Genomic DNA, 72089 nt, shown 5'->3' on the forward strand with positions numbered 1-72089 from the left:
CTATCTACTGGATAAGGTCTCTAGAGATACTATATCCCCTTTGTTGGGTATTTAAGCTAATGTGCTCCCTGTTAGGTCATGGGAACCTCTTAGGAACATCTGGGACTTTCTAATGGCTACTGCCAGCTCCTCCTCTCCCACTGCTACATAACTACATTAAAATTCCTGACCCTTTGTACTTCTCATCCATATCTTCCTATATCTGAGCTGGTACCCTTCCTCCCCCTTTTCCAAATCTCTAAGATCCCCCTCTCCCTCTACTCCCTGAGATTATTTTTTCCTTTCTGAGTAGGACTGTAACATCCACACTTTGGTGTAGTCTTCTTTCTTCTTGGGTTTCATATGGTCTCTCAGTTGTATTATGGGAAGTTTGAGCTTCTCTTTTACTAATATCCACTTATAAGTGAGTACATTCCATGTGTGTTCTTTTCTGATTGGTTTATCTCACTCAGGATGGTATTTTCAACTTCCATTTATTTTCCTCAATTCTATCCAATTCCCTGTGAATTAAATGAAGCCATTGTTTATAATAACTGAGTAGTACTCCATTGTGTAAATGTACCATATTTTCTGTATCCATTTCTCTGTTGAGGAACATTTTGGTTACTTCCAGTTTCTGGCTACTATATATAAGGTTGCTATGAACCTACTGGAGCAGAGTGTTCTTGTTATATGTTGGAGTATCTGTTTGGTGTATGCCCAGGAGTGGTATAGTTGTGTCCTCACGTAGAACAATGTCACACAGAATTAAGAGTTCATCTTGATAGATTTCTCCTTTGATGAGTACCAAGTGTCCTGCCTTATCTTTTTTGATAACTTTTGAGTGAAACTTGATTCTATTCAATATTAGAATGACGAATGTGGGTTTTTTTCATGGGAACATTTGCTTAAAAAAAATTTGCAGCCTTTTCCTCTGAGGTAGTGTCTGTCTTTGTCACTGAGGTGTATTTTCTGTATGCAGCAAAATGATGGGTCCTGTTTACCTATCCAGTCTGTTCGTCTATGTCATTTTACTGGGGAATTGTGACCATTTATGTTAAGAGATATTAAGGAAAAGTGATTGTGTTTCCCTGATTCCTGTGGTGGTCCCAGTTATGCTGGGTGTTGGGAAAGATATTGTGATCTCAGCTGTGATCTTGAGTGTGTCAGCTCCAGTGCTCCTGGGTGTGTCCCATCTCCTGGAAGTTGGACTTAAATCCATCTAACAAAGATGATAGAGCCCTTCAAAGAAAATATAAATAAATCCCTAATGGAAGTACAAGAAAATATTTTCCAACAGGTAATTAAAAGAGGAAGAAGATAAATATTAAAAATTACAGAAATATACAAGAAAACAGGTGAAAGATATGAATAAAATTATCCAAGACCTGAAAAGGGAAGTAGAAGTAAAAAAAGAGAACACAAACTGAGGCACTCCTGGAGATGGAAAATGTAGGAAAGAGAATAGTAACTACAGACATAAGCATCAAAAACTGAATAGAGGAGATGGAAGAGCAACTCTGAGGTATAGAAGATACAATAGAAAAAAATCAGTATGTCAAACAAAATGCAAAATTTAAATGTTCATAACACAAAACATCCAGGAAATTTGGAGCACTATGAACAGACCAAAGCTAAAAATAATATGAATAGAAGAGTTTGAAGACTCCAATTTCAAAAGCTAGAAAATATCTTCAACAAAATTATAGAAGAAAACTACCTTAACCTAAAGAAAGTGATTCCTATTAAGGTACAAGAAGCTTACAGAATACCAAAATGACTGGACCAGAAAATAAAATCCCTCCTGTCACATAATAATCAAAACACTAAATATGCAGAACAAAGGAAGAGTTTTAAAAGCAGCAAGGGAAAATTCCAATTAACATATAGAGACAGCAATTTTCTCATTTCAGACCCTAAAAGTTGGAAGGGCCTGGGCAGAGATCTTACAGGCCCCAGGGGAGCACTGATGTCATTCCAGGCTAGACTATTATAACCATCAAAATTTTAAACACCGGAGATGGAGAAACTAAGATTTTACATAACAAAGCCAAAATAAAATGATTCCTCTCCAGTAGCCCAGCCCTACTGAGGATGCTAAAGAGAAAGGTCCAACCTACTGTGATTAATTTTACTCAGGAAAAATCCAACAGAAGAGAACCACACACACACAGTCAACAACCACAGACATGAAAATAAGAAGTAACAATCATTGGTCATTAATATGGTTAACATCAATGCACTCAATTCCATGGCAAAAAGACAAAGACTAATAGAATGGATACAAAAAACAGAATCTATCATTCTGATGTATAAAAGAAACACATTTCAGCAACAATGATAATCATTATCTCAGTATGAAGGGCTATAAGAAGATTTTCAAGCGTATAAGACCAAGAGAGAAGCTACAGTAGCCATTCTTATACCTAATAAAATGGGCTTTCTACAAAAGTAACCAAAGTAGACAAGGAAGGACATTCCATACTCATTGAAAGAAAAATCCACCAAGAAGAAATCGTAATTCTGAACAAGTATGTCCTAAATGCAAGAACAACCATATTCATAAAAGTAAACTTTAATAAAGCTTAAATCACACACATAAAACTCGACTCTTAAGACCCTACTCTCAGCATTGGAGATGTCATTAAGATAGAAACTAAACAGCAAAATAATGAAACTAACAGAAGTTAGGAATCATATGTACCTAACATATATCTATAGAACATTTTAACCAACTACAAAAGAATATAATTTCTTCTCAGCACATCTCAGGACATTTTCCAAAATTGACCATATATTCAGTCACAAACCAAATTGCAACATACACAAGATGATTGAAATAACACAAAACACATGATAAAAGCAATCTACAGCAAACCAATAGCCAACATCAAAGGAAATGGTGAGAAGCTGGAAGCAATCCCACTAAAATAAGGGACTAGACAAGGCTGCACACTTTCTCCCTACATATTCAACTTGTACTTGAAATCCTAGCCAGAGCAATTTGAAAACAAAAGGAGATCAAGGGGATACAAATTGGAAAAGAAGAAGTCAAAATATCACTTTTTGCAGGTGATAAGATAGTATATATAAGTGACCCTAAAAATTCTGCCAGAGAACTCCTAAACCTGATAAACAGCTTCGATATAAAATTAACTCAAACAAATCAATGGCCTTTCTCTACACAAAGAATAAACAGGCTGAGAAAGAAATTAGGGAAACAACACCCTTCTCAATAGTCACAAATAATATAAAATACCTTGGCGTGACTCTAACTAAGGAAGTGAAAGATCTGCATGTTGAGACCTTCAAGTCTCTGAAGAAAGAAATTAAAGAAGATCTCAGAAGATGGAAAGATCTCACATGCTCATGGATTGGCAGGATCAACATTATAAAAATGGCTATCTTGCCAAAAGCAATCTACAGATTCAATGTAATCCCCATCAAAATTCCAACTCAATTCTTCAACGAATTAGAAAGAGCAATCTGCAAATTCATCTGGAATAACAAAAAAAAACCTAGGATAGCAAAAACTCTTTTCAAGGATAAAAGAACCTCTAGTGGAATCACCATTCCTGACCTAAAGCTTTACTACAGAGCAATTGTGGTAAAAACTGCATGGTACTGGTATAGAGACAGACAAGTAGACCAATGGAATAGAATTGAAGACCCAGAAATGAACCCACACACCTATGGTCACTTGATCTTCAACAAGGGAGCTAAAACCATCCAGTGGAAGAAACACAGCACTTTCAACAAATGGTGCTGGCACAACTGGTGGTTATAATGTAGAAGAGTGTGAATGGATCCATTCCTATCTCCTTGTACTAAGGTCAAATCTAAGTGGATCAAGGAACTCCACATAAAACCAGAGACACTGAAACTTATAGAGGAGAAAGTGGGGGAAAGCCTCGAAGATATGGGCACAGGGGAAAAATTCCTGAATAGAACAGCAATGGCTTGTGCAGTAAGATCGAGAATTGACAAATGGGACCTCATAAAATTACAAAGCTTCTGTAAGGCAAAAGACACTGACAATAAGACAAAAAGGCAACCAACAGATTGGGAAAGGATCTTTACCTATCTTAAATCAGATAGGGGACTAATACCTAATATATATATAAAGAACTCAAGAAGGTGGGCTCCAGAAAAATCAAATAACCCTATTAAAAAATGGGGCTCAGAGCTAAACAAAGAATTCTCACCTGAGGAATACCGAATGGCTGAGAAGCACCTGAAAAAATGTTCAATATCCTTAATCATCAGGGAAATGCAAATCAAAACAACCCTGAGATTCCATTTCACACCAGTCAGATGGCTAAGATTAAAAATTCAGGTGACAGTAGATCCTGGCAAGGATGTGGAGAAAGAGGGACACTCTTCCATTGTTGATGGGATTTCAAGCTTGTACAACCACTTTGGAAATCAGTCTGGCAATTCCTCAGAAAATTTGACATAGTACTACCGGAGGATCCTGCAATACCTCTCCTGGGCATATATCCAAAAGATGTTCCAACTAGTAAGAAAGACACATGCTCCACTATGTTCATAGCAGCCTTATTTATAATAGCCAGAAACATGATATATACTCACTGATAAGTGGATATTAGCCCAGAAACTTAGAATACCCAAGATATAAGATACAATTTGCAAAACACATGAAACTCAAGAAGAACGGAGACCAAAGTGTGGACACTTTGCCCCTTCTTAGAATTTGGAACAGAACACCCATGGAAGGAGTTACAGAGACAAAGTTTGGAGCTGAGATGAAAGGATGGACCATCTAGAGACTGCCATACCCAGAGATCCATCCCATATTCAGCATCCAAATGCTGACACCATTGCATACACTAGAAAGATTTTGCTGAAAGGACCCAGATATAGCTGTCTCTTATGAGGCTATTCCGGGCCCTGGCAAACACAGAAGTGGATGCTCACAGTCAGCTATTGGATGGAGCACAGGGCCCCCAATGGAGGAGCTAGAGAAAGTACCCAAGGAGCTAAAGAGGTCTGCAACCCTATAGGTGGAACAACAATATGAACTAACCAGTACCCACCCCCTGGAGCTCGTGTCTCTATCTGCATATGTATCAGAAGATGGCCTAGTTGGCCATCATTGGAAAGAGAGGCCCATTGGTCTTGAAAACTCTATATGCCTCTGTACAGGGGAACACCAGGGCCAAGTAGTGGGAGTAGGTGGGTAGGGGAGTGGAGGGGAGGGTATGGGGTACTTTTGGGATAGCACTAGAAATGTAAATGAAGAAAACATCTAATAAATAAATAAAGAAATAAAATAAATAAATAAATAAATGAGCTGTCATTATACATCTCTCAACCATAAATGGTGCTGGACCAGTTGGTTTTAGTGCAGAATTCTACCAGACTTTCAAAACCCTGCCAAACTCATTGTATGAGGCCATATTTACACTGGTATTTAAATTACACAAATATTCACCAAAGGAAGAGTATTTCAGAACAATTTCTCTTATGAAAATTGATACAAAAATACTCTATAAAATACTGAAAACCAAATTCAAGAATGTAATCAAAGACATCATCTGCCATGATCAAATAGACTTCATTGCAAGGGTGCAGGGATGGGTCAAGACACTAGACTCCATTAATGTAATCAACCATACAAATTAACTGAAAGAAAAGTACCACATGATCATTGCACTAGATGCCAAAAAAAAAAAAAAAAAAAGCATTTCAAAAATCCAACACCCCTTCATTTTAATAGTCTTGGAGAGAGCACAGACACAAGGGGCATATTTAAACACAATAAAGGACATACATAGCAAGCCAATAGCCAACATCAAATTAAAGGGAGAGACACTGAATGCATTTCCACTAAAATCAGGAAAGGTAAGGCTTTCTGTTCTCCCTATATCTCTTCAATACAGTACTTGAAGTTCTAGCTATAGCAATGAAACGGGAAGGAAACTGGAAAGGAAGAAGTCAAAATACCAATATTCACAAGTGATATGATAGTATACATAAGTGACCCCCCCAAAAAAAATCCTACCAATTATCTCCTACAGCTGATAAACACCATAGCCAAAGTGGCTGGATACAAAATTAACTAAAAAAAAATCTGTTATAATCCTCTTTATAAGCAATAAAATGGCTGAGAAAGAAGTTAGGGAAACAGTACCCCCTCACAATAGCCACAAACAACATAAAATAGCTTGATGTAACTCTAACCAAGCACATGACAGGCCTGTATGCAAGGACTTAAAGTTTCTGATGAAAATAATTGAGGAAGATATTAGAAGATAATTTTTGTTCGTGGATCAGTAGAATAAACACAGTGAAAATGGTCATCTGACCAAAAGCAATCTACAGATTCAAAGCAATTCCCATCAAAAATTCTTCATAGAACTTAAAAGAACAATTCTCAACTCTATATAGAAAAACTAAAATGTTCCTGAACAGTAAAAGGATTTCTGGAGATATCACTACTCATGACTTCAAGCTATACTACATAGCAGTATTAATGAAAACAGTTTCCTCAAAAGTATTGAATAAAAGACCCAGAAATAAATGGGTATACCTACAGACACTTGATTTTTGACCAAGAACCCAAAACTGTACAAGGGAAAAGGGAAAGCATGTTTAACAAATAGCACTTGTCTAACTGGATGTTAGCATGTAGAAGAATGCAAATCTGTCCATATTTATTATCCTGCACAAAATTCAAGCCCAAATGAATCAATGACCTCAACATAAAACCAGACATACTTAATCCAATAGAACAGAAGCTGGGGGGATACCCTTGAACTCCTTCATACAGGTGACAACTTCCTGAACTGAACACCAATAGGTCAGACACTAAGGTCAATAATTAATAAGTGAAAGAACATGAAACTAAAAAGGATTTGTAAGGCAAAGGACACTGTGATGAGAACAAAATGGCCATCTACAGATTGGGAAAATATCTTCAGAACAATCAAAAAGTATTATTTGAGAGGTATTTTTTTATTTTATATAATTATATGTTGGTAAACTGATTTGAAGAGTTCAACATGCAGTTTTGCTGCTTAACCATCCTGCTTATTCAATATTTAACAATCCGTGTCTCTTTCTCTATGCCTTGTATACATTGATTTTCAATCCTCACTCTATTGGGCATGCATGCTAGGACATATTTTAATATATATATAGTCACAGACCATGGGTTAGGATCTCCAATGGCCCATTGTTGTCTTTCCCTAGTAAGTGAAAATTGGCTTCATTGTTAATATTCTTGTTCCCATCCTAGCAGCTCATAAACATAATTGGCATGCTAGTTAAGAGCACTCAAATCAGCTGAGCAGTGGTGGTGCATGCCTTTAATCCCAGCACTTGGGAGGCAGAGGCAGGCAGATTTCTAAGTTCAAGGCTGGCCTGGTCTACAAAGTTAGTTCCAGGACAGCCAGGGCTATACAGAGAAACCCTGTCTCCAAACAATAACAAAACACTCAAATTTATCAGAGCTTCTCCTCTGTAAAGATCATATTCAGCAACTAAGTCCTTTTACTAAAATAGTGGTGTGTACTAAATTAACACTTCTCTCAACATAGTCTGATCTGGCCTGGTTAAATCAGATAATTAATACCACCCCTTTCATATTGAGTACTATCACTAACGTTTGTCCTCTTCCTGTTAGTCCTAATCTGATATATATGGGGAATTGAGCTGAAAATATCCAAAATTCTTAATGGATCATATAAGCAAATAAATCAGGGAATAGAACCTCTTTTGTTAACTTGGATATTCCAGATTCTTACTCTACAATGTATATGTTACTTAGTTTTTCTAATTCCACAGAATTCTGACTAATTCCATCTAGCCCCTTTGCCCAAAGCCTCACAATCCAGAGTAAGAGAGACTCTTTAAGTCTTGACTATATGGCAAAATTTAACAAAAAGCTGTGGATTGTCCTATAACCATGTTGCCCCAACAAGTATAAGTAATCCCTTTACCATGTCACTATCAGTATCCTATATTCATAGCACATATTCATCATAATCAGTGAATCAATATTGAGAAATATTTATCAAAGTCTATAGTTTGCATTGGAATTCACTCACACTTTTGACAAGGTTTAGTGACATGTACCTACTATTATAATGAAGAATTTTCCACTGTCTCAAAAATATATTGTTCTTAGTTAGTCTATCTATTCCTGTCTCCTCTCCCCCACTACCTCAACAGTTACTCTCTCTGGAAGCTGCTATCATTTTTGTTATTTCCAAAGTTGTTTGTTTGTTTGTTTGCTTGTTTGTTTGTTTTGGAATTAGATAAAGGTAGGATCATATAACTCATAACTTTTCATATTGGCTAACTTTGTTTACCACATATATTTAATGTTTACTGTTGTGTTCTCAAAGCTCTATAGTTATTTCTTTTGGACATCAAAAATACTACATATACTGAACTTTTTGTATCCTTCTTTCTGACTGAAGGAAATTTTCGTTGTTTTTAAGACTTGACAACCCTGAACATACTAGTTATAAATATTTATTCTGGTTTTGATGTGGCTATAAAATTTTAATTTATCTGGAATTTCCAAAAGTAAAAACAGAAAACAGTTCCTAATAAACAATGCAAATATATCTTAGTGTTGTAAAATTTTTGTTCTAATGTCTCCTATATTTTTCTTGAATTTTGCATTGAAATGATTCAATATTTAAATTCAAACCTAAAATTCAAATGATTAAGTATTATTTCAAAATCTTGAGCATGTTAATTAGAATTTTCAAGTTTATCAAAAAGATTCAAGTTTTTGTTACAGCATATGCTGGTTTCACATATCTGTTACCTAAATTTTTTAGCAGGAAACATTCCATAATTTTTTTTCTAAGACCAATTTTATTAGGTGAATAGTTTATATTTGTGAAGTTACATAAAAAAGTAGGATATCTCCCCTAAGAATTCTTTGAAAAATAATGTTTTTATTTATAACTATTCCAACAAATTGTGGTTCTGTTTGTGTGAACACAAGCGATTCTTTTCTTAGAGAAGTCTAGTAGAGTGCCTTATTTATCATGCATTTATAAATCCCCTATTATTACACGTATTTCAATATTAATACTGATGCCTTCTTCTACTTTATCCAGTTAATATTTTAATCCAGGATATACATATTCTTCATATTTAGACCACAGTATTTGAGTTAATGGTTTGTTCATATTTTTGTTCATTTAACTCCAAAAGAGATTATAGGTTTTCTACATATCAGAAAGAATCCCACAGTCCTATGGGGAAAAAATACAAGATGACTCAGAAACAAAATAGAGAATAAGTCATTATGTCACTAACCATGATGCTATTTCTGACAGCACATCGAAGCCTTAATATCTTTTATTCTTGGGGACACAATACATCAATAAACTATTTCTAAAGACACTAGTCAACATTATTATGCACTTCAAGACAATAATTATTTTAAAGTACAATGAGAAATGTGTTAAAAATATTTTGTCCACATAGTTGCTTAGTTTTTAAATGCATATAGAAGTTTTCAATAGACATACATGCTTTGGATGCAGAGGCATTTTATTTAATAAAATTCTCTATTTCTAGCTACATAAAGGTAATTTGGGGTTTGTCTTCTAATTTCAATTTTTAAATAGGCATATACCTTTATAAAGAATATATTTTCATTTTTTACACAAGTATAACTCTACCTCATGTTGAACAAGTATTTTAGAATATTCATCAGACATTCACTGAGTGGCAGCAGGGAAAGTAACAAATATATGCAGGATTAAAGGTCATCACCATCCTACTATAAAGACAATTTTTGTAAGAAAAAAATCTTTAGCAGAAACTTTGTATAGAAAACTGTATTCTCACTACTTGCAGATATTTATCTTTTTATTAAGCATAATGAGATTCAAGACATTGGAAATATGGGTAGGGAAATGACTCTGATGGTAAAATGCTTGATGCCCATTGAGACTTTAATTCGGAACCTTATAAACCACATAAGCAGCTAGCTGAATGTGATATGATTGAGGAAGACAGTAATATCAAACTCTGGACTCCATGTGAACAGGCACCCAGATTGGCAATAAAGTATCTGACAAAGATTTTTACTAGTTTTGTACTATGAATACTTTTAGATAACCCATTTTGTTTCATTCTGAGTAGTAATATATTGTATTCACTTTACTTTCAGGTTTTTAATACAGAATATATTTTAAAATGGATCAGCTTTATGTACCACAAATCTGAGTTTAGTGTTATGATCTTGTATTACAGAGCTGAGATATCACAAACAGGAGGATCTCCAAGATTTAGCTGGCATTCAAGCCTTGCCCTAATTAGCAAGTCCCAGTTCAGTGACATACCCTGTCTCAAGACCAATCAAATAGTACATGAGAAGGAACTCCGAGCTTTGTGATAATATCCACTTATCAGTGAGTGCATATCACTTGTGTTCTTTTGTGATTGGGTTGCCTCACTCAGGATGATATACTCTAGATCCATCTATTTGCCTACAAATTTTATAAACTCATTGTTTTTAATAGTTGAGTAGTACTCCATTGTGTAAATGTCCCACATTTTCTGTATCCATTCCTCTGTTGAGGGGCATCTGAGTTCTTTCCAGATTCTGGCTATTATAAATAAGGCTGCTATGAACATAGTGGAGCATGTATCCTTATTACATGTTGGAGTATCTTTTGGTTATATGCCCAGGTGTGGTATTGTCTGATAGTATTATGTCCAATTTTCTGAGGAACTGCCAAACTGATTTCTAGAGTGGTTATACCAGCTTGCAATTCCACCAGCAATGGAGTAGTTTTTCTCTTTCTCCACATCCTTGTCAGCATCTGCTGTCACCTGAGTTTTTGATCTTAGCCATTCTGGCTGGTGTGAGCTGTAATCACTAACTTGTTTTGATTTGCATTTTCCTGATAACTAAGGATGTTGAACTTTTTTTGATGCTTCTTACCCATTCCGTATTCCACAGTTGAGAACTCCAAGGTTTCTATGTGCACTTTTCATGCACAAGTAAAAGGGAATCTGCACGCGCACACACACCCACACACACAGAGAGACAGACAGACAGACAGACAGACAGACAGACAGAGACAGAGAGACAGACAGAGAGACAGAGATGAGAGTATCATGTACATCTTCTTTAAACTACTGATGTTAGCAAAACATGCAGCATAATTTAACTGTGACCTAAAAGACCTTTGTATCAAAATGTATAGTTATTAGAAGTATTCTTTGTTTTACTTTTTCAAAAACCCTTATCTAGTATATTCCTTCGCATATTTGAAATTCTAATTGAAACACCTGAACTTAGATTTAGAACCCATAATCTTTTTTTATGTTATTGATCATTATCTTTTTAAAAATATTTTCTTTATTTACATTGCAAATGTTATCCCCTTCCCCAGTTTTCCCCTATGGGACCCCCCTATACCATCCCCTTCCCCATGATTCTATGAGGGTGTTCTCCCCCCGCCAAACACACACACATTCCCATCTCCCTAGCCTGAAATTCCCCTACACTGGGGTTTTAAGCCTTCACAGGACCAAGGTCATCTCCTCCCACTGATGGCCACCAAGGTCATCCTCTGCTATACATGCTGCTAGAGCCATGGGTCCCTCCATATGTATTGTTTGGTTGGTAGTTTAGTCTCTAGGAATTCTGGAGGAAATGGTTGGTTGATATCATTGTTCTTCCTATGGGGTTGCACACCCCTTCATCTCCTTCAGTCCTTTCTCTAACTCCTCCACTGGGGACCCAGTGCTTAGTCCAATGGTTGGCTGCAAGCACCTGCCTCTGTATTACTCAGGCTCTGGCAGACCCTTTCAGGAGACAGTATCAGGCTCTTGTCAGCAAGAACTTATTGGCAGCCACAATAGTGCTGGGTATGGTGTCTGTATATGGGATAGATCTCCAAGTGGGGCAGTCTCTGGTTAGCCTTTCCTACAGTCTCTGTTCCACATTTGTCTCCATATATTTCCTCCCTTGAGGATTTTCTTCCCCCTTCTAAGGACTGGAACATCCACACTTTGGTCTTCCTTCTTCTTGAGCTTCATGTGGTTTGTAAATTGTATCTTGGGTATGCTGAGCCTTTGGACTAAGATCCACTTATCAGTGAGTGTATACTATGTGTGTTCTTTTGTGACAGGGTTACCTCACTCAGGATAATATCCTCCAGATACATCCATTTGCCTAAGAATTTCATAAAATCATTGTTTTTGATAGGTGGGTTGTACTCCATTGTGTAAATGTACCACAATTTCTGTATATATTCCTCTGTTGAAGGAAATCTGGGTTCTTTCCAGGTTCTGGCTTTTATGTGTCCTTGTAATATTTTGGAGCATCTTCTGGGTATATGAACCCAGAAGTGGTCTAACTGTATTGTCAGGTAGTACTGTGTCCAATTTTCTAAGGAACAGCCAGACTGAATTCCACAGTAGTGGTCCAAGCTTGCTATCCAAACAGTGGAAGACTTTTCCTTTTTGTCTCCATCCTCACCAGCATCTGTTGTCACCTGAATTTTTAATCTTAGTCAGTCTGACTGGTGTGAAGTGGAATCTCAGACTCGTTTTGATTTGCATTTCCCTGATGACTAAGAATGTTGAACATTGCTTTATATGCTTCTCAGCCATTCATTATTCCTCAGTTAAGAATTCTTTCTTTAGCTCTGTACCTCATGTTTAATAGTGTTATTTGATTCTCTGGAGTCTAACTTCTTAAGTTCTTTGTATATCAGAGATAGGGTTGGTAAAGATTTTTTTCCAATCTGTTGGTTGCCATTTTTAATATTGACATTGTATTTTGCCTTACAGAAGCTTTACAATTTTATGAGGTCACATTTGTTGATTGCTGGTCTTAGAGCATAAGCCATTGGTATTCTGTTCAGGAAATTTTCCACTGAGCCCCTGCATTCGAGGTTCTTCCCCACTTTCTCTTCTAGTACATTCAGTGTATCTGGTTTTGTGTGGAGGTCCTTGATTCACTTAGACTTGAGCTTTATACAGGGAGATAAGAATGGATTGATGTGCACTCATCTACATGCTGACCACCAGTTGAACCAGCATCATTTGTTGAAAATGCTGTTTTTTTTTTCAACTGAATGGTTTTAGCTCATTTGTCAAATATCAAGTGATCATAGGTGTGTGGGTTCTTCTCTGTGTACTCAATTCTCTTCCATTGATGTTCCTGCCTGTATCTTTACCAATAGCATACAGTTTTTATTACTATTGCTCAGTAATACATCTTAAGGTCAGGGATGTTTATCCCTTCAGAAATTCTTTTATTTTTCAGAATAGTTTTTACTATCCTGGGGTTTTGGTTAGTCCAAATTAATGTGAGAATTGCTCTTTCTAACTCTATGAAGAATTGAGTTGGAATTTTGATACAGACTGCATTGAATCTGTACACTGCTTTTGGCAAGTTGGCAATTTTTACTATATTAATCCTGCCAATCTACAAGCATGGGTGATTTTCCATCTTCTGTGGTCTACTTTGATTTATTTCTTCAGAGATTTGAAGCCCTTGTTATACATATCTTTAACTTGCTTGGTTAGAGTCACACCAAGATATTTTATATTAGTTGTGAAGGGTGTCATTTCCCTAATTTCTTTCATCCTGTTTATCCTTCGAGTATAGGAAGGCTACTAATTTATTTGAGCTAATTTTGTATTCAGCAACAATTGCTGAAGTTGTTTATCAGGTTTAGGAGTTATCTGGTGAAAATTTTGGTGTCACTTAAGTTTCCCATCATTTTATCTGCAAATACTGATGTTTTGACTGTTTCCTTTTAAATAAATATCTTTTGAACTCCTATTGTTGTCTAACTGCTCTAGCTAGGAATTCCAGTACTATATTGAATAGATAGGGAGAGAGTGGGCAGCCTTGTGTAGTCCATGATTTTAGTGTGATTGCTTCAAGTTTCTCTCCATTGAGTTTGATGTTGGCTACTAGTTTGCTGTACATTGATTTTACTATGTTTATGTATGGGCCTTGAGTTACTGATCTTCCCAAGACTTTTATCATGAATGGGTGTTGAATTTTGTCAAATGCTTTCTCATCATCTAATAAGATGATCATGTGGAATTTTTCCTTTGAGTTAGCAGCTATATTGCTTACATTGATGGATTTCCGTACATTGAACCATTCCTGCATCTCTATGATGAAGCCTACTTGGTCATTGTGGATGATCATCTTCATATGTTCTTAGATTCACATTGTAAGAATTTTATTGAGTATTTTTGCATCTATATTTATAAGTGAAAATGGTCGGAAATTCTCTTTTTTGCTGGGTCTTTGTCTGGTTTACATATGAGCATAATTATGGCTTTATAGAACGAATTAGGTAGTACTTGTTCTGTTTCTATTATGTGGAATAGTTTGAGAGATATTGGTATTATTTCTTCTTTGAACTCTGACAGAATTCTGCACTAAACCCATTTGATCCTGGGCTTTTTTGGTTGGGAGAATTTTAATGACTGCTTCTATTTCCTTAGGGATTATGGGACTTTTTAGATGGTTTATGTGATCCTGATTTAACTTTGGCATCTGGTGTCTGTCTAGAAAATTGTCCATTTCATCTAGATTTTCCATTTGTTGAGTATATGCTTTTGTAGTAGGATCTGATGATTTTTGAATTCTTCATTTTCTGCTATATGTCTCCCTTTAATTTTTGATTTTGCTAATTTGTGCTCTTTGGTTAGTATGGCTAAGGGTTTATCTATATTGTTGACTTTCTCAAAGAGCCAGGTCCTGGTTTTTTTGGTTCTTTGTATAGTTCTTTTTGCTTATATTTGGTTGATTTCAACCCTGAGTTTGACTATTGCCTGTCCTCTATTCCTCTTGGGTATATTTCCTTCTTTCTCTAGAGTTTTCTGATGTGCTTTCAAGCTGCTAGTTCATACTTTCTCCAGTTTTATTTTGAGGGCACTCAGAGCTATGAGTTTTCCTCTTAGCACTGCTTTAATTTTATCTTATAAGTTTGGGTATGTTGGGCTTTCATTTTCATTAAAATCTAAAAAGTCTTAAATTCCCTCCTTTATTTCTTCCTTGACCAAGTTATCATTGAGTAGAGTGTTGTTAAGCTTCCATTTGTATGTGGTCTTTCTGTTTTGTTGTTTTTGTTGTCATCGTTGTCATTGTTATCAGTGTTGTTCTTGTTGTTGTTGAAGAAAAGACTTAGTCCATGCTCACCTGATAGGATGAGTGAGATTATTCCAATCCTCTTGTATATGTTGAGGGTTGTTTTGTGACCAATTATATGGAGTTTTGGGGAAGCTACCATGAGGTGCTAAGAAGAAAGTATTTTTTGTTTTAGGATGAAATGTTCCATAGATATCTGTTAAATCCATTTGGTTCATAATTTCTGTTAGTTTCACTGTGTCTCTTTTTAGTTTCTGTTTCCATGATGTGTCCATTAATGAGAATGGGGTGTTGAAATCTACCACTACTACTGTGTGAGGTGCATTCTGTGATTTGAGCTTTTGTAACGTTTCTTTTATGAATGTGGATCTCTATGTCCCTCTGTGGGGCATAGATGTTCAGAATTGGGAGTTCATCTTGGTAGATTTTTCTTTTGATGAATATGAAATATCTTTCCTTATCTTTTTGGTAACTTTTGGTTCAAAGTCGTTTTTATTCAATATTAGAATGGCTACTCCAGCTTGCTTCTTAGGACCTTTTCCTGGGAAAACCATTTTCCAGACTTTTACTCTGAGGTGGTGTCTGTCTTTTTAAATGAGGTACATTGTCTGTATGCAGAAATTGTTGTGTCCAGTTTATGTATCCAGTCTGTTAGTCTGTCTTTTTTTAATTGGGAAATTAAGTCCATTGATGTTAATAGATAGTAACAAAAAGTGATTGTTGTTTCCTTTTATTTTTTTATTGTTAGAGAGGGAACTATATTTATGTGGCTAAAATCTTTTCTGTTTGTTGAAAGACGATTAATTTTTGCTTTTACTTGGTTTTTGTTTCCCCCCTTATGTTGGATTTTTCCTCCTATTATCCTTTGTAGGGCTGGCATTTTGGAAAGATACTGTATAAGTTTGGTTCTTTCATGGAATATCTTGGTTACTCCATCTATGGTATCTGAGAGCATTGCTGGGTATAGTAACCTGTACTGGAATTTTATTCTTTTCTGGTCTGTATGACATATGCTCAGGATCTTGTGGATTTAAGAGTCTCTGTGAGATAAGAAAATGGTACTTTTGTCACATATCCTATGAAGAATATCACATTAGTCACGGATCATATAACCTATGAAGAATATCACATTAGTCAAGGAAAATATATTATAGCCGGGAATGGTGGTACATGTCTTTAATCCACCATTTGAGAGGCTGAAACATGTTGATCTCTGTGAGTTCAAGGCAAACCTGGTTTACAGGGCTACTTTCAGGACAGCCAAGGCTACACAAAGTAACTATGTCTCAAACAGAGATAGAAAGACAGAGACAGTGAGAGGCAGAGACAGAAATCAAGTTAAGGAAACCAATGGGTCTTGAGTTTTCTGGCTGAAACTAAGAATTTATGCCTGTCTCACAGTGAATTTGACATATAAATAACTGAAGGGTCTTATAAGAAAAACAGCAAAACACCAGCTGTGGATGCAAAACATAGTAGTTTGTGCTTCCTCAGAAAATAACTTATCTTTACAAAATTATCTACCCTACGAGGATGCTAGGCAGTGGTAAAGGGTCAGACACTGAGGACTAAGTGCTCCTTGCCAAACAAGGAGACATTAAAATGAATGGAATAAAAAGTTGCTGTGCCTCTGCTGTCATAATTCAGATCATTTGCTAAAGGGATATGAATGAGAAACTTCTCTAACAGATTGTAAGATAAAAGGTACATAAGTATGCTTTCTTTTCATTAAACCAGAAAGAAATTATTCATCTTCATAAATGCAAATTAAAGCTTTCCAAATCATGTGGTCTTAACAAAGTAATAAAATGACTCAGTGTCAACCAGTTTTTTTATTTATCTAAATTATAATTATTACAATTGACCATTACTGATAATTACAGTGATCAGAGTCAAATTCTGATTTTTTTATTCTCTTGCACATCTTCCATGAAACCATCACAATCTCTACTTTGCCAAAATCTTTTCTTGCCATTTGTTCCACATATACCCTGAGAGCTCTCATTTCATCTCCTCTAGTATCAGTACTTATGTTTGCTGTTTGGGTTTCCCCCAGCGTCTAATCAGAGATGTTATGATATATAAGCACTGTATTAAGGAAGAATTAAATATGCAAATTTTCTTAAAAGAGATTCTATCTACTCTGAAGGACAGAATCTTTATATCCTCTTATTATTCCAGCAATTAAAGAGGGAGCCAGCAATTAGAGAGACTCACAGTTCATTTAAAGAGAGCATACAAGTTGAAAAGAGAAACGGGTTCTGATATTTTAAGTTTCACAAGAGCATGAAGTCCCCACACTTTTGGTCTGAAAGCTTTATTTTGTAGTCACATTGAAGAAGACACCCTTAAATAATGTTTTTAATTTTTTCTTATCAGTTAATGAATTTGCCTAGCCTAGTTTTTGCCCTTATGTACCTATAGTTAACCCTAACCCCCAGCATTAGTTTATCAACTTGTTTTCTTTTAAAGATTTATTTATTATATCCAATGCACTGTAGCTGTCTTCAGATGCACCAGAAGAGGGCGTCATATCTCATTATGGATGGTTGTGAGCCACCATGTGGTTGCTGGGATTTGAACTCAGGACCTTCGGAAGTGCAGTTGGTGCTCTTAACCACTGAGCCATCTCTCTCTCTCTCTCTCTCTCTCTCTCTCTCTCTCTCTGTTTGTTTAAGAGGGGGAGTTTAGTTCAGAACAAGGGTTTAGAACATCACCAGAATAGAATCCTGGGGCAATTTATATCAAAAGTTTAATGTTTAGAAAATTGTCTTGAGACAATTACTATTAAGAAGGAACAGATAAATAAATGCTTATCAGTGTGTTTATTGTTTATTTTAAAGTCCCATTTAATGGCTATGTCTATTTGCAATGGAATCATCACTTAAATTGTGGTACAAATATATAATAAAAAGTATTTAGATGCTATTAAACAACATTATTCAAAGACTCACATACAGATACTGACACTAGAAGGGTAAGTGTATTTAATTAAACTTTATATAAAAGAATATGACTCTTGATCATCTTGTCTGCTCCTCTGAAGACCCCACAGACTGAAGACCTAGAGGAGATCTGCTGCATGCAAGATAACAGGTAAAAGACCCTCCCAAATAACTGCAACAGCTGGGAACATTGAGGACCCCAGCTAATTTGGGACCCATCCCTTCTCAAAGTCATGCACCCCTTTTTTTGGCCTGCATGTTCAACTAGGGAAGATCATCAGCTTGTCTACTTTTCTGAAGACCTAAAAGTGCCTCCCAGGAGATATGCTGAATACAAGGCAACAAACCCCACATCGTGAAGGCATCTGAGGAAATCTGCTTCATGCAGGGCAACAGACCACCAGGATGCATATTCCTCTGAAGATCCCAGAGTCTGAAGGCTTTCCAGGAGGTCTGTTCCAGCCAGGGCCACAGGCCACCCAGGAGAACTGCAGCCATCCATGAGATCTGCAGCAACCCAGAGAGAAACAAAGCAGGCTCCAGACAGAGACACTCAGGCAAGTTAACACAAGAGATAACCAGATGGCAAGAGGCAAGCACAAGACCACAAGTAACAGAAGCCAATATACTTTTGTATCATCAGAATTCAGTTCTCCTTTAAAGACCTGGATACACCAACATACCTGGAAAGGAGGATGCTGATCAAAAATCTTAACTCATAAAGATAACAGAGTCTATTGAGGAAGATATAAATAACTCACTGAAAGAAATACGAGAAAATACAGGTTAAACAGGTAGACGCCCTTAAAGAGGAAACAAATAAATCCCTTAAAGAAATAGAGGAAAACACAATCAAACAGGTGAAGGAATTGAACAAAGCAGTCTAAAAGCTAAAAGTGGAAGGAAAAACAATAAAGAAAACACAAATGGAAGCAACCCTGGTAATGAAAATTCTAGGAAAATGTCAGAAACTACATATGCAAGCATCAATAACAGAATACAAGAGATAGAAGAGAGATTCTAAGGCATAGAAGGTAACTTAGGAGATGTTGACACAATGATCAAGGAAAGTTCAAAACATAAAAATCTCCTAACCCAGGAAATCAAGGACACAATAACAAGATCAAATCTAGGAATAATAGGAATAGAAAAGAAAAATTATTTCCAGCTCAAAGTACCCAAAAACTTCTTTGACCAAAACACAGAAGAAAATGTCCACAGCCTAAAGTAAGAGTGGCCCACACATGTACAAGTCAATAGAACACCAAATATATTGGACCAGAAAAGAAAACCTCTTGTCACATAATAATCAAAACACTAAATGCACAGAACAATGAAAGAATATTAAAAGCTGTAAGGGAAAAAAATCCAAGGAACATGTAAAGCAGATGCATTGGATTCATACTAGACTTCACAACAAAGACTCTAAAAGCCACAAGAGCCTGGACAAAAGGCTTACAGCTGCTAATAGAACACAAACCCCAGTTCAGGCTAGCATACCCACCTAAAATCAATTACCATAGATTGGGAAACCAAAATATTTCAGGACAAAACCAAAGTTAAACAATAACTATCTAACAATCCATACCTACAGAGGATTCTAGAAAGGAAACTCCAACACAAGGAGGGTATATACACCAAAGATTTTTAAAAAATATTAATCATCTTATAACAAAGTCAAAAGGAGAAAACCACAAGTACATAAAGCCACCTACAACAACAAATATAACAGAAACTAACAATCATCTGTCTTAGATATCTCTCAACATAAACGGACTCAATTCCCCAATAAAAAGACAAAAGCTAACCGACAGGATAACCAAACAAGATCCAGCATTTTGCTTCATGCATTCAAGAAACACAACTCAATAAAAAAGAGAGACACTACCTCATTAACTGGAAAACAGTGTTGCAAGCAAATGTCCCCAAGAAGCAGGCAGGATTTTCCATCCTAATATCCAATAAACTTTTTCAACCAAAAGTTATCAAGAAAAGGAAGGACACTTCATATTCATCAAAGAAAAAGAAATATAGACACAGTACCCTGGTACTGCAAGAAATATAAAATACATTGTTGGTTAAAATACTGAGCCTAAATTATTGGGAATAATTTAGCCTACTTGCATTAGAACAATTTTATTGCAAAAATAAATTGAAGTATCTATATTTGATCTTGAGTTAGTACTAGTTTGAAATATGTTAAATTAAGTAAATTACTTTTGCTAAAGAATATCTTTTTTTAACTTGTCAATTAACTATTTATAAAATGTTATCATTTCTTCTGTCTACAATTGGCATGACTTGGGATTACTGTGAGGATTTGCATACATAAAATCTGCATGATTAATCAGCAGGATGAAGACCACAGAGGTCTCTTCCAGTCTAGTTTAACTTACTCTGCTAGAAGAATACCCACCTTCTCAGGAAAGGCCAATACCTTTCTTGAGAACTTCAGAAGACAAGATGAATTTGCTTATTATGCCATGGAATGTTACTACTCAGAAAAGATAGATTTTAAAAATTAAGTTCATCTACAAAATACACACAAAAAAATGTTGTCAGAAGAGATAGCCCCCTCCCACAATATCTGGAAAAGATGGATATAGAAAAGTTTAAGTTGAAAATTAAACATTCAAGAATTCGAAATATTCCATAGAGAAATGTTTCTTTCAAGTATTATATCTAAAGTAGTCTCTTAGAGCAACACAAATGGATGAAGTTTGTAGCTTGATCATCAAACAATTTTTTTACTTGTAGTTCTAGAGAATAATAAGCCTAAGATGAAGAGAGCAGAATCAGTATCCAACCAACACCTTTCTACTGTTGTTTAACACATAAGTCAGAAGCCAGAAAGGCAAGTTACTAAACATAGCTCTTTTCATCAAGCCCTGCAACTCTATTCACAACAGAGAACCACATGATATAACTTCCTGTAAGAGACTTCACTTTTTAATATCAACTCTTGGTAACACCAAAGAGTATTAAGACATATTTTAAGCCACAGCAGCCTATGAATGAAGACTTCTAAAATTAATTTTCTAAAGCTCATTGAAAATTTAAGAATTCTTTTTTTTCACATTCTTTTTTAAAATATTTTTATTACAAATTTTCCTCAATTACATTTCCAATGCTATCCCAAAAGTCCCCCACACCCTCCCCCCCCACTTCCCTACCCACCCATTCCCATTTTTTTTGGCCCTGGTGAATAAAAAAGTTTCACCTCTCCTATTTTCTGGAACAAAAATAAATGAATAACAGAAAAAATAGATTACAGTAATACCCCTAATTAACTTATCAATAAACAACCTGTGGCAAAATGGTCTTCACCTTGAGCACTGGTGGGAAAAGATTAAAATCTTCTGGTTTATTGGTTAAAAATAACTATTTATAGTAGTTTATTAAGGCAAGCCTTGATATCAATAGTGTTCTCAACTCCTGGATGCAGGAGAACAGTAGCTTTTCAAAGATCTTAGAAGTGGTTCCAGGACTAGTCGATCACAAGCAACAAGCTGCTATCCATGTCCTTTTCTTTCTCTGTGTCTTTCTGTTTGTTTGTCTTTCTTTCCTTTCTTCTTTTTTTTTCTTTCTTTTTTCTTTTTATCTTTTGCATTCACAATAAAGGTCATCACAATATTTTCCCAATGTTCCTCTAACACTTATATACTCTTTTCTTTCCATTGCGTAATTCTATCATCACAAACTGGATACAGGTCTTTAATTTGCAGAATGAAAGAGTAGCAAAGGTAGAACAGTAAATAAAAAGCTAAATAGGCATGAGATCAAATTTTAGCTCTAGTCACCTTTCGTTAGTAAGAGTTGAGAGGTTTGAATTACATCTTCTTTTCCTGGCCATGACTGGCATAAAAAAAAATGACAAAACAATGATGATATAGAATTTGGTTTGGAATTATGTTAAACCTGAAAGATGAATTAAATTTGGTATTCCTCAAAGTGAGCATACATGTCGGTCATTTACTGATATTTTCTTTTACAATTTTTATTAGATATTTTCTTTATTTACATTTCAAATGTTATCCCCTTTCATGGTTTCCCCTCCAAAAATGACATATTTCCTCCCCAGTACCCCTTGCTCACCAACCCACCCACTCTCACTTCCTGGCCCTGGCATTCCCCTACACTAGGGCATTGAGCCTTCACAGGACCAAGGGTCTCTCCTCCCATTGATGACCGACAAGGTCATTTTTTTAAATAAGAAAAATATACTTTTGAGTTCTAGTTTAGTCTACCTTTCATTTATTTGTGTCACTGCAAAACCTACTCCATTCAAACCTGGCAAGTTGACACAGTTGATTCACGTTACTCATGAGACTTCAGAGTTGAAACTAGTATTCTCCTCATCCATTTCTTGATTTCCTGTGGCTTGTCAAGAACTGCCATGTAGAAACCCGCTTTCTAGACAGTCTTTCTTTCTTTTATTTATTATTAATCAATCATTCCATTTGTTTACATCTCAAATGATATCCCACTTCCCAGTTAACCCCTCTACCAAACCTCCATCCCACATCTTCCCTCGCCTCCCTTATGTCTGTATGAGTGCTCCCCTACCCACCCACAATCTCCCATCACACCACTCCAGCATCACCCTACTCTGGAGCATATAACCTCCCTGGGACCAAGGGCCTCCCCTCTTGTTGCTTTTGGGCAAGGTCATTATCTGCTACATGTGTATCTGGAGCCTTGAATCCCTCCAGGTACACTCCTTGGTTGGTGGTCTAGACTTTGGGAGAACTGGGTAGTCAGGCCAGCCTATGCTGTTCTACCAATGGGGTTGCACTCCCCCTCTGCCACTCCAGCCCTTCTGCCAACAACCCTGTCAGGTTTCCTGAGTTCAGACTGATAGTTGGCTCTAAGCATTCACATCTGCACTGGTCAGTTGCTGGCAGGTCCTTCCCAGGAACTGCCACACTTGGTTTCTGTCCATGAATGCTTCTTGTACACAGCAACAGTGTTAGGTTTGTGTCTGCAGACATAATGTATCCCCAGGTGGGGTCATTCCCGGTTAGTCATTCCTTCAGTCTCTGTTCCATTTTTTGTCCCTGTTCTTCCTTTGGACAAAAACATTTCTGAGTTAAAAAACCTTAAGATGTGTGAGTGGCCTCATCCCTTAATCAGAGGCTGTGCCTATCTACTGGAGGTGGTCTCCACAGGTTCTATCTCCCCATTCTCTGTGCATTACAGCTAGTCAATGCCTTTGGGTCCTGGGAACCTCACATTTTTCTGGGACAATCTTTCTTTTTGAGAAAAAGAGAAAGCTACTGGACTAAAGCCTTGACTGGCCTCAGTGAGAGTAGATGTGCTTAGTCCTGCAGTGATTTGATGTGCTGGGGGTAGAGGACTGGGAGTGTGATATCCAGGAGATAGTGCTCTCCCATCTCAGAAATGGAGACAGAAGAATGAGGCAGGAGCTATGAGACAAGGAACTGGGAGGAGAAGAGGGGCTGATATAGAGATATAAAATGAATAAATACAAAAATTAATGGGAAAAAAGAAGTTTTAGAGACATGGTATCTCTATTGTTGCAAGTGTCTGGTATTGAGAACTGGAATATGTATTGTTTGTTATAGAGGCCCTCTTCTGCACTAGAGGCTCAGAAAATAAAAGGGAATGTTGAGACTAGATCAGCTAGAAAAAGAAAACTTTTGCAATTTAAAATAAGAACTAGAAAAAAACAAAACAAAATAGCAACCCCTACTTTTTCTTGATACTCAGTCTAAAGGACTTAAAATGAACAATTAAAAAGATTTGGCTGAAGAAGGCAATGTTTCATTCGGTTCTTAAACCTTTTTTTTTTTCCGTTTATTTCCTTGAGACCTTCTGCTCTGTTTTGTTGTTTGTGTTGATGTTGTTGTGTGGGGTTTGTTTGTTCTTTTGTTTTTGTTTTTGTTTTTGTTTTGTTTTTCATTTTCAAATGAAAATGAGAGGTTTAATGGTTTAACTATTTGGGATTGGAAACATGATCATGAATCAAGATACATACTCAAATTATGTTAACAAAGAGGAGAATTCTTAAAATTTTCAGTGAACTCATATAGGGGAAAAATCACTGTAAACAATGATTTTTCACCATGAAATATGACATACACACATAAAAAATAGTGTCACTAAATCACAAAGTGGAATATGCTATCCTTTAGATGAAGCATGTAAATGTCTCCACTCAAAAGAAAGAAAAAATAATAATTTCTACTCCCATAGCCTAAAATATGATCTGTTTGCTAGTCCCGCTAAATTCATGAACTATATTATGTTTTATTTTTAAATTAATTTTGCCTAGATATAGAATATTTATTTAATTGTGATAAATATATGAAAGAAAAATGAAGGAAAAATTCTTTGGTAAGATGCTATTTTCCTTTAAATGTTATCTAGCTCATATTGGAAAGGAAAGTTAAGTATAATATCTTCTAATAAACAAATCTTCTAATAATAAGTATTGACTAACTACCAAAAAAAAGAAACAAATATGAAAAACTCTGTTCTGTGGTTGTATGCTGTTCTTATCTTTTTCCACATTTTTTTACCTATCAGGAGTACTTTTTAAATAAATAAAAGCAAATGTTGGAATTTCATGAGATATAGAAAGTAAGTGAAACCTTTAAGCCTCAGGAAGTTCAAAACGTCACAAGATTCACAAAGCTGTGCTCCAAGGTTATATAAGTACTAACAATTGCTGAGAATAGACTTTACATCAGGCTGAACTGACTGCAAGTAGTGCAGAGATGCCATGAATATATTGCATTTGAACCATCAATCAGCTAGGGTAGGCTTACTTTTATGATCCAGTTACCTTTTGTATTATTGCTCACACTACTTTAAGTAATTCCTTACTTAATAACTTTAATCAAATAAACTGAGTCACTACACTCAACACTGATGGCCACATTTACTCTGTCAAAAATACAAGAAGACAAATAAAAAAATTGTTCACAATCCCCAAGAGACAGTGAACATCACATAACATGTTGTAACCCCCAAATTACTGATGCTAACTCTTTGTGGATATTTGTCCTGTTTCTTAAAAGTCTCACAAGAGAGACTTCAGTGTTGTGTACAGACAGTTTGCCTCTGCATCACACCCCTACACACACACACACACACACAGAGAGAGAGAGAGAGAGAGAGAGAGAGAGAGAGAGAGAGAGAGAGAAGCTCCCATCCTCCCTCTAGCCCTCAGCAAACATCCTCCTGCAACAAGCCCTGGGCTTTCTTCCCTTCCCTGGTCATTCTGAGGAGACCCAGCCTAGCATTACAATGGCACTACCCATAAAATTTCCTCTTATTGGAGACAACCTGAGGAGACATCTCCAGACATCCTCCACACTTCTGCATCTCAAAAAACCAGCACTCTTCCTGATAAGCAGCCAAACTCTCCAGATGCCTGTCCTTGAAATAACAAAATCAAGGGAGATTAGCGGCTCACCTTTAAATCATGGAGAAAAGGTAATCAGAGGTCATAGACAGTTATGACCGGTCATAAAATTAGTCACTGAACAACACCCACTAGCACCCTCCCTCCCGGCTTCAGTCCCATCCCACCAAATGATTACAGCCCTCCACTCCCCTTTTCTGTGAACTTTTAGGGGATTCCTAACTACACAGTATATAAACCCAGTGTTTTCCGGACTCAGGATTGCTTGCCAGCATTCACCTGGTGAATGGAAGGCATGTGATCCAAGTTTGAACTTGAAACAACAAAAAACTCTTGCAAGTTGCAGCAGACTTCCAAATTCTTGGTCTAGTCTGGGTTTCCTGTGGACTCAGAGCATAACAAACACAACTGATGCCTAATGGAGCCACTGGAAGCAAAGGTTGGTTGAGATTGAGTGATTAAATTGACCCAAGAATGAGTGCTGAAATATCAAACAAAATATGGTTAGAATAAGAGGGAGTCCTACTATGGCTGTCTTTCCTGTGTGTTCTTGAAAGCTGTGCCTTTTTTTACCTGGTGGAGGTTGCATAGCCCCTAATGGTTGATGGATTAAACTATTGCAACACCTAATTGTAGCAACTATGTGGTGGGATTTTAAGCAAGATGTGGTGTTAGTTTTGAGGCCTTTAGTAGTGTGCGATAAGGCATGCAAATAAGACTGAGTTATCTGGCCAGAAAGAACCTGCATACCTAATGAGAGAATTATAATAGAAAAAAATGACATGTGTATGCCATCATCTACACCATGTTATTTGACATAAAAAATAGGAAGAACAAATGATGAGATCTAAGCATTCTCAAACAAACAAACAAAACAAAACAAAAATATAAACAAAACCAAATAGTTTTTAGATTCTCTTGGTCATGCTGTTTTACCACAGTGACTGAAAAGTAACTTAAACAAAAGTTGATACAAAAGAGTGAGCTGTTGCTATCATAGTCTGACCAGTTGTCTTTGGAGGAATGTGGAGGGCTTTGAGACTTTTGACAAGGAAAGCAGTTGAATTGGGTAAACAGGGTATAATGGAATATCATAGTAAGAGCTTAGAAAGCAGTAGTGCTGAGAGTAGTGTAGACTATCTAAGCCCAGCTCAACAGATTTGAGATTAACTCTATATGAACTACAAGAAAAAAAAAATCTTGTGCTATTTGGGGAAAGAAAGAAAGAAAGAAAGAAAGAAAGAAAGAAAGAAAGAAAGAAAGAAAGAAAGCAAGCAAGCAAGCGAGCAGGCTGCTTTCTGCTCCTGACCTAAGAATCTGCCTGAGGATATGTTTAAATATAATGACTTAATTTGAGTGGTAGACTTGATTTTAAGACAGTCCATTTATTCCACCTCATGATTATTTATCCTTCCTCTTATGCAGATATACTATAAAAATGAGCAAGCAGCTGAAAAGGATGATGAATTATACACTTTGAAGAAGAAAAACAAAAATTGAGCATCAGGAATTTTAATGTTGTATTGCAAGAAATAAGAAAAATCCTGATTAAAGTTGGAATAAAGGGAGGAGTGTCCTTAGGTCACTAATCCCACACACATAAACCTCCAATTTCTGAAACCAAGAGGCCACACGGATTTTTCTCATCCTAAAAAGGAACAATAAAAGGGAACATCAGGTGTATGTGTCCAGTTTATGCTCCAAATGTGCAGTTAAACTTACCAGTGTAATCCACATATTTCTGGCTTAAGATCCATGAAGGATAAACAAATAAAACAGTTATAATTTTTTCCCTCCAGTTGTGGAGAGGCACAGAGTCCAGCATGTGACAGGGAAACCACTGCATAAAGTCCCTGAGAGGCCGTTGCCATGAAGCTGTGAGCATAAATTCTAGATTAAACTGATGGCCCCAAGATTTTCCAAATGTTTGTCTGAAACTGTAGGCCTCAATTAATTTTTTGCTTTATGAGTTGCCATGATTGTAGTGTCTTAACTTAGCGACAGAAAAAATAAGTAAGGCAACAATTAAAATTAAGTATCCTATAGCCCAATGAAAGAATAGGGTAAAGAGGAGGCAGATTGTGTGTTAGAAGTAGGTAAAAGATAACCTTATGTCTAACATTTAATAAAGACAAGACAATTATGCACCTATAATTTGGGGCTTTGATATTGGCTCAGTATTAAAAAAAATGAGGGAAATAATTTTAGCCAGATAATGGAAGAACCTTTCATAGCCTGACTGTAGATATTGAGTGATAGGAGAGTCGATGAGATGAGTCTGAGTGGCATAAAAGTGCAAAAAGTAAATAGTATAATTTTCCATCTCTCTTTGAAAAAGATACTTTTTAACTTGATACTATCCAAAGGGTATTAGTCTTCAATGCTCTAATTCATATGATTCATTACAGACACTTAATATTACTGGCTAAAGTTTCTATGAACACCAGAAACACAATTAAGGAAGTACAATAATTACTGAGAGAACTCAGCAGGAGAGAAAGAGTGATGCTTAATTCATCAATCCAGATAGGAACATGTTCACAATAAAGGTATGGGATTCATTCACCAACGATCTCAGCACTGGTACCAGACTTTAGGGGAAAAGGGCTTGTATAAATCTGAATAATTTAGGTGAATTTATAAATCAGGATTATAAGAATCACTCAGGAAGAAGAGAGTAATGTAAACAAAGGCATGTAGTCAACTCATGAAAGAACAAGTAAAGCAATATTGTTGGTAATCCAGAATTCCTAGAGAAGACAACACAATACAAACAAACAAACAACAACAAAACCACAAAGTCAGTATTAGGGTAGTGAGCTTCAGAAAGACCTAAAATACACAAATGATAAACCAATACAAGTTAGAAAATTAAGATGGTGGAATTACACAGCGGAAATTGTTTGCGCACCCTGTGGACTAGCCACCAATAGAAACCTTGGACCTAAAACTTTTCCAGTATGTATCCCAGGATTTGTCCCTGTCCAATTACATTAGTGCAGAGGAGGCCTGTGATTGGACAGGGAAAAGGGAGGTGGAACTAAGAGTTGCAGAGATGTAGAACATCTTGGGGAGAAGGAAATCGGAGGCTGATGTGATGTCATCATAAGATTAGAATAACTGGGATAAAGTTTTTATCATTATCAACTGGCTCATTACTATATTGACATCTTATAAATTGTTATTTTATTGATACATAAATCTGATTGGTTAACTATAAACATTGAGAGTTTTAATTCCACCGGGTAAATGAGTGTTGTGATGGCTGACTGTGGGGTACATGGGGAGTTGCATAGTAGGGGGAGGAACCTGGGGGAGGGGGAAAGCACTGGAGAGTTGGCAGGCATAGAGACAGGGTTCGCCAAGACGAGAGTCCGAGCAGGAGCCCTGTGGCCAGCCTGGGCCAGAGAGCTGGCAGGATGAGAGATGCAGGAGCATGAAGAGGTGGCAGGTTCTTTTTTAAATATTCCTTGCAACACAGTGACCTATTTCTAGCAACAGACATAGTAGGCCTATTCATCCTACTCAGTACGGGCCTGAGCTTGGCTAAAAGGCACAAGCCATGAACATTTGGATTTGAAAAGGTGGATGGATATCATCTATCCATGTTGCTGTACCAACACTGTCTTTTTAAAAAAATAAATAAATAATATATGAAAGTCAAAAAATTAAATTTTACTTTATCAGACATCTTGGTAGAATTTCTACTTTAGAATGCCTTTAATTATCCAACAAGTACTGTCACTCACTTGGAGTAGAGTAGAGTTAATGAGTTTTCAGACTTCCTGGCAATTCTGTGTAAAAGGGTCTATTTGTACAAACTTTAACCCTTTAATATGTAGATTTATGGATTGTCAGAGTATAGGGACAATAAAGACAGAAGTTACAGAGTCTAAAGGAATATATTCTGCATAAATGGGTATTTCCAGAAGCTATAAAGTTGTTGAACTGCATGATTTGGTGAAATACCTGTGTAATTAACCAGAGAGACCCATGTTGTTCCACAGGTCATAATAGCTACAGCAACTGCTACTGGTTACATTTTAGAACTAGATGGAACAATTTTATTGCTGAAGACCCTTTATATTTCGGTGAATGATGTACAATAGTAACCTTGAATTGAGCTAGAAGCTCCCTGCATGCTGACTGTCCTTCACAGTTCAAGAAGACACTTAGGACTACATTTTTGTTTAGAATTGTCACCGATTATCCTTTTTGAGTACTCTGTGTACCACATTACCAGCACACTAGTAAAATTGTGTCTCCTGGAACAAGAGTAGCACAGCTGTTATTGATTAAATCTGTTTCCATCAGATTTAAGGCCCATTTCACAACAGGGAACTCAAAACTTAGATTTTAAGCCCAGACAAGGATTGTAGATGAACACATAGCAGACTTCATTGCTAAAATCAGTTATTGTTTTGAAATTTGAAAGTGTTGTGATTGCCACAACTGCTTTTAAATATTTATAGTTTCTCAGACTCAGTAATATTGGAAATTTTTCTATTACCATGTGGACAGTGTTTACTTCAGAGACCCCGTAAATCAATAATTGACATCTACAGTGTCATAACAGCTCAGCATTCAGTCATAAATTAAATAAAATTATTGATTATTCTCTCCAAGCTCTGGGAGTATCAATAATGTTCCTACAAATAACCTCTCACCTATTCTCTTGTGAATAATAGAATCAATGCCTTGTTTCTCTAGGCTAGACTTGGATAGACTTCTTTCTTGATCTGTAATTGGTGTCCTTTCACAAATAAATTCACAGGGAAATTCACATAACACACACGCACGCACACACACACACACACATTCTAATACTGAATAAGAGAAACTTTGTTAATTATGACAAGCCAGGAATAGTATTAAAAAAATAAACTCAATCATGCATTGATTTAAGTGAATCTCACATACCATGCTTCATAATAGAGATGACAGATACTATCTTGACATCATTTATTTTACATATAATAATCAAAGAAACCAGGATAGCACAAGAACAGAAAAACAAGAAAGACAAGTAATGTTTGGATAACGAAGGAAAGATTTTTCTGAGTAACTTAGAATACATTAAATCCTGATTGACAAGAGATTCCTAGCTTGAGATAGCCATAGAACAGAACATCCTTGGTATCAGGTAAAAACATATCCTTAAATTTACAGATATGTGCCTTCTATCTATCCATGTGAAGTGGTAGAAACATTTCTGAAGTAGGCCCAAGAACCCATTGTCAGATTCTATCTGTTAGGAGTTCAGAATGAATTTAGAATGGTAATATTGGCCTAAAGAAGACTTACTACCAATAGTTTTAAGTAATAACTTGAATAAGAAAAAAATCAAATATAACAAAGGTATTTCTTAAAATATTAGTGATCTCACCACCCTAGTTATGCATATACAAAAATAAAAAACACAGTTTAATAGCTGTAAAAGACTATTTATTCTAAAAAAAAATAGTCATTTCTGCAGGAGAATTTAAGGAGGAAAGTGTTCTCAAATGAAAGTACACTAACCTATTTTACAACTTATACAACTATTTCAAAATCCAAACTAAAACTCAAATTTGTACAAAATTAGAAGCAATTCCATATGCAACTAGAGACATGAGCTCTGGGGGTACTGGTTAGTTCATATTGTTGTTCCACCTATAGAGTTGCAGACACCTTCAGCTCCCTGGGTATTTTCTCTAACTCCTCCATTGGGGGCCCTGTGTTCCATCCAATAGATGACTGTGAGCATCCACTTCTGTATTTGCCAGGCTCTGGCATAGCCTCACATGAGACAGTTATATTCAGGTCCTTTCAGCGAAATCTTGCTGGCATATGCAATAGTGTCTGGGTTTGGTGGCTGATTATGGGATGGATCCCCGGGTGGAATAGTCTCTGGATGATCCATCCTTTTGTCTTAGCTCCAAACTTTGTCTCTGTAACTCATTCCATATGTATTTTGTTCCCTATTCTAAGGAGGAATGAAGTAGCCACGCGTTGGTCTTCCTTCTTCTTGATTTTCTTGTGTTTTACAAATTGTATCTTGGGTATTCTAAGTTTCTGGGCTAATATCCACTTATTAGTGAGTGCATATCGAGTGACTTATTTTGTGATTGTGTTACCTCACTCAGGATGATAAGCAGTACCCCCAGAGCTCGTGTCTTTAGCTGCATATGTAGCAGAAGATGGCCTAGTCAGTGTTCATTGGGAAGAGAGGCCCCTTGGTCTTGCAAATTTTATATGGCCCAGTAGAGGGGAATGCCAGGGCCAATAAGTAGGAGTGGGTGTGTAGGGGAGCAGGGCAGGGAGAGGGGACAGGGAACTTTCAGGATAGCATTTGAAATGGAAATAAAGAAAATATCTAATAATAAATAAATAGATGGATAGATAGATAAACAAATAAATAAATAAATAAATAAATAAATAAATGTAATTCCATAATGGAATAATTGTGAAAGAGAAATTAAGAAATGTCACATTATGTTGCCAATAACCACAGCTCTGGTGACATATAGAAACTGTCAACCAAATAAAAGAAAATCGGTATGAATCTCTAACTATGATGAACTCTAAACTTAGCCTTGAGTGCATGTGAGCAGGTATGTGTGTCACACGATACAGACGTAAGTGGGAAAACACAAATCTTAAAGACCAATGATTTTGCGTCCTGCATGTATGAACATTTATCCCAAAGTTGTCTACTGTGTAGCAAGTTATGCCAGAGAGAAAGTAGGGAGGAAAGAGGAAGAGGAGGAGCTTGTACCACCCATATATATTATTGGTAAAGTTAATGTTGTGAAGAGAACATTCAAGGAATACTTAACGTCAGAAAAAAAAATCATTTCTTGAAGACAAAATCAGAAATGCTGCCAGTACCAGGTAATGGGAGCAGAAGGACAACATTCACATTGTTCACTTGCTTAAGATATGCACAAAGACAAGAGTCCGTAGTCATGGGGGACAGCTTCTCTAGTAAGATAACTAGACAGGACAAAAATAATCTAAAGTACAAAATTCAATGTAGGTGTCATATTGTAAGTTGTGCCAAGATTACGGAAATTGTAGTTATTGATCAAAGTTGTTTCACTGTTGTTATTTTAAAGAATATACTGAATGTCAGAAAAACGATGTTTTATTTGAAAGACAAAAATAATGTATACAGTCTTATATGTGGCAGAATTGGAGGTATTTAAATTTTAGGGTTTTTTTTTCCTTTAGTAGAAAATATTTGTGAGGAAAAAAACACTAATAAATCATTTTGTTTGGCCAGGAATCCTGAAAAAAATAAAAAGAAGACTAGCTAGGTAGGTATAGACAATGCCACTAAAATTCTGCTGTTTGTTGAGAGCTTCATATGAGAGCTATCTTTTAACCTTAAATCTTAAAATAGTATCTTTGCAAAAAGTATGCAGAGATGAATCTCAGCACTGGGCATGCCATCTGCACAGAGCTAATTATATCCACTTTGTTATTTGTCAGTATAAGATATTTCAGAGTGGAATGTGAGAACCATCTGCTGACAACTTTATTCAGAATTCTTGGATTATCAACCAGAAACCACATGCTTCTTTCTCCCTAGGTAAACACCTGTGGTAATGTATATTAAGTGAGTGTGGAAATTTCCTAAAAAAAATGGTTTTGGCATGCATCAGAAAATAAAAAACATTTTGAATAATATGACCTACAATCATATCTATCTAATGGATTTATCTAATAATATCTAATTTATGCCATGTATCATTGATACTGTATTATACAAACTAAGTCTAACTCCCAAAGTGTCAGACAGACATCAGTGTTTTGCACATCATTTACATGATCATTTTTTTAAAAATTGGATATTTTATTTACTTACATTTCAAATGCCATCCCCTTTCCTGGTTTCCCCTACACAAATTCCCTGTTCTATCCCCCTCCCCCTGCTTCTATGAGAGTGTTCCTCTATCCACCAACCTACTCCACATATCACTGCACTAACATTCCCCTACATTGGGGCATCAAGTCGCCATATGAATAAGGGCCTCCCCTCCCATTGAGACCAGGTAAGGCAATTCTCTGCTACATATGCACCTGGAGCCACTGGTCCTATCATGTGTACTATTTGGTTGGTGATTTAGTCCGTGGGAGCTCTGGGTGTGGGGGTCCAGTCTGTTGATATTATTGTTCTTCCTCTGGGATGCAAATCCCTTCAGCTCCTTCAGTCCTTTCTCTAACTCCCCCATTTGGGACCCCATGCTCAGACCAATGGTTGGCTGCAAGCATCCGCATCTGTATTGGTCAGGCTCTACCAGAGCCTCTCAAACAGCTATATCAGGCTCCTGTCAGCAAGCACCTCTGGGCATCAGCAACAGTGTCTGGGATTGGTGTCTGCAGATAGGATTGATCTCTAGGTGGGCAGTCTCTGGAAGGTTGTTCCTTTAGTCTCTGTTCCACTCTTTTTCCCTGTATTTCCTTTAGACAGGAGCAATTCTGGGTTAAATTTTGAAGATAGGGTTTTGGCCTTATCCCTCAAGAGGGGGCCTTGCCTAACCTCGGGTTATGGTCTCTGCAGGCTCTCCCACCCATTTGTTGGGTATTTCACCTAATGTCATCTCTTTTGGGTCCTGGGAGCCTCTTCTTTTCCTGGCATATGGGACTTTCTGGTGGCACCTCCAGTTACCCATCTCCCATTGCTACACTTCTTTGTTCAATTTCCTGACATTCTGTATATCACCCTGGTCTGCTCCCAAAACTGATGCTTCTACCTTTTCTACCCTCCTCCTACTGTCTTCCTCACAAGTCCCTCCCATGCTCTACTTCTAGTTATTATTTTGTTCCCGCTTCTAAATAAGACTGAAGCACTTACATGTTGCCCATCCTTTTTCATGAGCTTCATGTGGTTTGTGAGTTGTACCATGGTTATTCTAAGCTTTTTGCCTAATATTAACATATCAGTGAATAAAAACCATGTGCACTGTTGTGACTAAGTTACCTCACTCAGGATGATACTCGCCAATTTTCCTGCAAATTTTATAAATTCATTGTTTTTTTGATTTGCTGAGTAGTACTCATTGTATAAATGCACCACATAATCTGTATCCATTCCTCTTTTGAGGGACAACTTGGTTGTTTTCAGCTTCTGGCTATTATAAATAAAGCTGCTATAAACATAGAGGAGCATGTGTTCATGTAATATGTTGCAGTACCTATTGGGTATATTTCCAGGAGTTGTATAATGTCCTCAGGTAGTACTATGTCCAATTTGCTGAAGAACCTCTAGACTGATTTTCACAGTGGTTGTACCACTTACAATCCCACCAAAAATGGAGGAATGTTCTTCATTCTCCACATCCTTGCCAGCATCTGCTGTCACATGAGTTTTTGATCTTAGCCTTTCTGACTGTTGTGTGGTGGAATCTCAGGGTAGTTTTGATTTGAATTTCCCTTAAAACTAAGAATGTTGAATGTTTCTTTAGGGGCTTCCTGTACATTTGAGGTTTCTCAGTTGCAAATTCTTTGTACAGCCCTGTACCCCAATTTTTCATAGGCTTATTTGGTTCTATGAAGTCTAACTTCTTGAGTTCTTTGCATATATTGGGTATTAGCCCTCCATCAGAGGTGGGGTTGTGAAAGAACTTTTTCTAATCTGTTGGTTGCCATTTTTTCCTGTTGACAGTGTCCTTTGCTTTATAGAAGAAGCTTCACAATTTTATGAGGTCCTATTTGTCTATTGTTGATCTTAGAGTATAGGCCATTGGTGTTCTGTTCAGGAAGTTTTCCCCTGTATCCATGTGTTCCAAGTTCTTCCCAACTTTCTCTTCTATTAGATTCACTGTACATGGTTTTATGTGGAGAGGAAGTTTTCCCCTGTGCCCATGTATTCCAGGCCCTTCCCCACTTTCTCTTCTCTTAGATTCACTGGATCTGGTTTTATGTGGAGGTCCTTGATCCACTTGGACTTAAGCATTATGCAGGGAGATAAGAATGGATCAATTTGCATTCTTGTACATGCTGACTTCCAGTTAAATCAACATAGTTTATTGAAAATGCTGTCTTTTTACCACTGGATGATTTTAGCTTCTTTGTCAAAGATCAAGTGAACTCATTTCTGGATCTTCAGTTCTATTCCATTGATTTGCCTGCCTATCTCTGTACCAATAGAGTGCAATTTTTATCACTATTGCTCTGTAGTATAGCTTGAAGTCAAGGATGGTGATTCCCCCAGAAGTTCTTTTATTATTGAGGATAATTTTCATTAACCTGGATTTTTGTTTATTCCAAATGAATTTGTAAGTTGCTCTTTCTAACTCTATGAAGACTTGAGTTGGAATTTTGACACAGATTACACTGAATCTCTAGATGGCTTTTGGCAGGGTAGCCATTTTACTATATAATCCTACCAATCCAAGAGCAAGGGAGACTTTTCCATCTTCTGAAATCTTTGATTTCTTTCTTCAGAGACATGAAGTTCATGCCATACAGATTTTCACTTGCTTGGTTAGAGTCACCCCAAGGTATTTTTCTATTCTATTGAAAAAGGTGTCATTTCCCTAATTTCTATCCCAGCCCCTTTTTGAGTAGAGGAAGGCTACTGATTTGTTTGAGTTAATTTTGTATCCAGCAACATTTCTGGTGTTTATCATCTGTAGAAGGTGTTTAGTGGAAATTTTGGGGTCACTGAAGTATACTATTATATCATCTGCTAGTAGTGATATTTTGAATTCTTCCTTTCCAATTTGTACCCTTAGACCTTATTTTGTTGTCTAATTGCTCTTGAGAAAACTTTGAGTAGTACATTGAAAACGGGGGGGGGGGGAGCTTTGTCTAGTCCCTGATTTTCATGGTAATGCTTCACATTTCTCTTCATTTAGTTTGATGTTGGCTACTGGTTTGCTATATATTTATTGGTTTTACTATATTTAGGTATGGGCCAAGACTCCCTGATCTTACCAAGAGTTTTAACATGAAGGGGTATTGAATTTTGTCAAATGCTTTTTCTACATCTAATGATATGATCGTGTTTTTCTTTTTCTTTGAGTTTGTTTATGTAGTGGATTACCTTGATAGATTTTTATATAATGAACCATACCTGCATCCCTGGGATGAAGCTTACTTGACCACAGTGAATGATCACTTTGGTGTGTTCTCGGACATGCTTTGCAAGAATTTTGAGAATCTTTACAACGATATTCATAAGAGAAATTGGAGACTGGCTAAGGGTTTATCAATCTTGTTGATTTTCTCAAAGAACCAGCTGGTTTTGTTGATTCTTTCTATTTGTTGGGTCTTTGTGTGGTTTAGTAAAGTTTCTTTAAGAATGTGAATGCCATTGAATTTTCTGCATAGATGTTCAGAATCAAGAGTTGATCTTGGTGAGCTTTTCCTTTGGTGAGTATGATGTGTCCTTCCTCATCTTTTTTGATACCTTTTGGTTGAAAGTCAATTTTATTTTCTATTAGAATATTTGGAGCTTATTCCTTTGGGCCATTTCCTTGGATTTTTTTCCCAGCTTTTACTCTGTAGTTGTGTCTGTCGTTGTCACTGAGATGCATTTCCTGTATACAGCAAAATGTTGGGTCCTGTTTACCTATTAAGTCTGTTAGTCTTTTATCTTTTCTTGGGGAATTGAGTCCACTGATGTTAAGAGATATTAAGGGCCAGTTGTTTTGTTGCTTTCTGTTATTTTGTTGTTAGAGGTGGAATTATGTTTCTATGGTTATCTTATTTTGGGTTCACTGAAAAAAAGATTACTTTCTTGCTTTTTCCTTGGTATATTTTCCCTTCTTGTCTTGGAGTTTTCCATCTATTGTCCTATGTAAGGCTGGATTTGTGGAAAGATATTGTTTAAATTTTGTTTTGTTATGGATACCTTGGTTTCTCCATCTATGGTAATTGAGAGTTCTGCTGGGTATAGTATCTTGGGCTGTCCTTTTTCATCTCTTAGTTTCTGTATGACATCTACTCAAGATCTGGCTTTTAGAGTCCATGTTGAGAAATATGTTGTAATTCTGTTTGGTATGACTTAATATGTTACCTGACATTTTCCCTTAATGCTTTTAATATTCTTTGTTTTGTGCATTTGGTGTTTTGATTATTATTACAGGAGCAATTCCATTTCTGGTCACATCTGTTTTGTGTTCTGTAGGCTTCTTGTATGTTTATCAGCATCTCTTTCATTAGATTAGGAACATTTTCTTTAATTTTGTTGAAGCTATTTAATGGTGCTTTGATTTGAGAGTCTTTGCTTTCTTATATACCTAGCATCCTTAGATTTGTTCTTCTCATTGTGTCATAGATTTCCTGGATGATTTTGATTAGGAGCATTTTTTTTTTCATTTTTCATTTTCCTTGACTGCTGTGTCAATGGTTTTTATGGTATCTTCTGCACCTGAGATTCTCTGTTCTATCTCTTGTATTCTGTTGGTGATATTTGCATCTATGACTCCTGATCTCCTTCCTAGGATTTATATCTCCAGGGCTGTCTCCCTTTGTTATTTATTTATTTTTTCTATTTCCAGTTTTACATCCTGGGTAGTTTTGTTCAATTCCCTTACCTCTTTCTTTGTGTTTTCCTATAATTCTTTAAGGGGTTTTTGTGTTTCCTCTTGAAGGTCTTCTACCTGCTGACCTGTGTTCTCCTGTATTTCTTTAATGGAATTATTTATGTCTTTTTAAAAGTCCTGTATAATCATCATGAGATGAGATTTTTAAATCACAATCTTGCATTTCAGATGTATTGATATATCCAAAATTCGCTGTGGTGGGAGAACTGAGTCTTTACATTGGCAAGTATCCTTGGTTTCTATTGCTTATGTTCATGAGCTTGCCCCTCCCCATCTGGTTATCTCTGGTATTAGCTGTTCTTGCTGTCTTCAACTGTAGCTTTTTTCTTCTGTGAGCCTGTCATTTTAGGTGTTTCAACACTCCTAAGAGACCAGCTCTTTCTGGGTGAGATTTGTTCAGGAGAGCTGAGTCACAGGGTTTGATATAGGGCATGGAAGAAAACTGAAAGGATTCTGTTTCTAGCTTCTCTAAGTTTCCTGTGACCTATGGGCTCCTGTTAGGTTCCACTTGGGCCAGATATTGGAGCAGTAGTGGTGGTCTCACCTTTGATCTTAGATGTGTTAGCACTCCTGGTTAACCAGCTCTCTCTGGGAAGGATTTAGGTATGGAGCACGTATTAGTTCCAGGGTACAGATGGAAGCAGGAATAATTTACATGATTCTTGAGTAAGGAAGAATCCATGAGCTTAAAAGATGCTGCAGTTTGCCATTTGATTATGTAAATATCTGAATGTCTGATCTACTTATTCTTCTAAATACATTCTATGGACATATGCAAAACCCAGCTTTTGTGTTTTGAAAAGCATATTCACAATTATTTTTGCAAAGAAAAGAGTCATTTTCAGTGATCTTTTTTAAAACTATGATACAGCAATTACAGATAAGCATGCTAATTTCTTTCACTCTCTGGCCATAATCCATCATTAAATGGATGGGCATTTTTTTCTCTTTGATAAGCAAAAGAATCTGGAGACAAAGATAAGCTAATTGGACAGTTCCTATTGTTGCCAGTAGGCATCAATATAGTACAGGATGCTAAAGTATTACTCAGAATTGTTGTTATGCCCTAGTACCTAACAAAATTCTTAGAAATTTTAATTAAAATCTTACTGACAATGAAAGGTTAGGACATACCTGCTAAGAAAAGGAGACTCAATATTTTTTTGCTGTGCATAACATTCTTATCCTATTTTGTATTCTAATAGGTTATTCAAAAATAAAATTTCATGGAAACATAGAAAATGAAAAGAAACTATATTTTAATTTTCTAACTTACATCACTTTCAATAATATCTATAATTACCTCAAAGGCAGAAGAGTGATGAATTTGTTATAAAGGATTAGAACTCTCTTAGGTAGAAGAAATTGTAGGTCAAAGTTTAGTGACTGGTTTGGTATCCCAGAATCACCAGTAGAAGCACTATTTACAAAAGTTGATGGTTCAGGCTCCATATGTATACATACCATATGGGTTTTCTGGATATGTGTTGTTTCACTCAGGATGATTTTTTTTTTGTTCCATCCTTTTGTTTGCAAGTTTTATAATGTCAAAATTTTAAACATCTTATTAATAGTCTATTGTGTAAAATGTATCACATTTTCTTTATTTGCTCTTTAGTTGAGAGACATCAAAATTACTAGTGATTTCTGCGAGGATAATCTTTATAGATTCTTGGGAGTTTCCACTGCAGTATTCCAAATCACCAAGCAAAAGCCATTCAATTCCAGTTATCTCTCCTCATTCTCTTACTTTCTCTACTTCCCTATCTGATTCCCTCCTGTTCCCATCCCAACTTCATGCAGTCTGCCCACCAAATCTATTCTACTTTCCATTCACAGGAAGATCCATGCATATCCCTTGAATGTTCCTTATTACTTCATTTCTCTTGGCCTGTGAATTATAGTTTAATTATACTTTATTTATAAGATTATGTCTACTTATAAGTGAGTACATATGATATTTCTTTTCTGTGTCTGTGTTACCTCATGCAGAATGATTTTTTTGGTATTTCATCCTTATCCTTGCAAATTTCATAATTCAATCTTTTTAAACATCTGGTTAATACTTTATTGTATAAGTGTACCATGTTTTCTTTATCCATTCTTCAGCTTAGAGACATCAAGATTATTTCCAGTTTTTGGTTATTATGAATAAATCAAGTATGAATAAAGTTAAGCAAATGTTCTTGTGGTAGGATGAAGTAACATTTGGGTCTATGCCCAAGATTTGTATAGTTGTTTCTTGAGAATGGCAGACTTCCAATTTCTTGAAGAACTGCCCTATTGATTTTCATAGTGGCTATATAACTTTTCACTCCCAACAGTAATTTGAAGAGTGATCATTTCCTTTGCTCCTTATCCTCATCAATATGAACTATCAGTTGTGGCTTTTATCTTACTAATTCTGACAGATGTAAGATGGAATATCAAAGTAAGTTTGATTTACATTTTCCTGATGGTTCAGGATGTCTTCATAATGTGCTGGGTTAGTGGTAGCTTAGTACTTATGGGAATGGTCAACCAAAGACTAGTCTAATTTGAGAGTCATAGCATGAGAGGGAACCCATGCTCAACAATGCCTGGATGGCCAAGAAATGAGGGCTGGATTGGCCAGAAACTGAATAGAGTCACACATGAATGGCAAAACAGTTAATGAAATAATTCCCAATCTTATTTTGATATATATGCCAATTGGCATCACATATACTTCATTCAGCAATTGATGGGAGCAAATGCAGAAAACCACAGCCATACATTACGGAGAGATTAGAAAAATCTATGGAAGAGGGGATAGAAGGAGCCAGAGGGTTCAAGGACACCACAAGAAAATGGCCGACAGAATCAATTAAGCAGGGTTCATACAGGCTCATAGAGATTGAAGTTGTAATTATGGTGTTCTTAGAAGATATGTAACAGGGAAAGTGGGGAGTGTCTCTCACCTTTTTGTCAGCTCTTGGACCACTTTTTCTCCTACTGGGTTGCCTTGCCTAGCCCCATTATGAAGATTTGTTCCTAGTCTTATTTTACATTGCTATGGCATGTTTGATTATTATTCTTGGAAGGCCTGCTCTTTTCATAAGGAAAATAAATATTGAAGAGTGGATTTGGGGGGTGATGGAGGACATTAAGTGAAATAGGAAAATAAAGATGTCTTTGAATTTCAAAACATGAAAGAAGAAAGAAAAATAATAAGATGATAGTAGAAGTCATGAAAATTAATTTAATATCATTGTTCTCATACTTATACTTGCATGAGTTGTGCCATTTTAATACTATGTTTACTACTTGAACTGATCTCAATATTTGGGCTTTGCAAGGTTTCTAAAATTAAAATGCTTAATAATAAAAGCACCAGAAAATTCTATTTCTGAAATTAAAATTTTAGTAGCTAACTTGAGTGCAGAATGTAAATGTAATGTGAATGTAAAATTTTTACACACATGTGTGTATTATTGTATATACAAACAAAACTTAATCTCTGTCTCTCTGTTTCTCTCTCTTTATACATATGTGTGTGTGTGTGTGTGTGTGTGTGTGTGTATGTGTGTGTGTGAAATATTTTTATAATTCAAAATAATTGAAATATAACTTACATTTTTACATGATTCCTATTTAAATTATTTTGGGGGACTATATACCCTTTGTGTATGTAATTTTATTCTAATAAATATTTTAGTAAAGCTACCAATGAGCCATTATAATAACACTGTGTGTAAATTAATTATACCCAGTTACTAACTACATAAATTCTTGGCAAAAATACAGATAAATATACTTATCTAACATTTAATTCCAAATTGTTGGAGTTTTTCTTCTAGGATCTTCTGAAGGGCTGGATTGGCAGATAGATACTGTTTGAGTTTGGTTTTTTCCTGGAATATTTTAATTTCTCCATCAATGTTGATTGAGAGTTGTGCTTGTCATAGTTGCCTAAGCTGGCATTTGTGTTCTCTTGGAGTCTGCATGACCCCTGACAAGGCTTTTCTGGCTTTCATAGTCTCTGTTGAGAAGACTAGTATAATTCTGATAGGTCTACCTTTGTATGTTACTTGGCCTTTTTCCCTTGCAGCTTTTAATATTCTTTCTTTGTTCTGTATGTTTAGTGTTTTGATTATTATGTGACAAGAGGGTTTTCTTTTCTGGTTTCATTTATTTTGTGTTCTATAGGCTTCTTGTACCTTTATGGCCATCTCGTCTTTAGGTTGGGAAAGTTTTCTTCTATAATTTTGTTGAAGATATTTTCAGATCCTTTGAACCAGGAACTTCATTCTTCTCTATTCTGATTATTCTTAGATTTGGTATTTTCATTGTGTCCCGAATTTCCTGGATGGTTTGTGTTAGGAGGTTTTTAGGTTTCCAGGTTTGTTGTTGTTGTTGTTGTTGTTGTTGTTGTTGTTTTTATAATCGCTTCTATCTTTTCTATGGTATCTTCTACACATGAGAGTCTTTCTTCTATCTCTTGTATTTTACTGGTGATACTTACATCTGTAATTCTGACCTGTTTCCTCGGTTTTCTATTTCCAGGTTTGTATCCATTTGTGTTTTCTTTATTGTTTCTACTTCCACTTTTAGGTCTTAGTTCGTTTATTCAATTCCTTTACCTGCTTACCTGTGTTTATCTGTATTTCTTTCAATGAGTTATTGATATCCTCCTTAAAGAACATTATTATCTTCATGAAAAAGGATTGTAGATCAGATTCCTGATTTTCAGGCATGTTGGTGTATTCAGGGCTTGTTGTGGTGGGAGAACTGTGTTCTGATAATGCCCACGTATATTGGGTTCTGTTGCATATGGTCTCACTCTTGCCTCTTTCCATCTGGATATCCCTAGTGTTTGTTGGTCTGGGTGATTTTGTCTGGTGTCTGTCTCTTTTCTTGCTGGGTTGCTTCATATCTCCCAGTAGGCCTGTGGTCCTGGCTGTATCAGATCACCTGTGGGGCCTTCCAACTTGGGGTTATTCAGAGGGGCAGAGAAGCTACAGATCTGTTGCTCTGGCTGCAGTGGATCTCCTGGGAGGCCTTCAGGCTATTGGGTCTTCAGTAGAGCATTCAAGCTGTTGTTCTATATGAAGATGTTCTGGGGGGTTAAGGGGCTATGAACTGTGGCTCCCTGTTTCTCTAAATGCAGGAGAACTCCAGGGAGGCTTTCAGTCTTTCAGGTCACTTGCCCTGCATGCCTTCAAGCACTGATGTCAATTGTTCTGAGTGTACTGCATCCTCTAGGGTAACTCAGTATAAGATGTCTTTACTGGAGCAGACCGGCTATCAGTCAACTGCTCTGAATGTAGCAAATTCTCAACTATTCAGCAGATTCTCCAGGATGGGTCAGTATATGGTATCTTCACAGGAGCAGACCAGCTAGGAGTCTGCCTCAGCAGAAAGGACTGGGCAGAAGGTGTAAAAGGGATTGGTATTCCAGAGGCCAGGGGTTTTGGTGGGTGATGGGTCCCCTAGTCCACCAGGCTCCCAGAAGCAGCTCTGTCATTGAGTGGGGGGTTTTATCAACTGCTCTGGATGCAGTGGGTCCTCTGGGATGGGTCCATATATGGTGTCATCACTTGAGGACAGCAGCATCTACTTCTTAAGATGATTTTAATGGAAACATTCCTGATGTATTTGGCAACATACAATCATCTTGCTATCATTTGCTAATGAAGACATAAAGATTAATCATTCTCTATAATGGATTTTCTAACAATATGCATTCATCATGGATTATTCTAGTTAGCTTAAAGCAGATTTCTCTCTCACTTTCTATAGGAAGTAGTGGATATTTCAGAAGGGAAAAAAGGGGGGAAGCAGGTGCCCTGGTTTCAAACTCAAGCTCCTCTTTCTGCTACTTCAGAAAACAGAGTTGTTATAGGAAACTAATATTTCTGTGGGAGTGGGGATTTTCAAATTTAGTTTTGAGGTGAGAACAGACTAACCTGGAACAAGAGGTTGCAATAATGAAGATTAGACATTAAACAGATTATGAAGATACAAGGGAAAATGAAATGAAAAGAAATAAAGTAAGAGGAAGAGGGAGATGATAAAAGATTTTTCTTTTTTATTGGATATTTTATTTATTTACATTTTCAATGATATCTCATTTCCCAGTTTCCCTTCCAGAAACCCTGTATCCCAAACCCCTCCCCCTGCTTCTATGATGGTGTTCCCCCATCCACTCCTGCCTCCCTGCCACGGTATTACCCTAGTCTTGGGTATCAAGTATTAACAGGACCAAGGGCCTCTTCTTTCACTGAAGCCCTACAAGCCATCCTCTGTTACATATGTGGCTGGAGCCATGGGTTCCTCTATGTGTACTATTTGGTTGGTGGTTTAGTCTCTGGGAGCCCGAGTTGGGGAGGGGGTACGTTTAGTTGATATTGTTGATTTTCTTATTGAGATTCAAACCCCTTTAGTTCCTTCAGTCCTTTCTCCAACTCCTCCATTGGGGACCCCATGCTCAGTACAATGTTTGGCTGTGAGCATCCACATCTGTATTTGTCAGGTTCTGGCAGAGTCTCTTGGGTGACAGCTATATCAGGCTTCTGTCAACAAGCACTTCATGACATCCACAATAGTGTCTGGGTTTGGTGTCTATATATGGGATGGATCCCCAGGTGGAGAAGTCTCTGGGTGGCCTTTCCTTCAGTCTCTGCTACACATTTTGTCAATGTATTTTCTCCTGTATTTTGTTCTAAGAAGGACTGAAGCATCCACACTCTGGACTTTCTTCTACTTGAACTTCATGTGGTCTGTGAATTGTATCTTTGGTATTCTGAGCTTATTCTTTTCAATAAAATTAAGCTTTCCAATAAAATGAAGAACAAGCTTTGGGATATTCGGAGAGTATGGACAAATAAGCACCTGGAGCAATTCAATAGGTAGAGTTTTCCCAGCTACACATGACCATTTTATGAAAAGTCAAAGAAAGTTTTCTTAGCAAAAATCTGTGAAAATTTTAGCAAAATTCTGAGTTAGTAAAATAATGAAAGTAGCCAAATGATGCCCCAGTCTTAACATTATGGAAATTACTAGTTCACTCACTAAATCTATATCTGTAAAAGATCTGAAGAAACTATTAAATATAAAAGTCTATTCACTTCTAAAGACCATAGTAGTTTGCATGAACCAATAGAGAGGGATGTTAATATCAAATTAAACTTGCTTATTTTCTGAAAGTTACATGAAGGTCTTCAAGCCAGATTAGATTATGCATATATCATATTGCAATATCACTTTGGTTATGTTTAACTTAACATTTTCAACAATGACCATTGTTTGTAGACAACCATGATGAATATTTCAAGAGAAAAAAATTATCAAGGGCAGATAATATAAAAAAATCTAAGCATAATGTTAATCATGCTGAAAATCAAGGTCATTTTAATTTTTATAGAACTACAGAATAGTTGAACATACAATCAGTGACATTTGCCTTTGAAAATTAAAAGAGGTATCTTGAGATATAAGTACATATAGATGTAACTTATGGAAAGGTGTGTTTACAGAAAAAAAATAATCTGATCAAGCTCCTCTCTTAAATGGCATGTAATAAGTAACATTCACCATAAAAATATGCATTAAAATCTATATACACTTAAAGACCTCTTCTTTGCTAAATGCATAATTACATTTAATAATCATGAGAATTCTATGAGAAAGATATTCTTCATTCTCAAATAAGAACCTTGAAACCGTGGCAAATATTTTAGTTAACATGTACCAATAAACTAGGTACTGAATATAAAGCCATTCTCAAGAGATCATCATCCATATTTTTATAACTGTGATATGAAAGTTATAAAACTAGAAATATTAGATGAAATAGTATGTAACTTATGAGCAAAAGCTAATAAAAAAATCTTTAGCATTAATGATATGTTCTTATCATAATTCTCCCCCTAGATATATTTAAATATTAGCCTTGCTATCCTAAGTCACTCAAAATAAAAGAATTAATTCTTGAAACAGTTAAATATTATAATAATAAATTCTATGACAAACAACAAATTATTCCTTGAAACATGATAAATTACATTCTAGAATATCTAAATATTAAACCATGGAAAGCATGGATACATTCATTAGATTATTCTGAGGCTTCCTAAAATAAATCTATGAACCTGAAGGTAACTATAGAAAATACAAACAGACAAATGCCAATCTAAAACAAAACAAAATAAAACAAAAATTGCCACTTTTCTTGTAATGAATGAAGTAGTGGAGACTGGTTCTATTTCAGAAGATGAGTAGAATTTGGGAAACATGGAAGAAAACAAGTGATTCTGTTTACAGGTAGAAAGGATCATTATAGACTAAAATTATTCCTACAAGCAACACTTATAGCATACAGCAAATATGCAGATGAAACAGAATGAAAGAAACTTGGCTCTTAGCAAATATTATATTTAAATAGATTGTATATACTACATTTGTCAGTTAGGATTTAAATAACTTCTTCCACTCAATAATTTAAATAAATGAAAATTATAAACTTTCTGAAAGTATAGTTTCTAATTTTTTTCTTCCCTTTGCTACCTACAAGCAGTTCTATATAACCTTTCTAGCCCTGTTTGAAATCAATGGCTCTCTTCTCATTAGTTGTTATTACACACACACACACAGAGAGAGAGAGAGAGAGAGAGAGAGAGAGAGAGAGAGAGAGAAAGAGAGAGAGAGAGAGAGAGAGAGAGAGAGAGAGAGAATATTACTAATAATCTATCAATTAAGCTAAAACTTCCTTTGTAATAGTGCTTGTTTGCTTGGTTTTGGGAGTGACCACTTGGCAATATTAAAGTGAAGAGAAACTCTATGGATTTTTTTCTGTGGTGTATTATTTTCTTCACCTTACATCTCAAACACAGTCCCTCTCCCTTCTTTCCTCCCAGGCATTACCTTATAAATGCTTCTCCACTTTACACCTCTTTTCTTCTCAGAGAAGAGGGAGATTCCTTTAGCTAGCACCCCACCCTGGTATATCTAATCCCAGAAAAATTAGGCGCATCCTTTCCTGCTGAGACCCAGCAAGGCAATCCAGGTAGTGGAAGAAGATCCAATGGCAGGGAAAAGAGACTGAGTGCCCAAACCCTACTTTTTAGGAAACCTACATGAAGACCAAGCTGTACGTTTACTATGAATATATAAACAGCCTTGGTGAAGCCCTGGCGTGCTCTATGATTTATGGTTCAATCTCTGTGAGGTCCCATAGAACCAAGATGGTTGACTCTGTAGGAGATCTTGTGGAGTCCTTGAACTATCTGGCTTGCTCAATTCTACTCCCACTTTTGCACAAAACTCCTGACCTCCTCCTGATATTTGTCTGTGAATCTCTCCATCTGCCTCTGTCTGGGGCTAGATGACTATTGTGAAGACTGTTATGCTAGGTTCCTGACTGCAAACATAGTAGTGTATTAGTAACAGTGTCAGGGTGTTTTTTCTCACATGTAATGGCTCTCTATTTGGGACAGTCAGGAGTTAGATGTTCCCTCAATTTCTGCTTCATCTTTATCTCTGCATGCCTTGTTGGCAGGACAAATTAGGTTTGAAGGTTTTGTGGGTAGTGTTGGTACAGTCTCTCTACCCTCAGCTTGTATAAATGTCAGCTAGAGCCACGCCCACAATGTCCCTGTCCTAGGCTTACAGCTAATTCCAGAGATGTCCCCCAGTGATCTCAATTCTCATTCCTAGCCATCTCCACATTTGATCTCTATCTCCATTCCTGGCCTCATTCATTCTCCCAACCAGTTCCCTCTTTCCATCCATCTTCAATGACTATTTTGTTTCCCCTTTCTAGTGAGATTCACACATCCTCCATTGAACCCTAATTATTACCCATTTTCTTTCGATGTTTGGATTGTAACATAGTTATCCTGTACTTTAGAGCTCATGTCCACTTAAAAGTGAGTACATACCATAAATATGTTTCTGGATCTGGACTATATCATTCAGAATAATATTTTCAAGTTCCATCCATTTGCCTGCAAATTTCATGATGTCATTGTTTTTAATAGCTGAATGTTATCACATTATATAGAAGTACCACAGGTTTTGTTTGTTTGTTCGTTTTTTATCCATTTTTCAGGATGTTTTGAACTTCTGGCTATTGGGAATAATGCTGTTATGAACATAGCTGATCAACGGTCTCTGTGGTACATTGTGGCATCTTTTGAATATTTGCCCAAGATTGGTATAGCTGAGTTCAGGGGTAGAAAAAACTGATTTGCAACATGATTGTACATGTTTGCATTCCCACCAGAAACAGAGTTTTCCCCTTGCTCCATGTCCTAACCAGCATGTGCTATCACTTGAGTTTTTTATCTTAGCCATTCTGTCACATATAAGATAGAATCCCAGAGTTGTTTTGATTTGCATTTCCCCGATAACTAAGGATTTTGCAGATTTCTTTAAGTGTTCCTTGGCTGTTCAAGATTGATTCTTCTATTGAGAATTCTCTGTTTAACTCTGTCACAATTTTTAAGTAGGTTGATTGCTATAGTGTTGTTCAATATATTGAGTTCTTTATATTTTTTGAATATTAATCCTCTGTTGGATGCACTGTTGGTGAAGATTTTTCCCTTTGTGATCAATTGATGGTATCCTAACCCTTTTTGATTTTAATGTCTGAGCTATTGCTGATCTGTTCTATATACATATATATATATATATATATATATATATATATATATATATATATATATGTATATATATAGATATATAGATATATAGATATATAGATACACATATATTTGCCAATGAGCTCCAGACAATTTCCCACTTTCTCTTATATTAGATTTTGTGTATGCAGTTTTATATTGAGATCTTTGATTCACTTAGACTTGAATTTTTTTGTAGTGTAACAGATAGGGATCTATTTGCATTCTTTCAAATGCACACATTTGTCGGAACAGCATGATTTTTTGAAGGTGCTTTCCTTTTTCTATTGTATTGCTTTGGTCTCTTATCAAGTGTCCATTGTGCCAGGCAGTGGTGGTGCATGCCTTTAATCCCAGCACTTGGGAGGCAGAGGCAGGCAGATTTCTGAGTTTGAGGCCAGCCAGGTCTACAAAGTGAGTTCCAGGACAGCCAGGGCTATATAGAGAAACCCTGTCTCGAAAAACAAAACAGAACAAAACAAGTGCCCATTGGTATGTGGGTTTATTTCTGCTTCTACAATTCTATTCCATTGATCAAACTGTCTGTTTTATGCTCATAAAATGTGGGGTTTTTTTCTTTTCTTTTTACTATTGCTCTATAGTATAGTCAGACATGGTGACATTTTAAGAAGTTCTATTATTGTACAAGATTATTTTATTTAGCCTGAGATTTTTTGGTTTTGATATGAAGTTGGGAATTGACCTTTCGAGGTCTGTAAAGAATTATGTTGGATTTTTATGGGAATTGCATTGATCTATACATTCAGAGAATTAGAGTATATGACCAAAATGTCAGGTAGCTTCACAGTAGGCAGGCAGGTATGTTACTGAATCAATAACTGGGATTAATTGTTCCAACCCGCAGGATGGTGAATGAGGGCTGGGGAAACACCTGGAAGAGAATGGGGGAACAAGAAACACAAAGAATGGACAGCAAGTTAATAAAGACTGATTAAACTGACAAATTTTATTTTTTCCAGGCATATTTTATACCCAATAGAAGCAGGATATGGGGAGGGGGATGATGCAGAATTGCTTTGTTTCTGGAGGAATGCACCTGTTCCCAAAAGCAGGATATTGGCTAGGTAAAAATGTTCAGCAGGAGGAACAGAACAGAAAGGGTTGCTAGGTACCTGTTTACAAGATCTATAGCTATTTGTTTTTAACTGGGGATAGCACTTTTCCACAGAGACCTTAACTTTTCCCACAGAAATTTTAACTAAGCTAGTATTTTTTCACTAAGGCCAAGAAAGTGTAAGTAAGCACTTATGACTGACAAGGCAGTTAACATTCAAAGAGTTGCTCTCAACAATTAATATCTTGAGGCACAGCTATAAGCTAGAAAAAAATAACTGGAAAGAGTGTGTTCTTTTCTCATTTCAAAATTTACTGCCAATACTATACCTTCTCCAACAGGGACAAACCCCCAAGTCCTTTTCAAGCAGTTTGACCAACTAGGGAACATGTGTATATCATGTATGTCTCTAGCTACATCTATCTATATCTATATTTGTATATACTTCTATATCTGCCTATATTATATGATATATATGTATGCATCTCACATATAATATATAGTCTAATATAGGAAATACAGAAACACACACACAAGTACACACACACACACACACACATATATATATATATATATATATATATATATATATATACACTAAAAACAGAATAGAACAAAACAAACAGAAAACAAAGAAAAGACATGAGGCATGCATACATTTGCAGAGTCATAATTACACAGAGAAAACCCATTAACACAGAACTAAAAACTACAAGAAAAAGAGCAGTATATTAAAAAAAATAAATGGCCAAACAAAACAATGTGAGGAAAACAATCAAAAAAAAAATCAAAATTTAAAACCACCATTTATTTTAATTTATCTGATGACTAAGGATATTGACCAATTCTTTCTGTGTTTCTTGGCCATTAGAGATCTTTCTCTTGAGAATTATCTGATTAGCTCTGTACTCCATTTTTTTTTCTTCTTTTTTAGACTTACTCATCTGTTTTATTTAAGAATATTCTCACTGTCTTCATACATATGAGAAAAGAGCATTGCATCTCATTACAGATGTTTGTGAGCTACCATATGGTTACTTGGAATTTAACTCAGGACCTCTGGAAGAGCAGTCAGTGTTCTTAACCACTGAGCCATCTCTCAAGCCCTGTACACAATTTTTAAAATTGGTTTATTTATGTTGTTTGCATCTAACTTTTTGAATTATTTATATATTTTGTATGTTAACCCTCTTTGGATGTAGGTTTGGTGAAGATCTTTTCCAGATATGTAGGGTGTTATTTTGTCCTATTTATCGACAGTGCTCTTTGCCTTACAGAAGCTTTGCAGTTTCATGAGGTCCCATTTATTAATTTGACAATCTTAGCACCTGAGCTATAGATGACTCAAGAGTTCACAGAAGTTCTCCACTTTCAGTTGTATTAGATTTAGTGTATCTGGTTTTACATTAAGGTCTTTGATCCAATTTATTGAAGATGCTCTCTCTTTTCCATTGTATGCTGTCTTAGTCAGGGTTTGTATTCCTGCACAAACTATCATGACAAGAAGCAAGTTGGAAAGGAAAGTGCTTGTTCATTTTACACTTCCACATTGATGTTCATCACAAAAGGAAACCAGGTCAGAAACTCACACAGGGAAGGAACTTAAAGGCAAGAACTGATTCAGAGGCCATGGAGAGATGCTGCTTACTGCTCAGCTTGTTTTCTTATAGAACCCAGGACTACCAACCCAGGCATGGCACCACCCACAATGGTCTGGGTCTTCCCACCCTTAATCACTAAATGAGAAAATGCCTTAGCCCTGGATCTCATGGGGCATTTCCTCAACAGAAGCTCCTTTCTCTGTGATAACTCCAGTTTTTGTCAAGTTGGCACACTAAATCAGTCAGTACACCTTGTCAACTTGACACACAAACACATAACTATTAAGCCTCAACTTTTACTTTCTTATTCATCCCCAACATGTAAATAACTTTAAAAGTTCCAGAGTCTTTAAAAATTCTTACATATTATAATTTCGATCCCTTTAAAATACCCAATCTCTTTTTAAAATCAAAGTCTTTTTACAATTCCAAGTCTCTTAACAGTGAGTTACACTAAAATACTTTGTTATTTCAAAAGGGAAAAATATCAGGGCACAGTCACAATAAAAAACAAAACCAAACTCTGTTTCAATGTCTGGGATTCACTCATGATCTTCTGGGATCCTCCAAGGACTTGGATCACTTCTCCAGCTCTGCACTTTGTTGCACACAGCTTGTCTTCTAGGCTCCAGCTCCCTGTACTCCACTCCTGCTGTTCTTGGTGGTCATCTCATAGTACTGGCATCTCCAAAACACTGTTGTCTTCTTCTGAAACTGGACTACACTTTTACAAAAATCCTCTCACAGGCTCTTTTCATGGTGCTAATCCTCAATTTTTTTCCATGACCCCTTCAGTCCTTGGTCTTCAGCTGCCACTGTGGCTGTACCTTCACCAATTGCATCTCCTTGCCTCTCATAGTGCCAAGCATCAGCTGATACCCCTTCGTGTTTCAAAACCAGTTCCACCTAGGAGACTCTTATACATTACCAAGTCTGGCTGTCCACACAGTGTACATCCTTGGCTGCCTCTGGAACACAGTTTCTCTGTGCTATCAGGGACCACTTCCCAGAAGATTTCAACTTAGTTATGCTGGCCTTTTCTTGATCAATGCTAATTTCTTAGCTCTGGCTAACCAGCATCAATCAGCCCAGTAATGCAAAGGTTTCACTTTAGTAGTTTTGGTGTCTTGTTAATCATAGCTGATTCTTTATCCCCAGCTAACCAAAACCACAGAATCTTCATAATCAAAATAGCAATGGCCCTGATAAGAGTCTTTAATTTTCCGTCTGAAAATTAACAAGCCAGGTCACCATCATTTGCACTGTTGTCAACATTATCTTCTAAGCTCCTACAGAACATCCCACAGAGCTCTTAACATCCCAATGGTTCTATGGTTTGGGCTTCTTTATCAAAAACAAAGTGTCTGTATGTGTGTGGTTTAATTTCCAGGTCTTTGATTCAATTCCATTGATCAGCCTGTCCGTTTCTATACCAATCCAATGTAGTTTTTGTTACTATTGCTCTTTAGTACAGTTTGAAGTCATGGATGTTAATACCTCCATAAGTTCCTTTCTTGTACAAGATTTATCTCAGCTATGCTTGTTTGTTTGTTTGTTTGTTTTTTGCTTTTCCATATAAAGTTGAGAGTTGTTCTTTCAAAATCTATTGAAAAGAGTGTTGGAATTTTGATGGAAGCTGCATCGAATCTGTAAATTGCTTTTGATAAGATGGCCATTTTCAGGGAAATACAAATCAGAAAAAACTCTGAGATTCTACCTTAAACCCATCAGCATGGCTAAGCTCAAAAAACTCAAAACTCAGAATATGCTGGTGAGAGTGTGGAAAAAGGGGAACACTTCTTTATTGCTAGTGGGAGTAAAAACTTGCACCTCTCTATGGAAATCAATTTGATAGTTTCTTGGAAATTTGGGGATAATTCTACCTCCATACCCAGCTATGTTACTCCTTGACATGCACCCAAAAGAGGTTTCACCCATCCCAGAAGAACACAAGCACAGCTATGTTCATAGAAGCCTTATTCATAATAGTCAAAAACCGGAAATAAACTAGATTCCCTCTACTGAAGAATATATAAAGAAATATGGTTAATTTGCATAATGGAATACTACTCAGCTATTAGAAATAAGAATATCATGATTTTTTTCAGTCAAATGGATGAAACTAGAAAATATCATTGTGAGTGAGGTAACTCAGACCCAAAAGGACATTCATGGTGTGTTTTTGCTTATAAATGGATATTAGCCACAAAGTACAGAAAATCTACTGTAAAACACACACACCAAAAGAAGAAAACCACAAAGAAAGACTAAAGAACAATACTTGAATGTTTCCCAGAAAGGGAAATAAAATAGACATAGGAAGTGGATGGAGGTAGGCAACTGGGTGGAAGAGTGGATGGGGAGGGAATGGGATGTGAGAATCAGGTATAGTGAGAGAAGGGGAGAGAGATCAGAAACCGGGTGTAGAATGGTCAGGATATTTCTAGGATGTGCCAGAGGCCTAAGGAGGTGGGCAGAGTAGGGAATCTGTGTGATGACTCTACCTGAGATTCTAACAGTAACGGAGATAGAGCCTGAAGTGGCCACCTCCTCTGGCCAGGAAGTACTCCCAGTGAAGAGAAAAGGATGTCAACCTTCCCAACAAACCTTCACCCTAAGTGTGTCCTGCCTACAAGATGTGTAGCAACAAAGATAGAGTAGTATGAGGGAATGACCTCCAAAGACTGGCCCAACTTGGTGTATATCCCATAGGCAATAATCAATCCCTGATACTATAATGATATTCTGTTATGCCTATAGACAAGATACTACCATGAATTATTTCTGAGAGGCTCCATCCTACAACCAATGGAAACACATGCAGAGGTCCACAGCCAAACATGAGATGGATCTCAGGAAATCTTTTTGAAGAGTTGGGAGAACTAAGAAACTTAAAGAAAATAGAGACTCCACAGAAAAAAATGCCACCAGTGTAAACTACCCTGTATCTATGGGGTCTACCAGAGACTGATCCAGCAACTACAGAGCAAGAATGGACTAGACCTAGGACCCTGCACATATGTAGCAGATGGTCTGCATGAAGATCTCCCAACAACTGGATGGAAGACTGTCCCAGAATCTGCTGTCTGCCTATGGATACCATTCCCCTTACTAAGTCCTGTTGGCTGGCCTCAGTGAGAAAGGATGTGCCAAATTCTGCAGTTGATATGATAGGGTGGGGTGATTCCAATGAGGTGGCTTCTGTCTTCTCAGAGGAAAGGGGATAGGAAGAATGGCAGGAAGAGCTGTGTGAGGGGGAAACTAGAAAGAAAAGGGATGCTGATATTAAAATGTAAAGTGAATAAATGAATGTTAGTTTAAAAAAAAAATCCACCGGCTGGGTGTGGTGGCACACGCCTTTAATCCCAGCACTTGGGAGGCAGAGGCAGGTGGATTTTTGAGTTTGAAGCCAGCCTGGTCTACAGAGTGAGTTCCAGGACAGCCAGGGCTATACAGAGAAACCCTATCTCAAAAAAATAAAAAAAGAGAAGAGAAGAGAAGAGAAGAGAAGAGAAGAGAAGAGAAGAGAAGAGAAGAGAAGAGAAGAGAAGAGAAGAGAAGAGAAGAGAAGAGAAAAAATAAAAGAAAAGAAAAAGAAAAGAAAAGAATAAAAAAAATCCACCATTGATAGTGTTTGGTGTTGGTCATGTGATGTTGGTAATGTGGCCTCCCTTAAGTGTTGTTTGTACACCGTGTTTCCATTGTAGAAACCTAAATTTTAGTTAGAGTTTAAATTAACTTAATTAATTTAAATAAATTTAATTGTCAATTGAATATAAACGCATAATGAAGAATGGACAACGAGTTATACCCCCCTTTCTTAGAACTTTGGCATCATCTTGCTTGAAACTGTACAAGCCAGGTACATGATGTTATGGTCTCTGTCTAGGACTCATGTGTGCACCAGTCATGGTGTGTCTGGTCAGCAATGCTTCCTGGGCATCTTCCTGTCTGTATCCCCCCCCCCTTGATTTTTGTTTTTGGTTTTTGGTTTTTTTTTTTTCTGTTTTTTTTTAGATATTTGATCCCTAAGGAGAGGGGTTTCATGAAGACACGAGGGAAGCAGTTTTCTTTTTATTTCTAACAAATAACCAAAAATGCCAAACATAAAGATGAAAACTTATATCTATTACTACATTAAAAATATCTTCCTCCAAAGTTATCAAGATTACTGAAAAATAAGTTATAGATTTCAAATAGGATTTATAATTTGCATAATAAATAAAGTTAATTGAAAAACAGAGAATTCAAAGTGAAGTATACATCCAATGGCTTCAGAGGAATCGAAATTTTATCCTTTTCATTCATCATCAAGTAATGCACATGGAAGCCATAGTGACATATAATGGCATATCACAGACTATCTAGAAATATTTTCTTACTTCTGGCAAAGACTGCAAGAATTGGCACTCATAAAATTTGCTACCAAAACCCTGAGATGTCACACTCTGTCACCCAGAGTTCCACTACTTATATATACGCAAATATGTTCATTAACAATCACCAAGAGATAGACTAAAGCATTTCAAGAGGAGCCAATGGCTGAGCTCAACCCAAATGCTAATATACAGTTGATTGTGTTATTTAAACTTATTATATTCACTCCTTTAATACTTTGACAAAAATAAAAATGAGCAAACAGTAATTATATGCAAAATAGTGGGTGAAAGTTACAAATACAGTGTAGAACAAAGAACCCCCCAGAATTATTATATAAACCAATTTATGTACATTCATTTTACATAGTATATTTTAAAATAAAACATTTTATAAAATTAATATTAGTACAATAATGTTTAATATGAACAATTCAATTCCTTTAAAAAATATTTCTTAGCAAGTGAAGCATAGGAAAGATAAATAATATGCCAAATTACTAGTGACACACACAAAAAAAATTTTTTTTCACTTTTTTTTTAGGTATTTTCCTCGTTAACATCTTCAATGCTATCCCAAAGGTCCCCCATACCCACCCCTCCCAATCCCCTACCCACCCACTCCCCCTTTTTGGCCCTGGCATTTACCTGTACTGGGGCATATAGTTTGCAAGTCCAATGGGCCTCTCTTTGCAGTGATGGCCAACTAGGCCATCTTTTGATACATATGCAGCTAAAGACAAGAGCTCCCGGGTACTGGTTAGTTCATATTGTTGTTCCACCTATAGGGTGGCAGTTCCCTTTAGCTCCTTGGGTAATTTCTCTAGCTCCTCCATTAGGGGCCGTGTGACCCATCCAATAGCTGACTGTGATCATCCACTTCTGTGTTTGCTAGGCCCCGGCATAGTCTCACAAGAGAGAGCTATATCTGGGTCCTTTCAGCGAAATCTTGCTAGTGTATGCAATGGTGTCAGCATTTGGAAGCTGATTATGGGATGGATCCCTGCATATGGCAATCAATAGATGGTCCATCCTTTCGTCTCACAGCTCCAAATTTTGTCTCTGTAACTCATTGTATGGGTGTTTTGTTCCCATTTCTAAGAAAGGGTAAAGTGTCCACACTTTGGTCTTCGTTCTTCTTGAATTTCATGCGTTTGGCAAGTTGTATCTTATATCTTGGGTATCCTAAGTTTCTGGGCTAATATCCACTTATCAGTGAGTACATATTGTGCGAGTTCCTTTGTGATTGGGTTACTTCACTCAGGATGATACGCTCCAGGTCCATCCATTTGCCTAGGAATTTCATAAATTCATTTTTTTAATAGCTGAGTAGTATTCCATTGTGTAAATGTACCACATTTTCTGTATCCATTCCTCTGTTGAGGGGCATCTGGGTTCTTTCCAGCTTCTGGCTACTATAAACAAGGCTGTTATGAACATACTGGAGCATGTGTTCTTCTTACCGGTTGGGACATCTTCTGGATATATGCCCAGGAGAGGTATTGCGGGATCCTCCGGCAGTACTATGTCCAATTTTCTGAGGAACCGCCAGACTGATTTCCAGAGTGGTTGTACAAGCTTGCAATCCCACCAACAATGGAGGAGTGTTCCCCTTTCTCCACATCCTCGACAGCATCTGCTGTCACCTGAGTTTTTGATCTTTGCCATTCTGACTGGAGTGAAGTGGAATCTCAGTGTTGTTTTGATTTGCATTTCCCTGATGATTAAGGATGTTGCACATTTTTTCAGGTGCTTCTTTGCCATTCGGTATTCCTCAGGTGAGAATTCATTGTTCAGCTCTGAGCCCCATTTTTTAATGGGGTTATTTGATTTTCTGGAGTCCACCTTCTTGAGTTCTTTATATATATTGGAAATTAGGCCCCTATTCGATTTGGGATACGTAAAGATCCTTTCCCAATCTGTTGGTGGCCTTTTTGTCTTATTGACGGTGGTTTTTGCTTTGCAAAAACAATTTTATGAGGTCCCATTTATCGATTCTTGATCTTACAGCACAAGCCATTGCTGTTCTATTCAGGAATTTTTCCCCTGTACCCATATCTTCGAGGCTTTTCCCTACTTTCTCCTTTATAAGTTTCAGTGTCTCTGGTTTTATGTGGAGTTCCTTAATCTACTTAGATTTGACCTTAGTACAAGGAGATAGGTATGGATCAATTCTCTTTCTTCTACATGATAACCGCCAGTTGTGCCAGCATCATTTGTTGAAAATGCTGTCTTTTTTCCACTGGATGGTTTTAGCTCCCTTGTCAAAGATCAAGTGACCATAGGTGTGTGGGTTCATCTCTGGGTCTTCAATTCTGTTCCATTTGTCTACTTGTCTGTCACTATACCAGTACCATGCAGTTTTGATCACAATTGCTCTGTAGTACAGTTTTAGGTCCTGCATGGTGATTCCACCAGAGGTTCTTTTATCCTTGAGAAGAGTTTTTGCTATCCTCGGTTTTTTGTTATTCCAGATGAATTTGCAGATTGCCCTCTCTAATTCGTTGAAGAATTGAGTTGGAATTTTGATGGGGATTGCATTGAATCTGTAGATTGCTTTTGGCAAGATAGCCATTTTTACAATGTTGATCCTGCCAATCCATAAGCATGGGAGATCTTTCCATCTTCTGAGATCTTCTTTAATTTCTTTCTTTAGAGACTTGAAGTTCTTATCATATAGATCTTTCACTTCCTTAGTTAGAGTCATGCCAAGATATTTTATATTATTTGTGACTATTGAGAAGGGTGTTGTTTCCCTAATTTCAAATTACTAGTGACACACACAAAAAAAATATTTAAAAGATTCTACTCAAGAGAATAACATATACTGTAACTCATTATATTACCTAATAATTTTAATTTGTAAGGGACAAATGTTTATTTCTATGCTATATAAGAAAAATGGCTCAACCATTCCGGTCCATGCCAGCACCAGGGTACCTTGGGCGAAGAGTCTGGGGACACACGCAAGGTAACGACAGGACCCTCCACAGGGTCTTAAGACCTCTGGTGAGTGGAACACAGCTTCTGCTCCAATCCAATTGTACAGGACCTGAGACTGCATTAATTAGGGAAGCAGAAAACCCGGCTTGATCAAGGTCTCAAGTCCCTTCTGGTCCACACAAGCACTGGGGTACCTTGGAAATGGAGTCTGCGGACACCCGCAAGGTACCCACATGACCCTCCATGGGATCTTAAGACCTCTGGTGAGTGTATCACAACTTCTGCCAGGAGGCAGGTTCAAACACCAGATATCTGGGCACCTTCTCTGTAAGAGGAGAGCTTGCCTGCAGAGAATACTCTGAACACTGAAACTCAGGAGAGAGCGAGTCTCCCAGATCTGCTGATAGAGGCTAACATAATCACTTAAGGAACAAGCTCTAACCAGAGACAACTACAACAACTAACTCCAGAGATTTACCAGATGGCAAAAGGCAAACGTAAGAATGTTACTAACATAAACCAAGACTATTCACAATCATCAAAACACAGCACTCCCACCCCACCCAGTCCTGGGCACCCCAACACACCTGAAAAGATAGTCCCTGATTTAAAGCATATCTCATGATGATGGTAGAGAACATCAAGAAGGACTTTAATAACTCACTTAAAGAAATACAGGAGAACACTGCTAAATAGGTAGAAAACCTTAAAGAGAAAGCACAAAAATTCCTTAAAGAATTGCAGGAAAACACGACAAAACAGGTGATGGAATTGAATAAAACCATCCAAGACCTAAAAAGGGAAGAAGACACAATAAAGAAAACCCAAAGTGAGGCAACGTTGGAGATAGAAAACCTAGGAAAGAAATCTGGAACCATTGATGCAAGCATCAGAAACAGAATACAAGAGATGGAAGAGAGAATCTCAGGTGCAGAAGATTCCATAGAGAACATCGGCACAACAATCAAAGAAAATAAAAAATGCAAAAAGATCCTAACTCAAAACATCCAGAAAATCCAGGACACAATGAGAAGACCAAACCTACAGATAATAGGAGTAGATGAGAATGAAGATATTCAACTTAAAGGGCCAGAAAATATTTCAACAAAATTATAGAAGAAAACTTCCCAAACCTAAAGAAAGAGATGCCCATGAACAAGAAGCCTACAAAACTCCAAATAGACTGGACCAGAAAAGAAATTCCTCCCGACACATAATAATCAGAACAACAAAAGCACTAAATAAAGATAGAATATTAAAAACAGTAAGGGGAAAAGGTCAAGTAACATATAGAAGCAGGCTTATTAGAATTACGCCAGACTTTTCACCAGAGACTATGAAAGCCAGAAGATCCTGGACAGAAGTTATACAAACATTAAGAGAACACAAGTGCCAGCCCAGGCTACTATACCCAGCCAAACTCTCAATTACCATAGATGGAGAAACCAAACTATTCCACGACAAAACCAAATTCACACACTATCTTTCCAAGAATCCAGCCCTTCAAAGGATAGTAACAGAAAAAAACCAATAAAGGACAGAAACCATGCCCTAGAAAAAGCAAAAAAGTAATCCCTCAACAAACCAAAAAGAAGACAGCCACAAGAACAGAATGCCAACTCTAACAAAAAAATAATAGGAAGCAACAATTACTTTTCCTTAATATCTCAATATCAATGGACTCAATTCCCCAATAAAAAGACATAGACTAACAGACTGGCTACACATTCATGACCCAACATTCTGCTGCTTAAAGGAAGCCCATCTCAGGGAAAAGGAGAGACACTACCTCAGAGTGAAAGGCTGGAAAACAATTTCCCAAGCAAATGGTGTGAAAAAAAAAAAAAAGATGGAGTAGTCATTTTAATATCGAATAAAATGGGGCTCAGACCTGAACAAAGAATTCTCATCTGAGGAATACTAAATGGCTGAGAAACACCTGAAAAAATGCTCAGCATCCTTAATCATCAGAGAAATGCAAATCAAAACATCCCTGAGATTCCAGTTCACACCAGTCAGAATGGCTAAGATCAAAAATTCAGGTGACAGCAGATGCTGGTGAGGATGTGGAGAAAGAGGAACACTCCTTCATTGTTGGTGGGATTGCAAGCTTGTACAACCACTCTGGAATTCAATCTGGTGGTTCCTCAGAAAATTGGACACACTAATACCAGAGGATCTTGCAATACCTCTCCTGGGCATATATCCAGAAGATGTTCCAACCGGTAAGAAGGACACATGCTCCAGTATGTTCATAGCAGCCTTATTTATAATAGCCAGAAGCTGGAAAGAACCCAGATGCCCCTCAACTGAGGAATGGATACAAAAAATGTGGTACATTTACATAATGGAGTACTACTCAGCTATTAAAAAGAATGAATTTATGAAATTCCTAGGCAAATGGATGGACCTGGAAGGCATTATCCTGAGTGAGGTAACCCAATCACAAAAAAAACTCAAATGATATGTACTCACTGATAAGTGGATATTAGCCCAGAAACTTAGAATACCCAAGATATAAGTTACAATTTGCAAAACACATGAAACTCAAGAAGAAGGAAGACCAAAATTTGGACACTTTGCCCCTTCTTAGAATTGGGAACAAAACACCCATGGAAGGAGTTACAGAGAAAAAGTTTGGAGCTGAGACAAAAGGATGGACCATCTAGAGACTGCCACATCCCGGGATCCATCCCATAATCCGCCTCCAAACACTGACACCATTGCATACACTAGCAAGATTTTGCTGAAAGGACCCTGATACAGCTGTCTCTTGTGAGACTATGACGGGGCCTTGCAAACACAGAAGTGGATGCTCACAGTCAGCTATTGGATGGATCACATGGCCCCCAAGGAGCTAAAGAGATCTGCAACCCTATAGGTGGATCAAAATTTTGAACTAACCAGTACCCCGGAGATCTTGACTCTAGCTGCATATGTATCAAAATATGGTCTAGTCGGTCATCCCTGGAAAGAGAGGCCCATTGGACATGCAAATTTATATGCCCCAGTACAGGGGAACGCCAGGGCCAAAAAGTGGGAGTGGGTGGGAGGAGAGTGGGGCGGAGGGTATGGGGCACTTTTGGGATAACATTGGAAATATTAATGAAGAAAATACCTAATAAAAAATATAAAAAAAAACAAAAAGAAAAAATGGCTCAAAAACGATAGCATTATAGAAGTAAGAGAGACCATCTTTCTGCCAGACAGCAAATACTGCCTTCATTTAGTAACTTATAATATTCACTCCTTGACTACTTTGACAATAATAAGAATGAAAAAGCAGTAGTTATATGCAAAATAATGGATAAATTTTACAAACACAGTGTAGTACAAAGAAACCTCCCAAAAGAACTATTATCTAAAGAAAATTTGTACCATATTAATTTTCTGCTATAAAGCCAACTAAAACAAACTAGCATTCTTGCTTATTCTAAGTAAGTTGCTGAGCAAATTATGTATTCCTTAACCACTGGACGGATGTACTTATTACAAATTAAATTAATACATTCAAGACAAAGATATGTTCTCTCTAAACACACACACACAAACTCAAATGTAAAAGGGGCAGTGAACTCAAAGGAGAAGAGAGAACAGAGGTCTTGGATGAATGAAATGGAAGGGAGAAATAATTTAGTTTTAATATCAATTGTAGTCTTTAAAAAACAAAACTAAAAAAAATAAATGAGAAATAACACGTTTTTTTTTTCTTAGTTTTTACACTGGCCATATGACAAAAGTATTTCAAGCATGATTCTGAACCTTGGAAACCTAAACAGGACTATTTCTGATAATTACAGAACACAGCATAGTTTAGAGCAAAAAGCCAGAAAGAAATTGTTAGCATGGCTTATGGGATTCAGGTTACTGATTTCATGAACTGCAGAAAAATGACAAGTGTTACAATGTACGATCCCTTTAATGAAGATGTTAAGAGACTGGACAGAAGGGAGAAGTGTGAAAAGGCAGATGAGTATCAATCACAAAAGTGAGAAAGTAATCCCAAGTGTGTGTGTTGGGGGGAGGGGCTGTTAAAACAAAATTTCCATTATTTGATACACTGGATGAGAGAAAGAATATTGGCTAAAGCAACATGATCTAAACTCATGGTCAGAAAAAGGGGAAAGGTTAGGCATATCTTTCTGAATTCCATTGAGTTTAGTGGACTTGCCCACATTTTCTGTAACTACAGAATTATTTTTTTAACGTTTATTTATTTGTTTCGTTGTTAATTTATTTATTTAATAAAGCTTTACTTTTCATTATATATTTTTTATTTATATTTCAAATGTTATCCCCTTTCTTAGTTTCCCCTATGAAAATCCCCTATCCCCTCCCTGCTTCCACTGGTCCCCAACCTACTCACTCTTACTTCCTGGCCCTGGCATTCCCCTATGCTGGGGCATAGAATATTAATAGGACCAGGGCCTCTCCTCCCTTTGATGACCAACTAGGCCATCCTCTGCTACAAATGCAGCTAGAGCCATGAGTCCCACCATGAGTTTTCATTGATTGGTGGTTTAATATTAGGGAGCACAGGGGTACTGTTCATATTGTTGTTCCTCCTATGGAGCTTCAAACCCCTTCAACTCCATGGGTATTTTCTCTGCCACCTTCATGGTGAACACTGTGCTCCATACAATGATCCACTTCTGTATTTGCCAGGCACTAGCATAGCCTCTCAGGAGACACCTATATCAGGGCCCTGTCAGCAAAACCTTGTTGGCATATTCAATAGTGTCTGGGTTTAGTGACTGTATATGGGATGGATGGCCAGGTGAGGCAGTCTTTCGATGGTCATTCCTTCAGTCTCTGCTCAGAAATTGGTCTCTGTAACTCCTTCCATGGGTATTTTGTTCCCCCATCTAAGAAGGATTGCTGTATTCACACTTTGGTCTTCCTTCCTCTTGAGTTTCATGTGATTTTCAAAATATATCTTGAGAAATCTGAGTTTCTGGGTTGATATACACTTATCAGTGAGTGCAAATCATGTGTGTTCTTTTGTGATGGTGTTCCCTCACTTAGAAGGATATCCTCCAGATCCATCCATTTGTCTAAGAATTTCAAAAATTCATTGTTTTTAATAGCTGAGTAGTACACCATTGTGTTAATGTACCACATTTTCTGTATCCATTCCTCTGTTGAGGGACATCGTATTTTCTTCCAGCTTATGGTTATTATAAATTAGTCTGCTAAGGACATAGTGGAGCATGTGTCCTTATTACAAGCTGGAGCATATTCTGGGTATATGCCCAGGAGTGATATTGCTGGATCTTCTGGTAGAAGTATGTCCAATTTTCTGAGGAACTGCCAAACTGATTTCCAGAGTGGTTGTATCAGCTTGCAATCACACCAACAATGGAGGAGTGTTTCTCTTTCTCCACATCCTCACCAACATCTGCTGTCACCTGAATTTTTTATCTTAGCCATTCTGACTGGTGTGAGGTAGAATCTCAGGGTTGTTTTGATTTGCATTTCCCTGACGATTAAGGATGTTGAATATATTTTTAGGTGCTTCTCAGCCCTTCAGTATTCCTCAGTTGAGAATTCTTTGTTTAGCTCTGTACCCCATTTTTAAAATAGAGTTATTTGGTTTTCTGGAGTATAACATCTTTAGTTATTTGTATATATTGGATATTAGGCATCTATTTGATTTAGGATTAGTAAAGATCTTTTCCCAATCTGTTGGTTGCCTTTTTGTCTTATTGACAGTGTCCTTTGACTTATAGAAGTTTTGCAATTTTATGAGGTCCCATTTGTTGATTCTTGATCTTACAGCACAAGCCATTGTTGTTCTAATCAGGAATTTTTGCCCTATGCCCACATCTTCAATGCACTTCCCCACTTCTCCTCTATAAGTTTTAGTGTCTCTGGTTTTATGTGGAGTTCCTTGATCCACTTAGAAGTGAGCTTTGTACAAGGAGATAAGAATGGGTCAATTTGCATTCTTCTACATGTTAACCACCAGTTGACCCAGCACCATTTGTTGAAAATGCTGACTTTTTTCCACTGGATGGTTTTAGCTCCTTTGTCAAAGTTCAAGTGACCATAGTTGTGTGGGTTCATTTCTGGGTCTTCAATTCTATTCCATTGATCTACCTGGCTGTTGCTGTACCAGTACTATGCAGTTTTTTATCACAATTGCTCTGTAGTACAGCTGGTGGTCAGGGATGGTGACTCCACCAGAGGTTCTTTTATTGAGAGTCACACCAAGGGATTTTATATTATTGGTGACTATTGTGAAGGGTATTGTTTCCTAATTTCTTTCTCAGCCTGTTTATACTTTGTGCAGAGAAAGATCTCTGATATTTTGAGTTAGTTTTATACCCAGCTACTTCACTGAAATTGTTTATTAGGTTTAATAGTTCTCTGGTGGAATATTTGGGGTCACTCATATACACTATCATATCATCTGCAAAGAGTGACATTTAGACTTCTTTCCAATTTGTAGCCCTTTGATCTCCTATTGTTTTTTAATTGCTCTAGTTAGGACTAGAAGTACTATATTGAGTAGGTAGGGAGAGAGTTGGCAGCCTTGTCTAGTCCCTGATTTTAGTGGGATTGCTTCAAGTTTCTCTCTACTTAGTTTGATGTTAGCTACTGGTTTGCTGTATATTGTTTTTATTATGTTTAGGTATGGGCCTTGAATTCCTGATTTTTCCAAGATTTTTTTTTTTATCATGAATGGGTGTTGGAGTTTGACAAATGCTTTCTCAGCATCTAGTGGAATAATCATGTGGTTTTTGTCTTTGAGTATGTTTATATAGTGGATTACGTTTATGGATTTCCATATATTGAACCATCCCTGCATCCCTGGGAGGGAGCCTACTTGATCATGATGCATGACCGTTTTGATGTGTTCTTGGATTCAGTTAGCGAGAATTTTATTGAGTATTTTTGCAACAATATTCATACGGGAAATTGGTCTGAAGTTCTCTTTCATTGTTGGGTGTTTATGTGGTTTAGGTATCAATGTAATTATGGCTTCATAGAACAAATTGGATAAAGTACCTTCTGTTTTTATTTTGTGGAATAGTTTGAGGAGAATTTGAATTAGGTCTTCTTGAAGGTCTGATAAAACTCTGCACTAAACCCATCTGGTTCTGGGCTTTTTCTGGTTGGGAGAATATTAATGACTGTTGCTACTTCTTTAAGGGATGTGGGACCATTTAGATTATTAATCTGATCCTGATTTAACTTTGGTACCTGTTATCTGTCTAGAAAATTGTCCATTCATCCATGTTTTCCAGTTTTGTTGAATAAAGGTTTTTGTAGTAGAATCTGATGATTGTTTTGAATTTCCTCAGATTCAGTTGTTATATCCCCCTTTTCATTTCTAATTTTGTTAATTAGAATACTGTCTCTGTGCCCTCTAGTTAGTCTGGCTAAGGGTTTATCTATCTTGTTGATTTTGTCAGAGAACCAGCTCCTAGTTTGGTTGATTCTTTGTGTAGTTCATTTTGTTTCCACTTGGCTGATTTCAGTATCCAGTTTGATTATTTCCTGCTGTGAATTTGCTTCCTTTTGTTCTAGAGATTTTAGGTTTGCTGTCAAGCTGCTAGTGTATGCTCTCCCCAGTTTCTTTCTGGAGGCACTTAGAGCTGAGAGGTTTTCTCTTAGGACTGCTTTCATTGTGTCCCATAAGTTTGGTTATGTTGTGGCTTCATTTTCATTAAACTCTAAAAAGTCTTTAATTTATTTCTTTCTTTATTTCTTCTTTGACCAAGTTATCATTGAGTAGATTGTTGTTCAGCTTTCACATTTATGTTGGCTTTCTATTATTTATGTTGTTATTGAAGATCAGCCTTAGTCCATGGTGATCTGATAGGATGCATGGGGTTATTTCAAAATTTTTCTATCTTCTGGGTCCTGTTTGTTGACTGATTATATGGTCAGTTTTAGAGAAGGTACCATAAGGTGCTGAGAAGAAAATATATCATTTTGTTTTAGGATAAAAGTTTTATAGACATATGTTAAATACATTTGTTTCATAACTACTGTTAGTTTCACTGTGTCTCTGTTTAGTTTCTGTTTCCAGGATCTGTCTATTGATGAGTGTGGGGTATGGAAATCTCCCACTATTATTGTGTGAGGTGCAATGTGTGCTTTGAGATTTATTAAAGTTCTTTTAATGTATGTGCATACCCTTGCATTTGGAGCATGGATGTTCAGAATTGAGAGTTCATCTTGGTAGATTTTACCTTTGATGTGTCTAAAGTGCTGCTCCTCATCTTTTTTGATAACTTAAGTTTGAAAGTCTATTTCAATTGATATTAGAATGGCTACTCCAGCTTGTTTCTTCAGATCATTTGCTTGGAAAATTGTTTCCCAGCCTTTTACTCTGAGGTAGTGTCTGTCTTTCTCCCTGAGGTAGGTTTCCTGTATGCAGCAAAATGTCTGTTAGCCTATGTCTTTTTATTGGGGAATTACGTCCATTTATATTAAGAGACATTAAGGAAAAGTAATTGTTGCTTCCTGTTATTTTTGTTTTTAGAGTTGAGATTCTGTTCCTGTGGCTATCTTCTGTTAGGTTTGTTGAGGGATTACTTTCTTGCCTTTTCCTAGGTCGTAGTTTCTCTTCTTGTGTTGGAGTTTCCCCTTTATTATCCTTTGAAGAGCTGGATTTGTAGAAAGATATTGTGCAAATTTGGTTTTGTCATGGAATACTTTGGTTTCTCCATTCTATGGTAATTGAGCTGAGTATAGTAACCGCGGCTGGCATTTGTGTTCTCTTGTGGTATGTATAACATCTGCCAAGGATCTTCTGGCTTTCATAGTCTCTGTTGAGAAGTCTGGTGTAATTCTAATAGGTCTGCCTTTACATGTTACTTGACCTTTTTCCCTTACTGATTTTAATATTCTATCTTTATGTAGTGCATTTAGAGTTTTGATTATTATATGTCAAGAGTAATGTCTTTTCTGGACTTTTCGAGTCTATTTGCAGTTCTGTAGGCTTCTTGTATGTTCATGGGCATCTCTTTCTTTAGGTTAGGGAAGTTTTCTTTTATAAATTTGTTGAAGATATTTACTGGCCCTTTAAGGTGAAAATCTTCATTCTCATCTATACCTATTATCCTTAAGTTTTGTCTTCTCATTGTGTCATGAATTTCCTGGATGTTTTGAGTTAGGATCTTTTTTTTTTTTTTTTTTTTTTGCATTTTCTTTGATTATTGTGTCCATGCTTTATACGGAATCTTCTGCACCTAAGAGTCTCTCTTCCTTCTCTTATATTCTGTTGGTGATGTTTGCATCTATGACTCCTGATTTCTTTCCTAGGATTTCTATCTCCAGAGTTGTTTCCCTTAGTGATTTCTTTATTGTTTCTACTTCCATTTTTAGATCCTGGGTGGATTTGTTCAATTCTTTCACCTGTTTGGTTCTATTTTCCTGTAATTCTTTAAGGGATTTTAGTGTTTCTTCTTTAAGGGCTTCTACCTGTTTAGCTGTATTCTACTGTATTTCTTTAAGAGAGTTATTAATGTCCTTTTCAATATCCTCTACCAGCATCATGAGATATGATTTTAAATCTTGTTTTTCCAGTGTGTTGGGTTATCCAGGACTCGCTGTGGTGGGAGTACTGGGTTCTGATGATGCCAAGTAGTCTTGGTTCTGTTGGTAAGATTCTTACACTTGCCTTTAGCCATCTGGTAATCTTTGGTGTTAGATATTCTAGCTTTCTCTGGCTGGAGCTTGTTCCTCCTGTGAGTTTGTAAGCCTGTGTCAGCACTCCTAGAACACCTGCTCTCTTCTGGCAAAACCAGTATACAGGGCACTGAGGATTAGCTCCACCTTGTGGCTAAGGATGAAGGCCAGTAGGACCATGCCTGAGAAATGCTGATGCTTCTGCTGCCGGAGTTCTCTTTCTAGGTGTCTCTCTTAGAGAGACACCTGAGAGAAAATGGTGATCTTACCTGAGTCCTGGTATCTGATTCTTATTTTCAAAATGGGGATTTTTTTTCTCCCAAGCTTTGTAGGATCTTTGTAAAAACTACAATGAATTGACATATGAACTTTTTCAGAACACCTGTAAGGTGTGAGATTTCTCTTTTGTGTCAGAAATGACAGAATAAAGGGCAGGGCTTGATGGTAGGAAATCCTCTGTAGGGTGTGGAGCTACCAGAACTGCAAAGGAGCTCTTGATGAGGGTCAGGGCCAGTGAAAACTGGTCAAAGTTTTATAACAAAAGCAAGCAGTTTCTGTTTGATTTACTTGGCATAATTCGGCAGCAGAAAAAGCAGAGGAAGGCTATTAGACTGAATGTAGAACTGAAGATCAAATGGCCAGAGGGGGCCAAGTACAACTATGATGAAGGCTAGTTTAATTTTGGTCCAGGATAGTATTGTCAGACTCAAATGTCATGAAGGGTTCTAGGTATCTGAACTAAGGATTTCTGTGAAATTCTATAGGTAGTTTAGATGGACATGCAATGGAGCCCTGGGGGGAAGGGACAGTCAGGATGACAAACATGTGTTAGGACTCCTACTTTAGCTAGTTCATCTATCAATCATTTTCTTGTTTGAGAATCTTCCGTGGTTCTTCAGCAATGCTTCAAGGCCAGTTCTATCAGATTGGCTCATGATGGAGGGTGATTGGAGGAAAAGTGGAAGCATATTTTATTTGTAAGACTGTTAGAAAAATAGTGCACTATTTTGCTTTGGAAAGCACTGCCTCTTGATGAAATGAATGTGGATTTGAGAATTTGAACTTGGATTGTGCCTCCTCCGAACTACAAGTGTGACTTAGAATAAGTCATTTACGTTTTTTAGCTTTCAGTGTGCTCATTTGAAACACTGATAAATTGGATTAGATGATCTTTCTCTCACATCCCTTTATTTAGTGTCCCCAAGGGTTAGAATTTAGTCACCAGGCTGTTCAGCACTGAGGAAGTTTGCGGGTGCCACCTTGTGGCCTAAAGAAATAGTACTGTCATGAAGTTGTGCCAGGCTTTTGGAAGTTGGGTCTTCAAGGAGATGAAGCCCTATCCAGAATAAAACTGCTCTCTTGATAGAACAGATTGTGGATGAGCTGGATATGGTATGGTAGCCAGAATCTCATCAGGAAAATCAGAATAACTTACATGAATAATTTATGGTCTGCCCAGCCCATTGGAGAGAAGTAGCCAAAACTTTCTTGGAATCAGCTTACTTCGATCAGACTTTTTCTTTACTGAAACAATGACCTTGAAAATGACTCCATATTCATATTTAGATCCAGCTCACACATCTCCCAATGCAGTTATAAAACGCTCTGATGCATGTGTGCTACTTAATAACCCTTGCTGAGCAGAGATGAGGTCAGGGTCACTTTACAGTAAGCCATGACAGACTCCTAATTTAAAATGACCTTTAAGATGGATGATTATCACTATTGATGAGTCAAATGTCTGATTCTGAAGGGTTCCCAGAACAGTTTTCTGGAAATGGCCTTGGATTATGAATTTCCTATCCAAGGGCACAGGGGCATCTGCAATAAAGGCTGTCACAAAACAAACTGACTAAAGCAGAAGTCAGAGGCAAATTTTCTTTCAATTAAACCTTGAACAGAGATGCAAGGCTTTTCACCAGGAACAGCATTCTTCTCTATTTTAGCATTCACAAGTTATTGTTGTTGAGTTTTTTGTTTAGTTTTGTTTTTGTTTTTTGTTGTTAGAAAAACTTGAGTTTAAAATTTTACCCTCGAAAAAGTTAGATTTAGAACTGTTTGGAAGAGTACTGGTTCCTTTATACTTAGGAGTATTTTCCTCCTTCAGTTTTTTAGTCTGAGCTTCACATTTTAAGCTGGGAAGAGGGGGAGTGTGTAGGAGGTCACAGGGGGTGTGGTAGACACATTTAATCCTAGCACTTGGGAGCCAGAGACAGACACATGGTTTGAGGCCAGCCTGATCTTCAAATCAAGTTCTTAGATAGCCAGAGCTACAGAGAAAAACCCATCTCAAAAACAAACAAATAAACAAACAAACAAACAAAAAACAAACACAACACAAAACAAAGCAAATGAAAAGAAAAAGAAAAAAGAAATTACACGTCCAGCTAAAGGGATGGCTCAGCAGTTAGGAGCACTGCATGTTCTTGCAGAGGTGTCAAGTTTCGTTCTCAGTACCTACATGGCAATTAGTCATTAATAACTCCAGTTCCAGGGTTGATGCCCTTTTTTTCTGGCCCCCACAAGGACTGTAGATAGTTGGTTCGCAGATATAAATGCAGGCAAGACATAAACACACAAAATAACAATAAATCTTTAAAAATAAATTGTACTATCCAGAACTTATTATAATCTGATACCAAGATATCACCCAGTCTTGCATTCTACAAGTTAGTCTTGTAATTCTACCACTAAAATTCTTGCCTATTAGGCTTACATCTGATAACAGCATATGGTAAATCATGAGAAATCAAACCATATACTTGTATACTTGTATTCTTTTTTTTTTTTTTTGCTTGTAAGATTTTTTTTATTAGGAATTTTCATCATTTACATTTCCAATGCTATCCCAAAAGTCCCCCATACCATCCCTCCCACTCCCTTACCCACCCACTCCCACTTCTTGGTCCTGGCATTCCCCTGTACTTGGGCATATAAAGTTTGCAAGACCAATGGGCCTCTCTTTCCACTGATGGCAGACTAGGGCATCTTCTGATACATATGCAGCTAGAGACACGAGCTCCGGAGGGTACTGGTTAGTTCATATCGTTGTTCCACCTATAGGGTTGCAGACCCCTTTAGCTTCTTGGGTACTTTCTCTAGCTCCTCCATTGGGGGCCCTCTGATCCATCCAACAGCTGACTGTGAGCATCCACTTCTGTGTTTGCTAGGCCCTGGCATAGCCTCACAAGAGACAAGATACAATTTGCAAAACACATGAAACTCAAGAAGAACAAAGAACAAAGTGTGGACACTTCGCCCCTTCTTAGAATTGGGAACAAAATACCCATGAAAGGATTTGGTTTGGAGCTGAGATGAAAGGATGGACCATCTAGAGACTGCCATACCCAGGGATCCATCCCATAATCAGCCTCCAAACACTGACACCATTGCATACACCAGCAAGATTTTGCTGAAAGGACCCTGATATACTTGTATTCTAAGAGTTTATCAAATTTACCTTTGCATTAGCCATTCTTCTCATGGCAGTGACAAACACACAACAGGAGCAATTTAAGGAAGAAAAGGTTATTCGGGCTCACAGTTTGAGGGTACAGGTCATCTTGGTGAGACGGCAGGACAGAAGGAGCTTGAGGGAGCTGATCACATGCATCTTCAATCTAGAAGCAGAGAGAAACGAACACTAGTGCTCAGCTTGCTTGCTTGCTTGCTTGCTTGCTTGCTTCCTTTCTTTCTTTCTTCCTTTCTTTCTTTCTTTTTTTCTTTCTTGTTTACACACAATCCAGGACCCTGTCTAATGGGATAACCCTGCCTGCATTCAAAATAAATATTCTCTCTGTAGTTAAACTCCTCAGAAAACTGTTACAACTATATA

The sequence above is a fragment of the Mus musculus genome, chromosome 17 (assembly GCF_000001635.26).
Source record: "Mus musculus strain C57BL/6J chromosome 17, GRCm38.p6 C57BL/6J".
Classification (NCBI taxonomy): domain Eukaryota; kingdom Metazoa; phylum Chordata; class Mammalia; order Rodentia; family Muridae; genus Mus; species Mus musculus.